A 71,397-nucleotide genomic window follows, 5' to 3' on the forward strand; every position below is an offset into this window, starting at 1 on the left:
CTTCGGCAAGGTCCTTGGTGCTGCCCCACCTACCTACCTCATGTTGTATCTACTCACAGATTTACTTCACTTTGGATGAAAGTGTCTGCTAAATTAAAATGGAAGCTGTAATTGTAATTTAGGTTGTTATAAACTGGAAATCTTCACTCATCTAACTACTTCTATCTGTCAAAAATAATATTTAACAGACCTAAGCAGAGATAAGTGAAATTCAAAAATGAGCGGAGCGTGTTAACGTCCAGCCAAACAACATCCAAAACTTTCCTGGTGGATTTGAAAGAAAATGTATGTTACATCACTCCCATGAATTTCAATTCTTTCATAGATTTATTAAAATTCTTCTGGAAATAAGACAAAATCTGCTGGGTCAAAAATATACAAGGGGTCCTCAACCTATGGCGTTTCATCTTCTTGTCGGAACTGACGGGTCCACGCTTTACAACGTACGGCGTTTCATCGTTACTGCTAACGTGGAACTAATTGGAGAGCGAAGCGGATGAATACATTGTCAGGCGGTTCTATAAGACAGCTTTGTTTGCATTCTCCAGTTGTACGCCACCTTGGATTGTGCTACATTTGCTAACTTTTTCCCCTTCATTATGACTCCCAAGCATGATCACATAGATCAAGTTGTAAAAACAATGTAACATATTCTGTCATCTTCTTGTAAAATAACTCATACATGCATGACAGTCATTGGTATTTATGACTTTCTGAAGAACTGATCAATATCGTGCTGCTACTAACGGCACTGTTTACGTTTTCACCAAAGTTTGTTGTTGGGCCGTAGAAACAGAACTCTGACATAAGTCGAGGACTTTCTACATGCAGCAATGCTAATATATGGTTAAATGTCTCTGGGCCATTTTCACCTCAGTTTGACTCTTTTGGTAGCCGTCCACAACTTTATGGTTGCATCTGTGATCACTCCTCTTCAAAAATAATTCAAGTTGTATATTTTTGACCCAGAAGATTTTGGTATTTTTCCAGAAGAACTATAATAAGTCTATGAAAGAACTAAAATGCAGGATGGGTTTTCTGTGACAAAGACGTGTGTTTTAGTGATTCCATCATAGACAGTTCAGAGTTATAGGAGTCACTGGAAACTCAAGACTGCCGTGGTCTTTACACGTGACTGTATTTGCATCGTGCACATACAATAGTTCCTTTCAGGATTCTGCCGATAAGATTTGAGGATCAAACAAGGACAAACAATGTTTTTTTTCAGTAGATTATGAAAGATGGCAGCTAACTTCACCCAAAGACACAGCATCATTTAGGGTGAGAATGAAACAGGAACACAGTGAGGAAAAAATATAATGTAAAGTATAATATATAAGTATAATGTTTTGCTTCCCTTTCACTACCTGGCTTGTTTTAGACTGTATTGTTTACTCTGGATCCTGTTAAATAAACCAAGCTGAGCTCATGGTAAAGACGCCAGAGAAGAAGCACAAACGCACTGTTGGCTGTGCTGTGTTCAGGGTGTGTCTGCTGCAGTCACGGAGTCCGTCTCTGTCTCTGCCTCCTTCCTGCCCGTCTCGTCCTCATGTCTTCACTGCTGTGTTATTGTTGCTGTGTCACATTTTGTCCTCACACATTATGTAAATGGATTATACCGTCATTATAAGTCATTTTAAATTCATTCAGCTCAGACATTCTCCTGCTGATATAAAAACATGATGGGATGTGAAAGTTCAATAAACTTATCTTAAACTGAAGCAACTGTTTTGTCAAAGTATTTGTTCAGTTTAAAGTATTCTGAGAAGTTACAGGTATTTAATGCAATACAATATGTGACATCACTCAGTCACAGTGGCTGTGTTTGCACATAACTGTGAAATACTACAAAGAAAGAAAGAAAGAAAATGTCTGAACTGTGAACTATTTGTCCTCGCCGCAGTATACAGCAAACTGTAGCGGCATAGTTTGCACACAGTTTTTGTTTTATCCGGAATCTTCTCACTGTTCTCTCCTCGTTTACATAGGAAGCCACAACCGATTTATTTGACAAAGGAGCATCAGCTAATTCCTCAACCTCATCTTCCTCCATTTTGAAGCGAGCGTTTTGCTACGGTAGGCGAGGAGTGCCAAAAATCATCAGTCTCAGTGGTACGCAGCGCCCCTTCCCATTTTTTATTTCGTGTTTTTATTTCGTGCTTCTTTGAATTTTATTTCGTAATTTTTTATTTTGCGAAATTTCATGCCACGAAATTTCGTTGCACCCCCAGTATTCTCCATAACTTCTGTGAATTTTTCATGTAAAAACACGGCTGAAATGAATGTGCAGCTGTCGGTGCGTGCCCACCCTCGTTAATGGCCCTCATCATGAGCACACTCCGTTCTAATGAGCCATAATAACACCTCCTGATAATCAACCTGATAGGTGGCCCCTTTGGACTCTCTATCCCTTGATTGGCTGGCTGGACGTTGGTGTGGGGACACTGATAGGCTATCAAGGGGAAGGTGGGAGGGGCCAGCTGGCTGTTGGCCAATGGAAATGATAGGACCCAGAGGAGCAAATGTGAGTGGCAGCAGACGCTAAACCCATGTAGATGAAAGGGCAGTGACGTAAACCGAGTGTGTCTGTGTGTGCATTTGGGTGTTTCGGTCTCAGAAAGGTCATCTGTGTTGACCTTTAAATCCCAGTGGAGTGTGAAGCATCAGTCATCATTACTTTGGATAACAATTCAAACGGATGTAAAGAAAATTGTGATTAACTTAGTTAGTTCGAGCCACTCAGCTGTAAATAATAAACCGAGTAGTATCTGAATTTCATTGAGTTCTGTTCAGTTTTAGCTTCCTGCTGTGCATGCAGATTCCATGACTTCCCTTTTCTGACTATTAACAATACAGTAACTACATTAAGTAGACCCTCCAGAAAAACGTGGGCAAAAATCCTTGATTATGCAGGCTAAAATCCTTGATTATGCAGGCTAAAATCCTTGATTATGCGAATAAATATGCAGGGTTTTTATGCCATTTTTGCAAAGTATGCAAATTGTTGTGAAATATGCAAAAATATGCGCGATTCACCTGCCGTCTGGCCGCGGAGGGATGTGTCCTCTAATCAGACACTGGGACTGCTGCGGGGTTACTGGACTGACAGCCTGCGCTTTGGGAGGGGGAGAAGCTCACAGCAGCATCTGCTGCATGTTGAGGACAGTAACTGCAAAATGATCCGAGTTTTCCTGTCAGTCTCCAAAACGGCAGAAAAAGTCGCTGGATTTGTGGCTAGTCGCTTTTGACAAAAAAGGACGCTTTGGAAAGTCGCTAGATTTAGCGAGAAAGTCGCTAAGTTGGCAACACTGGCGCCGCGCTCTGCATCAGCTCGTGCTTCTAGTGTGTGTGTGAATGCGCGAACTGATGATGTCAGGCCGGGCGTCACGTAAAAACTCACTCACAACTCCATTTATATTGGTTATAGTTTTCTCATTTTATGCGGAAATTGTGAAATCAAGCGGGACCCGCATATTTCTCTTTTTTTTCGTGGAAATGTGAGATTCTTGCAGTAATTATGCTCTGTTTTACGGGGATTATACTGCCTTTTGGGAAATAATTGATCCCCGCATAATCAGCGGCATTTTGGTGATTAATGCGGGAATTCATGCGATCGCATAATCGCGTTTTTCTGGAGGGTCTAATTAAGAGTAACTGAACATAGGTTACATTTTATCTTCAAAACATTAAAATGAAGACAGGAAATTGTTCATGACCTAAAGTACATTTTTACCCTTTCTCAATCATTTCGGTGAAGTCTTATATAAAAATATTAAACTCTCTGATAATGTGCCATCAAAATCTTTTTGTGTGTTTGTTCTCTGTGCTGACAGCTCTGGGTCTTAGATGTTCACCATCAAAGCTCTAAACTGTAGCTAGGTCATAGGTTTGTTGATAGATGACTGATTAGAAAAAGCTACTATACCACTGTTGGCCACTGCTGAATCAGTCATGACTTCTTAGTTGTCTGGAGGAACACGGAATATTATTATTATTATTATTATTTTTTAAATCTCATAATAGCAAATTATTTATTTTTGGCAAGATTTTTAATGAGACATATAGGATAAAGTGATTTTGATTAAATGTCCCTCTTTTTTTTTACATTTGGTTGCCTGACAGAACTGCACATCACAAATGTTATGTTTAAGGACAAAAGTTAAAAATCCACTGATTCTTTCTGGTTCTACAGTTTCTCGCTCAGATGATGGTGATATTTTGGCTTTTAAAAAAGTAGCAAACCTTTCAAACCTGCTAGTGGGTTTAGTTATCAGAGAGCCAATGTTAATATTTAGTATTTTCTTATTTTTGTCTGTACTTTAATGTGTGCTGTGAAAAGTGAATGTGGGACATGCTTGCCTGTTGATGTCTTACTGTGACAGTTACATAGAACAAAGTCATTTGTACGGAAAAAACATTTTCCTTCAAATTACAACTTGGTACTTTCTACACATCACTACTTTTAATCAAAGTTTTACTTTGATTAAAGACTATTTTGATTTGACTTGCAACTGACTTCTTGCACAAAAGCCTGGACTTGAATTAGATGATGAAATGTACTTTGCCAACAATCAACTGTCCTTCTTTTCTAATCACAGTGCACGACCTGTTTTGCAAAGTTAAAATGTTTCTTTTGCAGTAGAGTTGACATCTCTGAGGTTTGCTGATTTCAGCATCCTGTAGGATGTATGTGTTCGTCAAACGGGAATGGTGGCAGCGTGGTGATTTTGGCGTGCTGTATGTGCAGTTTGGTGCACGTGCTTGAGAAGAATGTGGCCTCTTTTAAATGAGAGAGGAAAAAATGATGGAATGATAAAAATATCTTTCTCCATCTCCTCTTTCCCTGGAGGGCTGCCTCCCCTACTTTCATCCGGTAGCCTGGAGGGAGAAGCAGGGAACAGGGTGGAGAAGGTTAGAGAGAGGGGGAGGAAAAAAAAGGAGAAAAAGTAACAAGAAAACAAAAACAGGTAAAAATCTAGAGAAACAGAGATAGAGACAATGGATCAGTAAAGGGATGACTGAGTGCAGAAAGGAACAGGATGGGGATGATGTCATGCAGTCATCTTTGTCCTCATGAATGACCAGCAGTGGCTCTGTTGGGATTAGAGACGACAATTTTTTTTCTCTTTCCCCCACCCCTTCTCATTTCCTCTCATCTCAGCCTCGCTTGTGCCCCTATATAACCTCTGACACAGACCCTGTTTCTGTCAGAGTTGTCTTAGTGGACCAGAAACAACAGGTGTCTAGCAAGTGTGACACTGAGCTCCAGATATTTCAGGTTCTTTTCTGATTTCTTACATTTTATTAATTAAGAATTTTGAGTGGCGTATTCGGAGTTCCAGCATCAGTAACCAGCTGCCAGGTGAACATGACGAACCAATCGGCTCTCATCCTGAGGACGGCCTTGCTGCTCCTGCTGCTGGTGTACAGCACAGGTAAGATCTGTAAAGATATGTTTTGATACGCAACACATTTATGAAGGGCTGTGCACAAGTGTAAGCAGGAAATAATTCAGGAAATTGTCACAAATACAAAGATTCTGTCTCTGTATAAACAGGGAAAACATCATTTTCAGCTAGATTCTGCTTATTTAACAGCTGGAAAAAGATAAACAGTTAACATCTTTGTCAGTTTCAAGATTCAAAAGTGGGATTTCGACTGAGTTCAGAATCTGACAAAACAAGGATTAAAACTCTTGTCTTGTCCACAATGTGTTAGAGAGTTTCTGTGGGATTTTCCAGGGTGTTCAAATATTAGTACAGACAAATGCTGTTGACCACTAAATGTTTCATGTTAAACCAGAGTGTCACAACCGTTTAGAACCAATATTTCATACAACTCCTGTTCTGTTCCCTTAGATGCCAAGATGGAAATAATTTCCAGTAAGCAAGATTTTCGAGTGGGAGAAGAAATCTTACTGTTTTGTAAAGGTGAGTCAATTATATTTCACATGAATGAAACTATTCAACTTAAACCTTTTCTGTTCATCTGTTCTAATCAGCTTCAACTTCTCATTAATGTTTAAAAATAAGCCTCCACATTCATTTTCTCTTATCTTTCTCCCCCCCTAGCTGGTGGAGATGGAGATATAATGTGGCAGAAGGATGGGGAAGACATAGATGATGATGCTGACATTGTGCAAAAAGTGGATGAAACCTCCTCTAAGCTGTTGATAAAGAAGGCTGCAATGCAGGATGCTGGCAGATATACCTGTCTGTGTGAGTTTGACAATGGACACAAAGATGACATCCAGACAATGCTTTATGTTTATGGTGAGTAACAGCAATAGTTTTAGATTTATTTAGACAAAAATCTTGTTAAAGCTGAGCATGTGACGATGTTGTATTTTACTGAATTAAGAGTAAGCATCCAAACCTTTTCATTTCTGGTCAGAGGGTCCATCATTTGGAAGCACCACCACCTACCATGAGTTTCTGGAGGGCACTAATGGGACGGTGCCCTGCCTGGTGGCCGGAGAGCCGGCGGTGGATGTTCACTGGCTGAAAGACAGACAGGAAATCTCTTCTAATGGTAAGACCATAACTTATTATTTTGTGGTTTTCCACATTTTGTGAACTTTTTATTCCACATTAAATGTGAATATATGATAGAATCCAGAAAAGCCTGAATTGGTTTTGTATTAAAGCTCCACTTAGTATTGCTGGATACCTGACTATGTGGCTGATGTCTTTTAATGGATGGATGGCTTTAAAGCGTGTAAATGGCTCTGCTCTATCCAGTTTATATCAATGCACCACAATATTCCATAACAGTAATGTAGTAAATGGGTTATCCTCCTTCTTAAAGGTGAAAGAAATCAAGAAAATCTGTTTATAAAAAGTCTCTCCATAGCCTATGATACATTAAATCTGAACAGAGATTAAAATGATATCTAATAATCCAGCTTGTATTTGGTTAAGCTCTGACTTTTTATCCATAAAGAACTGCTGTTTTCACATTCTGAATAAGAGTGGAAAAAGAGCATTTAAGTGGATGTCAGTTAAGATATACTGAATGTTTCTGATGCATATGTCAGTACAGCATTTTTGTTTTCCTTGTGCAGTAGAAAGGATGCAGTTATTTTGTCCAAATGCAGTAACATCACTCAAAAATGGGCTAAAGCTTTTTGTATGTTTGTCTTTGCCTTCACGTTTCTCTTTCAGGGGAAAGACGCGTGCATCAGATGCCTGATAACTCACTCCATATTGAAAACGCGAAAAGAGACGACACTGGGACATACGTGTGTCGTGCCCAGATCAGAGGAAGGCTAATCTATCAGGACCTCTCTGTCTCTGTTGTCATTAATGGTTAGTGTCTGTTATTCACTCCCTAATAATATAATAAAGCTAAAGCTTTTGTAAATTCCCTAACATATGGCTCCCTCCTGCAGCTCCTCCTACTGTGCGCCTCAGAGAGGAAGTGAAAAAAGTACTTGCCGGACCTGAAACCAACGTCTCTCTGCTGTGTTTGGTGGACGGTCACCCAAAACCCTACATCAACTGGACCATGTAAGACCGGATTATTATACACAAGCATAATATGGCCACAATCTGCTTTCACCTATTTCATTTTTAGCAAGCTTTTGATTTGCAGTTCATCTTTTTCCTTCATACTCAGATGATTTTTTTGTAATAATTCAGTAATGTGCTGGGGGGTTTTTCAATTACAAACTTCGTTCAATTTCCCATCAGCAAGCAAATTGGTATTTTGATGCTGATATTGAGACTGCTACTCTGGACTCTCTATCTTCCTAATGTGGTGTAATCACTGTATTCCAGAAGGCGGAGCATAGTGCACGTGCATCCAAGGACAAGGTTTCTCTATGTGTAGGCATGCGTGCAAAACAGGGGCAAAGACATTTCCTTATCAGTGTCGTTAATGTTCTGTGGCCTCCGCTGTCTCCAGCTTTCTATCTGTCTCCCTCTGCTGGCCTCTCCTATCTTAACATCTGCATCCTACCGTCCCATATTCTGATTCCATGAAAATAACAAACAGCTATATGGTTAAATGACTCTTTTGTTTTTTCTCTTCCCAGGCCACAGAGTTTTGACCCATCCCGTCATCACTTCAACTCAGACCGCAGCCAGTTGACCATATGGTCTGTTGCCAGGACCGACTATGGAGAGTACATCTGCACCGCCACCAACAAGATAGCGGAGAGCAGTGCTACTTTTGTGATGCATGTCTTCGGTTGGTTGGATTCTTCATGTTCTGCTACAGTCACAGCTGCATTTCTTTAAAAAAAAAACCCATTCATGACAACAGATGTGTTTCATTTCAGAGGCCCCAGAGGTGTTTGTGTCTGTAGAGGAGCAGCGAGTGTCGGTGGGTGACAGTGTGTCTGTGTCCTGTAATGTGTCCGGCCATCCTCAGCCTGAGCTGCACTGGCTCAACAAGCACAGTGGACGCACACTGGTAAGAGGACACAGACTTAAACACACAACGATGCAAACTGGGTTTCATGCAATAATTTGCACATTTATATTGAAGATTAACCACTATTTATCATCTATTTACAGAAGTTTTATTGTGTGATATGTACAGTAAATACTGTTGTCTGAGCATGAGGCCAGGCTTCTGTATGATAACCTAACTGAACTCTGCCCTCTTCCTCCTGTCAGGATTTAACCACTGGTCGTGTCCGTGTGGTGGACGGCAAGCTGCTGATTGATGAGGTGATGCCCTCTGATGGTGGATTGTATTCCTGCATGGCTGTCAGCTCCTCTGGAAATGCATCTCGGGATGTTGCAATATACAGTAAGTGTCTGTTAAATGAAAGAAAAGTGCATTCATCCTTTAGTTATAAACTTGTATAGTATTTTACAGTTTCTTGAGATTCATTTTTGCCCTCTAACCCACAGCTCAGCCCGGGCCTCCTCACTACCTCTCAGTCTCTCCGGGTCCCACCTCGGTCCTCTTCTCCCTCAAGATCCAACCCAACAATGGAGGAACTCCAATCACAAGTTTTGTCCTTCAGTGGAGGCAAAATCCAGCCGAACAGTGGAAGGAGACCACAGTCCCAGCTTCAGGTGAAACATCTGCCCTCTATAGAGGCAGCTGCATCAGATTTCATTCAAACCTTAATCTCCTTGCATCTTAGATTTACATAAATAAAATCATAGTAGCACTTATTATGTACAGTAACTGATGCTGTGTTTCACTAGCAAGGACCACCACTGATATGAAGCTTGATTGTTTATTGGATGTGAAGGATTGTTATGTTGATGATGACTGAGATGAGCTGATGCAGTGTAGGGGAAAAGCTTAGTCAGAAATCAGCAGTGTCTCCTGAGTCAGCGGACTGTAGGAAAAGGAGCAGACGAGAAAAGTAGGCAGAAGTATGGTGCAAAGCAAGTAGGAAGGGCAGAGTGGTACATATAGGCGTACGAAGTGGGTTGATTGAGGTGTGGTCCTGCCTCTGAACCTCATCTAATTTTTTTTTTTTTCTCCATTTCTTTCTCTTTGTGTGTGCAGATGTCTTAGCTGTCACCAACCTCAGGCCGTACACACTGTACTCAGTACGTTTGGCTGCCTTGAATGCAGTGGGACTGGGACAGTTCTCGGAAACAAACAACGTTCGGACTCATGGAATACGTAAGTCCTTCACATGCTTTTAGTAAAATTGTCTGCAAACACTGACAGTACACATAAAATCTATCATTCATGTCATTTATGTGCTGCTTTAACTGGAGAGAAGTACGGATAAATCACTTATTGCTGTACTGTGTGCACTATGCATGCTGCTGTGTATGTGGTGTGTATGTCCAGCAAGAAACGCTTCACCTTCTCATTGGCTGTCTCTATTTTTTCCTTTCTCATATTTTCATACCATCATCCTCTGCTGCACCTCTCATGCTGCTGATGATACCATGTAATCTCCTGTCATCTATCTGCAGAAGGTAAAGAGCTCACAGATGTTTTGATTTACTAAACTAGGAAATTATAAACTGAGAATATAAATATAGTTAAATGCAATCATGGGGTGTTAAATCTGATTATAAATGCTCTCCTTGCTCTTGATGTCTTTGTTGTAGGTGAACCAGATTCCCCAGTTCTGTCATCTCCTGGAATGAAAATTGAGGGAAACTCCTTCTCCGTCCCTCTGAAACAGATGGACGATGGTGGAAGCCCTGTGCTGCACTTTAATGTTCGTTACAGACAGGTGAGAAACAGCATCTGTTTTTCTCTGTATATACTTTTATCAATGAAATTACTCTTGACTGATTCTCTTGTTAAATTACTCTCTTTAAACAGGATAAAGACCAGACTGAGTGGAAAGAAATGCAGCTGCCATCCAACGCTGACTCCGTCCCTCTTAAAGATTTGCCTTTCGGCTCAGACTATCAACTGGAAGTCACAGCTATCAACAATAATGGTTCCTCGTTTCCTGCCACATTCAACTTCACCATTGCAGAGCAGCCTGGTATGCAACCTCTACACCACACATTGTAGTAAGAGTAGGATGTTGGCTCAGACTATTACCTGGAGAGTGCGGCTATAAATGGCTCTGAGTTTATGCTTTTGTTAGATTTTTCTTGTTTGCTTAGCTCATCTCGATTCATTCTTCTCTTCCTCCATCAAAGTGAGCCGCAGCATGACTAAAGGCACAGTGGTGAGCATCGTCATGGTGATCTTCCTGCTGGTGTTCCTGGTGGTAGACGCCACCTGTTGCTATAGAAACCGCTGCGGCCTGCTCATGACCATTGCAGTGAAACTGTTTGGACAGAAGGTTCCAGGCCTCAAAATGATGGAAGAAGGAGACGGAACCACTAATGGGTGAGTTATAAAGGCGTAGTATATATTATAGTGTATTTCTGTCCGTGTGTATAAGCATAACTCAAAGATTTATGTGTGTTCTGTCTGCAGAGAGGTAAACATGAAGAGTAAATACACTCCAAGAGACAGCATTCACCAGGTGGGTACACTCACCAAGGAAGTCGGGCAGCTCACAGAGGTCACATGTGATAAGGCCCCCCTCACCAAACACGAGTAAGTGAAGAATAAATCTCCTTTATATGTAATTATGCCTTGATTTTTGTACTAGTTGTTCAGTTTCAATGAAGTTTTTTGGTCCTTGCAATTAAGTAATTACTTTGTTCTTACAGGAAAATACATCCAGATAGACACCTGCCAGCTGATGCATGAGACCAGAAACCGAAGAAACAAGAATCAAAGTGTAAAAACAAGTGATTATGTACTGTGTAGACAACAATAAGAAGTCAAGCAAACACCACCGCCAAAGCAATTCACTGTGGGAAAGAGCAAACAGTGGCACATTAGTATGTTGAACACAACTGGGCTCATCCAGACCTCCGTGATGTTGGACTGAGAGGACAGCGGTTCTCCTCACACTTCAGCTAATATGAAGACTGACAGACAGGAGATTTTGATTTGTGCTACTTTGTCTGATTCAGTTTTGATTAGCTAAATGTCCTTTTACAGGGTAATCTTGATGTCTGTATTTTACAGGGTAAAATCATCTATATGATCTTCACATCGCTTTTGTAAAAAATGTCAACAAATGTTTACCTCCTGCGGTTGAATGTTACACAGACACAAGGTCTTATTTCAAATGAAGTTTTATTGTTTCTAACCGTTTCACTGTGGCAGCTCCACTAACTAATGTCAATAATTGAACTTTTTTTTTTTTTTAAACTATATAACACTGAACCCCGATACTACAGCTCTAGGAATCATGTAGACTAAACTAAACCTAACTAAGACTTAATGCAGAGTTATTTGTGCTGGTATTTATTGCTTTAACCCAGAGTATAATGAAAAGAGCAATGTTCTTCATGAGAGGCTTTGAATTAAAGACTGTGTTTTATTTTGTGTTGCCAGCTTTGCTGTGTAACACTTTCCTGTGAAAGTTTTGAATGGTCAGCTGCTTACATCGACCACATAGAAAACTTTTAATTAGAAGCAACTTTGATTTTGAGAATCATCTTTAAAGTACCTGTAATAATAATAATCAACATGTAATATATATTTACACCTGACAGAATGGATTCATGTAAATTATTTTGTATTTATAGCTGCATTATGATGATTTACATTAAACAAGTATATTCACATGAAAATGTTTCCAGCATTTAACACATATGTAACTTTTCTATTAAGAAGATATGGATGTTTGCAGATTTCCTGACAACAGCATTCCGACATTGTTGTGCTATTGTATTTAACACTGTAAATACATTGCTGTATATACACATGTTGCTCTTTGCGTTTCATAAATGTTGGACTGTAAAACAGCTTTATGTCTTTTTATGTTCTCCAAATGAATTTTTTTATTTTAACAGAAACTCAATCACATACAAACACAGAGAATGTTTTTAATGGCTGCAGACAGACTCAGATTTACCTTTACTGTCTGTACAGAGAACTAGGGGAAGAGTAGACTGAGTTCCTTTTATAAAAAAAAGACAAAACCTTGCAGATGACTAATTGTAAAATCCAATGCAAGATTTCTGATCACAAATGTCACAATTCACTGCACATCATGTTCAAAGTTACAGCTTCTGTGCAGCCTGTTCTTTGTTTTTGCTGTCCTCCATATTAGTGCCCAATCACCCTGCTGATGACATTCGACATCCTCCCTACATTCAGTTGAGTGGAAAACAAAGACGCACACAAACAGACAATACATGTTGATTAAAAGGATGATATGATGGACTCAAGACTCAAGACCTTCATTTATCACAAGCACACTTATACATAGTATAGTATACATTGAAATGTACTGTGCGCCTGTTCCAGACCGAAACAGTAAGAATAATAAGAATAAGGATACACACACACACACACACACACACACACACACACACACACACACACGTATATATATATATATATATATATATATATACACACACACACACATATATATACGTATATATATATATATATATATATATATATATATATATACATATATACGTGAAGTGTAAACAGTTCACTGCATAGATAACCTGCAGCTGAGTGAACACGAACCAATCGGCTCTTATCCTCACGGTTTATTTACATTATAGAAGCAAAGATGCTGTAATTATATGCTTTGATATGAAGCACACTGTTGTAATATTGAGACTCCAATTGTTCGTTCCCGGCACAGTGAGCTTATGTTGGTCTTTTGAAGCGTAAGCACTGAATTTCCTGAGGAAATAACTGATACCTAACTCTTTTTTTGTCTCCAAACTAAACTTCCCATCTGTGTATAAACAGGGCAAACACCGGTTTCAGTCGATTTCTTCATGTTTAATCTGCTAAAAAGAGATAAAAACTTGTTCTATAAACAGCAGCCAACAGCTAAAACAGAACAAACTGTGTGTATTTGGAAAGATCAGGGTCAGAAAACAAAGAAAAAAAACCCTCATTCAAGATTTGAACTGCAACCAGCAGCTGAGAGATGTTTGTGTTCAGTAAATATAAAACTAAATATAGCACAATGACCAGTTTTAGAGCAGAACATTGCATTTTGATAAACAAAATAAGAAAAATTGGCAGTCTGACACTGTTTCTATATAGACAGGTTATTACTTGTGAATATTTGAATTTGTTTTGTTAATTTTATTGAAATCTCAGAGATGGATATGTAAAAACCTTGAGGAATCACACTGAAACATGACTGGGCAACAACAGATATAATTGAGAAAACACAAATTTTTGTATTTGGTAAACTAACCCCAGATGGGGATATTTCTCAGTCCAATGACCTCTTTTCTCTGGAAGAAGAAGAGATGGAAAAAAATAATGTTAAACAACTTGATCAAATTAAATTAAGTTTATTCATACAGCATCTTTTAAAACATTTCAACTTGACTTAAACGGTGTATATAAGATGGGAAAAATTAAAGTATCTTTGAAAATCAAGCTCGAAAACACGCTAAAACTACAAAAAACAAACAAACAAACTGCAACACAGAACAAGATTGGGCTCTGTCCCTGACCTTATTGTGACTGAATGTCTACATTAGTACTCATACACAAAAAATACTATACTCTTTTTATTGTATATTTAAAAATGGAAAATAAGATTATAGGATGAATAAAACATTTATATTGTATATGGGCCATTCTACCAAATTTGTCCAAAATGTGGTCCCACACTAAAAAAAAACTATGTAACAAAACAATTAAGAATTCAGACTTTACATATTTACTAAGATTCTGTTATGATCTATTTAACACACAAGACAGCAAATAGACAGTAATAACCTAAATATATACAAAATCATCATTTATAGTGTACTTTCTATTGGGAAGTGGTTGTCCCAACCCCTAAACCCTAAATTTCGACCTATGAAAATAATACTTAAAACAATTTTACATTTTATTTCAATGATGTTTTTTAAAAAATATCTTGTTGATTTCTTTTAAACAGCATTGAAAAGATTTGGATGTATTGTGGGTTTATAAAAAGATCATTCAAAAAATGCTGTCCCACGCTTTCATGTCACGCCCAAAACACAGATAGTTTAACCACATGGGTTGAGCCTGGTTTTAGCCACACTCCTGCATTTTTGATCAGGCAGAGACTCAGCATCCCTCTACCTCATGGCATCATGGTGAGTAGTTACCTCTCGTCATTTTGGAGTAAATGTGTTCCAAAATCTGAAAATCTGTCTGGAACATTTTTAATTGTCACTACCAAACACATATTCTCTGCAATTAGGTAAACTTTTGGAGGTTTAATGCAACATATTATGTTTTTATGTGTGTACACCTGTTCAAACATCCATTTGCTGGCCATGTGCTTAGTAGCATTTTTTAGCTATTAGCTAAAATTAGCTAAAATTGTCACAGCCGAAACAGTCACAACCGAAACAGATGGCAGAGTTTCGGTTGTGACACGATCGTTTCGGTTGTGACAACATGTAATGGTCCACTTACTTAATGTTTGATCATTATTACCTCTTAAAACATGTAGATAATGCTGATTCGTGTTTTAAATTATACAGCATCAGGAGAAAGCAACAGGGAGAAATGAACAAAACACCAATATGGCAAAACAAAGCAGAAAACGTGCAGCAGAGAGGCTGAGAGAATACAGACAAAGAGTTAGGGATGACCCAGAGAAGTACCGAGAGTATTTAAGGAAAGAAAGAGAAAGAAACAAGAAATGAAAGAAAGAAGGAAAGGTGAAAGCTATCAGCGACTTATCTGCTTGGGAGCAAAGGTCAGAAGATCCTGGAACAAAAGGCAGCAAAAGCACAGGGCGTTGGTGAAAAGACAGAAAGAGATTGAGAGTTTGTGCAGGGCTTCCACGCCACCTAGCACTTGTAGTGAGACTGATGAGACTCCAGAGCAAAGGCCTGCAGGACAGAAAGGGGTGAGTAGTGAGAATGAAAAAAAAAAGAGAATGATCAGACACCAGAAAGTTCTTCAAGAGAGAAAAGGACGAGAAGTAGTGAGAGTGATCAGACACCAGAAAGTTCTTCAAGAAAGAAGGCCATCTGTCCCTGTTTCCTAGCCTAGCCGTGCTAGACAACCCACGGCAACGAATTTAATTCTCTGCCAGGGTGGGTCTAGTTACCCTCCATAAGGCTCGAGGCTGGATTCTCCTAAAACTGGCCGGACCAATCACCATGAAGTGTAGAGTCAGAAGGCAGGCGTAACGAAGTGACGACAGAGGCGTGACGATTCTGACAGAAACAACCAGCGCACAATAAACAGTGATCTTTCGACTCTGCTTTGGCCACAGCCCTTAAAGATTTGAAGCTAAAATTCAACTTGAAAGATAAACAAAGGACGGCACTGAAGTGTTTCATTGAGAAGAAAGACGTATTTGGACTTATGCCGACGGGATATGGCAAATCCTTAATATACCAGTTGGCTCCACAGCTCTGCTGGTTGGGAAGCTAATGGGACTTAGCCACAATCCGCCGGTGCTCTCGGAACTACGTCAGCCTATTCGTTGCGTTGATTGGTTGTATACCTACCCAATTGCTGCAGAGGGATTTGATAGACAATCTTTTAGCCCGCCTCCCTCCCTGTCGAGCTTCCCTAGACCCTTGTGCCGTCAGAAACATGGGTGTAGCATGGCTAGGCTACCTGTTTCCAACTGTCGTCCATCAACATTGGACCACCAGCACAGCCTGGAAGAGATGGTGGACCAGCTGAACCAACAGCCCCCGAAGAGGGAAGCCATTCCACCTTGAGCTCTGGGTGTGAAGGGACTCTCTGTCCAATTGATGATATCACTGAAGACCTTGTTGGGAAATGGTGTGTTGTCACATATGACAATGATCCATATCCTGGAATCATTGAAGACATCACAGAAAGTGATTTGTACATGTTTTGGTTTTCTCTCCTATTTCACTGTTCACTATTAGTTTGCATGATATTTATAATTCTAACACATATTTTACCCCTCATCTGCAGGTTCCCTGGAGGTCAAAGTCATGCACAAAATTGGGCAAAACCGCTTTTTCTGGTACGCTGCGGACAAGGTCATCACCCTGATCCCTCCACCAGAAAAGGTCACGGCCAGGCATCTCCAAATCAGCCCAAGCGTGTTCACCAAAATATTTGAAAAACTAGATTTTTAGCCCAAGGGTGTTCACCACGTTATTCTTAGGAAGTTGTTTGTTTTGTTTTAGGTTAATTAAAGTTCTTGCATAACACTTTCTGGTGTGTGTATTTTTAAAAAAATGTTTTAAGCAATGTTACAGTAGATGCGTTGTGATGTTTGAGTAGGCTAATGCTGGCCTTCAAAATAAATGTCTTTGATAATAAATCACTTCATTTGATTGATTATAAACATTTGTGTTCATAATATTCCCAATGTAAGACATGTTAGAAGTTAATATTAAGCAATAAGGTGAAGGGAATATGATACAACCTTGCAAAAACAAAAAAAATAGTGGTCACTACCAAAATAGTGCAGTCACAACCAAAGCACTGGGTGTTTTGTAAAAAATAAAAGGTATTGAGTCATCAACTAACATTTTATGATGACTATTCGTTAAATGTATGTTCAGTTTCATAACTCTAACTCTGAAATCTATATAATCAGTGGAATTCGTTTTACAAGAAAAGATTGGATTTTGATTTTGATGAGTCTTAGAAATTGAACTTTGAAAAATGTTTAAAATATCATTTTTATTGATTTTGTTGTAAAACCCTTCAAGAAAAAATTGTAAACATATTCTTTAGAGGGGGCATGGAAGTACAATATGAACAGATTAATATAATACCTTTTATTGCAGTGTGTTGCTATGTTTCGGTTGTGACACATTTTGGGAGCGGAAAAGACATTTCAAGAACAGGCAGAAATTAAAATATGAATATTGACTGCACTATACAAGATATATGTACCTTAGATATGGTACAACATATGTATGGACAAAGTGTTGGGAAAAAAAAAAAAAAAAAATTCCAAACCTGCACTTTGGACAAATTCGGTAGAATGGCTCATATAATAAATACTGGTGTCAACAGTGGAACAACAGGCATTTCAATGGAAGCAGCAAAAACAATTAGAGTTAACAAGAAACAGGAAAGAATAAGTAAAGAAATGAAAACTGCATCATTCAGTCAAAGTTCAATGAAAAAAATCCGATAATATTCTGGTAATTCTGGAAAACCAAACCTCAAACTACAACCTTTAAAGTACTTTGAAACATACATTCTTACTACTAACTACATAATTAAGAGAAAGAGAATGACATTTCTTGTCCATCTTCTGGAATTTATTGTTTAAGTCTAATAATTAAGCATTTAGGGCAATACGACAGTTCAACCACAAGAGGGAGCACCTGGCTTTTGAAACAGTGATGCCATAAATGATTTGATTTTTAAAAAATAAATAAAAAAAGTCTGTACATATCTGTCCAGCATGCAAATAGGAATACATGTTGTTATGTTGTTAATAAAGCTGTTACTTGATTGTGAGTCATGTTCTATCAGTGGTAAAACATGTGACAGAAATCTTGTGCAGTGTCCCCTGATTTAAAAAAAAAAAAGCTGCTTGTAGACGCTTTTTTACATGAGAGGTTAATATTTTGAGCATGTGATGTTTCAACCTCAGCACTAAATGTGTAAGTGACTTTTTCATATTAAAGGTGTCTGTCTGCACCTTCACACACTGATGGTGCAGGACTACAACAGAGACGGGGACTGTTTAAAGGAGTTGTTGGTCTTCTAAGATTTGCACTGAGAATGGTAAACAGTTTGATGTCTTAAAGTGTGTTCTTCACTCGCTGCTAATAACATTTTAACACTGCCAGAGTTGCAGATAAAATAATAAGGAGTAAACTGTCTTTCTGCATCTCAGTGACACTTAAGGCAATATTAAATGCACATTTATATCTTGTCAGAACTACCGTATGTTAACATTGTTTTTCTTGTGAGAATTATGCAGCTGTTCATGTTTGTGACTCTCCATCTGGTGCCAACTCAGCCCTCTTTTTCTGAAAGCAGCTGCAGATAGTGAAAAGAGATCCTGTATAAGGTGAACTTGCTTGGTAGCACAGGCCTCAGAGATGACTGACTCACATTTAAACCATTCAACGACCATTTGAAAGGTAAATGATGACAGCGGAATCAGACAATTGCCTTTGGATAACTCACACTTCATCTGCGCATTGAATAAGAACATCTAAAGGTTTAGATAAAGAGACATGCTGTCACCTCCACCACGTGACTTGGTCAGTGCTTTCACATCGTGACACTGTTTCACATATGAAGAGGAGGAAGACATCATGAAAGCTCTTTTGCCAATATTTACTTTGCATGAGTACAGGAGGAAGTTGAGGATTTGTTGAGAATGAATGACTAAATGAGTCACGGCCGAGTCAAACTGTCAATAAAGACTCACTGACTGAGGGTTTGACAATCAAGACTCTGAAGGTGTTGAGTGCATTTTGCTATTCTACCCTTCAATAGTTAAGTCACAAACACTTTTACTAAATAGTTTATAGAATCCAGTAATATCACCACCCTTTATTCCTTTTGTTTTGTTTGTTTCTATTGCAGCTAGTATTTCCTCCAGGTGTTCTTTGTGCAAGAAAAGTTGTCAAATGACCTTTTTCACAGCAGCCATTTTGACAAAAAAAATGTAAACTATGGAGTCACTAATCACATTAATAACTCTCTGTACCTAAAACAAGTGTGTGGGGTCTAAATGGCAGCTGTGAGAAAGGTCTACTAGATCTATTATGATGGTTTTCACAGAGTGTATTTCATAAAATATCAATTAGACTTTATCTGTTAACACTTCTGGTACTTAACAGAATTTTTTTTATTTTCAATATAGTCTTATTTATACCATACTTATTGAAGTAATGCTGTTATTAAGGTGATGCACCTTTGAATGATTTGACATTAAAGTCATTTTCCACAGAGATGTATTCACTCCTGCTGAATATTGCATCTTTGTTCCACTCTGAAGAATTATTTCTCTTAGAAATAAGAAATGATGTCAGTAATGGAAGATCATCCATCCATCCATCCATCCATCCATCCATCCATCATCTATACACCGCCTAATCCTCATTAATGTTGCAGCCCCCTGTATATCATTGTTTGTGTATTTACAGTATCATTTTTAGTGCTGCATATTAACTGACCTAAATTATGTTCTACACCATCAAATCAAATTCAAGCATTATTGTACCTTGCCCAGAAATATGTTAAGTATCCCATTTTCCCAGAGAAAAGAGAAAAGATAAGACAAGTTCAGATAAGATAAAACAAACTTTTATAATCCTCACCGGGTAAATTTACATCGATGCAGCAGCTGGATACAGATCAGGCATGAAAGAAGGAGAACAAACATTTGAAAAAGTACAATAATGTTAAAAAAAATAAATAAAGCCATAGCATGATGAAGTGAGTACGGTTATGGCATGGTGTGTTTACATATTGATATGTGCATGTATGAAATGACAAATTCACACACACACACACACACACACACACACACACACACACACACACACACACACACACACACACACACACACACACACACACACACACACACACAAATATATAAACATGTATGAGAATGAATTTGAATATTTCTATTTACAGATATGATTTCATTAATTTGCATATGCACAGGTATGGCATGGAGGAAAATTTACCCACATTTCTGTTACTGCAGTCCAAAACGTTCTTGGAGGAAAGACAGTTTAACATGATGTTATTCGACAAGAAGAGCTGTGAGATATTTACTGATTGATCTGGAAGAGCTGCAGCTGGAGAGGACACATTTTGTTGGGAACAAACTTTTAAACGTGATGATTTAGTTGTGTCCTGACAGTGTCCATGTAGCAGTAAAACGACAGCAGTAGTATTCATAGCAGCAGTTCTATGTGTGTCAGAGCTGTCCTGTCTCCGCCTCCTGCCTGATGCGTTCCTGCTGACTGGCAGCACATGACCAGGCATGTTTACACCTGCAGACACTGACTCCCATCGCTGAGCTCAACGGTGCCACTGACAGGGAAGCTGGTTGTTTAAACTGAGGTAGGAATCAACCCTATGGTAAGAGTTTGTTATTGACGGGACCCCCCTTATAGTTGGTGAGTTACCCTCGTTAGCAGGCTGTAGTTTTCTCTTAATTAGCGGGCGAGCTTCTCTTCCGTAGCCGCAACTACTAGCTTAGCATGCTAACAGTAGGTTCGGTCGACGCAGCGGCATCACCTCCCAAAGCAGGTTAAAGGTAAATATTAAACTATAACACCGCCTACAAAAAGCGTAACTCTGCCTGTTTTACAGAGCCACCACCGCAACGTGTATTTTTTTCTTTAATCTCATCTTTTTAAATCCTCATTAACGTTTGAACAGGACTGTCTGAGTTAGCTAGCTGTTTTTATTTACTGTGACATGCGTGTGTTCAGTCCATATAAACGGACCATGATGGCTTTTTGGCTGGAAAGTCTATTAACTCAGAATTAGTAACGTAGTATTTGCTTATTTGAAACCACTACACAGGTTAGTATCAACTGTCATTTAACTGTCACCTGTTTTTCCTGCTTTCATGTTAGTTTGCTGGTGAATGAGCAGCACTAATCAAATTTGTGTTTGAGAGGCTTCTGTGCTTTACTGCAGACTGTCTCTCTGATTAGACACACAGGGATGGATGTTGTACCAATAAAAGGATTGTGTGCTTTTTGATAGAGCTCCAATGCCAAAATTATAGACAGGTGCAGCTGCTTTTATCTGAATCAAATAGCCATAACATGCAACATAATTTTATGCTCTTGGAAAAAGAAAAACTCTGTGTTTGTAAAAATATAATGTTTCCTCTCGCCAAAGAAATGTTTGCAGTTTATAGCATAATCAGACCTGACATTTAAGATGATTATATGCAATAGTGCCACATACTACCAAAAATAGATGTTTGATTTGTGTACTATAAATTACAGATTGGTTTTATGGAATAAATGAAAAAATTGGTCTCTTTTGCAATTACTCTATGGGCTACAATCTTTAAAATGAAACCCACATAACTGAAATCAGTCATTTTCATCCATTAATAACATTTCAGTCAATGAAAGGGCTGCAATCTCTTTGTCACATGTACAAATGTAGACATTTTAAATGGTTGGATTGGTTATAATTAAGGGTACAGAGCAGGAGAAATAATGCAGAGACATAAGTATTTTTCTCCAGTCACTTTTTGGCAGATAAGTACTTTTTGGCATTGCACCCTTAGTTGGAAACAGAGCGATGACAAAAGAAAGGAGAAAAAGGTGTTTTGGTAAGGTGTTGGGTTGTTGTTTACCAACAGAAGAGCTTCAGTGTGTCTTGGCAGTGATTCTCCAAGTCTCTGAGCTCATACTTATCAAACTGTTCAGTGACACCTCATGCCCTATGGACGGGACATTGTCATCACGATTTAAAAGAGGTTGATATTTATATTTATTTTCTATCCCACTGAGATAGAAGCATGTTGTCATGGGATAGAGGTGATCATGCAGGACAACTTTGTGCCGATCTGCAGTGAACCTTCTCCTCTATAATGAGATTAAAGCAAACTATGACCTAACAGAGCCACTGGATCTCCTCACTGTAGGGCTCCTAGGTTCTGTTTTTTTTCCTTTAACTTGTCACCTTTATGTTTATGCTATTGTAGCAAACAAGCATATTTCTCTCCTGGCTTAGTAATACTTAGATTTTAAGTGTTACTATTCTAACAATAACAGACAAATCATCTCGCTCTCTGAAATCACATAGACATGGCAACACAAATAGCTAATTTTGAATAAGAAAATGGCATTCTGTTGAATCTTTATTTGCTGCAAATGTATATTATATAATTTTTATATCCACATCTTCTGTTCCTCAGCTCAGGACAGCCTCTGCCTATCAAAAGAAAAGATTCATCCTCAGCTGCTGGCTCCAGGAAGCCAGCCCCGTTAGTGTCCAGCATGGACGAGACAGATGTAGAGCGTGAGTAGCTTCTCTTGTAATTATGAAGGTGAAGCGTGCATGTTTTCCTCCACACAACAGTCGTGTCAGATTTTGTCTAGCCCTTTGTGTTTACTTCATTGTTCTCTTCTGTTGTTTTCTGCTGTTTCTCCTCTAGAGGTGACCCTGGCTCTACTAGATGCAGCCAACGATAAAGACTCAGAGGTCCAGGAGCAAGTCAGAAAGTCTATGTTGACTCTGGGAAAACAGCAGCCAGACCGAGTGCTCGCCATGTGTCAGGACTACCTCCTGAAACATCCAAAGGTAAAACCCTGGAAATAGCCATTATTATACATTTAGTTTAGACTACAAGGCAGGGCAGCTATTAAAATGTGTTGTAATAAGTGCAGCTGTTATCAGTACTCCAGCTGCATGTTACCAAGCAGAGAGCAAATAGATCTTGTCGGCTTGGCGCATGACTGTATGTGCATGTAAATATTTAACTGTGTTGCTACTGCTGGTGTTATTATTTTGTGTCAAAAATACCATTAGAGAACGTCAGAACTATACTTCACAATGTTTTTTGTATAATTTCATGAAGCAGGATTGCAGCAGACACTGAAAAAGTGGTGTTTAAAACAATGTACTTTTAGTAAACACGCCAGTAACCCAAGCTAACAATAGTCTGCAGCTAATCTGTTAAACCTGGCCAGACTTGAAAAGGCCTCTCGGAGCCCCCAGCATGTGGTTTGCCAGTCTGTTATACTGAAGAGGTCAATATGTTCCTACTGGAGGTTTATACTAGTAGGTAATAGGAAAGAAATGCTGTAAGTTGTTGTGTGTTTGTGCTTTTCTATCACAGAGAGAACAAGCAAGTTGTTAATGCTGAAATGCTAAAGTGTTTAAGTTTTGCTTGTAAAATTATTACAGTAGTTTTATTAGCGAAATACTTATCAGTTATTGTTCTTTTGAGCCCATAGAATAGGTGCAGTTATTTATAAAGTTTATCTTGTGATTGAACTCAAAAAATAAATTGAGAGGCTAAAGAACCCTTCAGTTCAGTTCTTTGTCTGTTCTTTCTTTGTTTGGGTGCAAATGTTCGACTTCCAAATTTGACCGTGGAGCTCTGAATCAGCTCTCTCTCTCTGTGTGATGCAGCAGCATCTTATCACACCGTCACAGCCACAGATGCTGTGATTATCACTTGATGGCATCATTGTACTGAGGAAATGTCTTAGGAAACATCAGTGACATAGCACTTAAGTGCTTTTTACTGGCAGTTTCTGTGTTTGAAAGCTCATCTTGTTATTTCTGTCCACCTTCACTTGCCTGCTATTTTTTCCTCATGTTTTTGTTCTTCTTCATCCCTTCCTCCTCCCCCTCCTTCTATAGTTGGTTGTGAGCCACAGAGTTGTGATTCTTCAGACTATTGAGCTGGTTGTCGGCTGCAGGATAGAGGAGATCAGCGCTCCCAGAATAAAGAGTATTATCTCCCTAGCGTCGGATGAGATGACGCGATCAAAGGTGAAATGTGTTCTTCTAATTATGCATGACGAAGTATCTGCCACCTGCATCTTAAAATTCAGCCACTCTTCCTTACAGTGTGCTTACTGTCATCCTGTGTTACTGGTTCTCTTAGGACGTCGTCCCTGACTGGCAGCAGGCGGCCAGTAACATCTTGGTTGCTGTTGGTAACAAGCACATCAATGACATCATGGAGGAGATACTAAGCAAGTTTCAGCCAGGGGTTCTGCCACACTTCTTTGTGGTCCAAACGCTAGCGAACCTCTCGGATTCAAATGGTAAGAAACTGTGTGTCACGCAAAGCACACATGACTTTTCAAGGCCATGAAGAAGAACACATACAGACCAGGAAGTTAAAACTTTGGATCACAAAGCAGTCATTCAGAGATTGCTTAATTAAAAGCTTGAACCTGCTAAACCTGCCCAGAAACAGCATTTACAGGTCAAAGATTTTGCACAACTCCAGAATCTGTTTGTTTAGAAGCACTCTTTGTGGATTGTTAACAATGAATCAGAACTTTTTTAAATTGCTGGTACGTTTTGTCTCAAACTTCTGTCCTCATTGGTGTGTTTAGAATTCTGCACAGGCACCATGACACAATCCAAACACCTTTTGCCATTGTATCCTGCCTTTAAAAAGTAACTGATGTTATTTTCCTAAATGTAAACTTGGGTAAGTGATGAAATGCCAAGAGCAAATGAATAAATCTTGCTATATTTCAAAATAACCCTTGCATCATCTTGACCTGTCTCACATATTTTTAAGTTGCTGTCCTTTGTGGCAATTATCATTATAGAGATACATTCAAATTGCATCTATTTTGATCCACACTATGATTTTAAGATGCTCTTTTTAAAATAGAATTTATTGTGTTAAAATAGGATTGACCAGAATTACTGAAATTTTCAAGCTGTTTCTTAAACTTTAATACATTTTCATTACAATAAAGAGTACAGTGTATGTCTCCCTGCCTTATAAGGGAAATGGTTAGCAATATAATGCCATTAATTCTGTATTTTTCTCATTATTCTCTAGTTTATGGCATGGTACCCTTCCTCAATGCTATTCTTGGCACCATGTTGCCCATGCTGAACATGGCCAAACAGGACAACATGAAGTGGGTCTTTTCTTCTGGTAAGAACTACCCAAGATTTTTACCAGTTCTAATGATCCCTCAAAACAATCAAGAATGTTTGCTGTGTTCATATTTTGCCGGGGCAAATACAAGAAACATGCACATTCAAAATTTCCACTTCCTCATTTTGTTTTTCTTTGTGTTTTATCATCTCTTGTTTTTTCTCTTTCTCTTTTCTCCTGTTTCCGTCTGTTGTGCTTCTCTGCTTTCAGCTCTGTGTCATTTCAGTGACAGCATCTTGGAGTACCTGGCAAACCTCGACAAGGCTCCAGATCCAACAGTCAGAAAAGACTCGTTCTCCAGTGAAATCTATGCTGCTTTTGACATTCTCTTCAATAACTGGTTACAAAGCAGGGAGCCCAAGGTAAGGTCACTGTTGGTCGATGCTGAGGGTTAAACGTCATGTTTGAAATGCAGTGAATTATGCAACCTGCAAAGACAACCTACATTTGTTATTAAATCATGTGTTTAGGCAGTTTTAAAGGAAGTTGAAGTAAGAAGGGAAGCTACAGTATTCCATGTGAAGCGTGATTATATTGCATTTTAGATATAAATATTTGCACTACCAGTCAAAAATTTGGACACACCTTCTCATATCATGGTTTTTATTTAATTATTTTGTACAAATCCTTTAATGTCTGACATTAACCTTTACAGGCCCTGACAGCTTCCAGAAAATCTCAATGTAGTGTTTTTTTTAAAGTTGATTTTCTTAAAACTCATTAGAGATTATCAGGTTCTTAGATCGGAGTGAGAAGATCGTCATTCTTATTCTTTAGAAAGTGATAATAGCTGAATGCAAATGGGCTGTTAGAACACACCTGGTTCCGTTTCCTGTTTTCTATTCAAGTGAAACCACCGGGAAACCACTATTTACTCTGTATTCTTCTTTGAGAGAGCCTGTGAAAGTACATTTCTCTGGGATCATAGTAGCATAGTAGCCGCACAAGTTACTGTGTGCGGTTATGTTGAGTCAGTCTAAAAATTCAACCACTGTGCTGCCGTCCTATATTACAGAAGGCAGGGAAGTCGTTACAGTTAATTATGGTTCATTAGAACAATATTCTCAGGAAGGAATTTCAATCCAATTAACTCAAAGATACTGTCCCAGAACATTAACAATAAACACCTAAGTGTGTGTTCTGGACTTCATTCCTCATGTCTAAAGAACAATGTAGAAATGTGAAAAAAATGTCAAAGTGGATTTCCAGTTTGTCAACAATTGCCTAAAAGTTGTATTATCTTTTGACTTCCTACACCAGGTATTCCTCTTTTTAATTCCCCCTGACTGCACATGCCTAGTTAATGTTGAAAGTTTGTAAATCTACTTCAGGTCATCTCTGCCATGTCTGTTACCTCATCGCCTGTGTGTTTCTACCTCTGTGGGTTTCAGTTGAGGCTGACAGTGGCTGAAGCAGTCGCCTCTATGTGCCATCTGATGGCCAATGATAAACTGGAGGAGCAGATTCCCAAACTCATCCCTGCTTTCCTGTCCCTGTACAAGAAGAACAACGAGCACTACATTATAAGCAAAGTGAGTACAAGCTGCATTGTCAGTGCAGGACACTGGAGTTTGTGGCAATGTGATCATTTGTGATTAGCTGGCTTTTAATTAGATTTAATCTATTTCTATTCAACAAGATGTGCCTGAGCAAGGCTTATGGTTTTTCATGGAGTATTTCATGTCCTTTATCTGAACAGAGTCTGTGCCAAGTCATAGATGCTTCTATCAACATGGGCAGCAGAGTGCTGGAGACACAACTGGAAAATCTGCTCTTTGCATTGCATCAGCAGGTATGAAGGCTGCTGCTGTAATTTTGAGTGAACCAGAAGACTGATGCATAACACAGACACACCTAGAAAAGGTGTAAAAATGTAGAATGCAGTGAATGCCTGCTTGCTTTAAAGGCAAGATATTTATAATTTTTCTGAAGATTACAGTGAAATGCCAGCCAAAAAGTTGGATTATATCATTCATTTTTTGACTGATTTGCAAATATCACAGATAAGAAGATGGGTTTTACTGTTACTGCAGTGGGCATGCACAAAAACAACCTATTGCAATAACCTGTTGCTCTCCAACTAGAATCCATTCCTTGACTCTTCTTGTTAATTGATAAAACATCTCACTATATTAAAACCACAATTGTGTAGCTAAATGCCAGACTAGATTATGTCTTTTGGTTGCTGATCTCTGTGTTTTTTTTCTTTTTGAAGTGTCAAATCATAGTCAGAGAGTCGCTGTAGTCAGATGTTTTCTAAACCATGTGACTCAGCTGACACTTTGCTCGATGTTACGACTGTTGTGAAATGTTACCACAAGTTCGTCAATGATAAATGTGTGTGTATGATCCATGTACACTGCAGGGAGGGGACAAAGAATATTGTGCAGCACTTTATAACTGCATTTCAACACTGTATTAAACACTTATTTAAAATTCAGATAGTGGCTTTAAGAAATATGATCTTTAGTGAATTCTGTATTGAAAGTAGGAGACTGGTTTTACATAAAGCTCCTCACTGTTAACCATGTCTGATTGGCTCCTCCCTTGGACAAACAAAAATAGTCATTGTGTGCCATTTATACATTTTTTTCTCCTGGTTCTGCTTCATATTAATGTTACTGTATAGATAGAAACATGTTACAGTGAGCCGGTTTAGCTTAATTTGAATTTCTACAGTTTGATTTACAATGTCCATTTGTCTCCCTCAGGTATCTGCCCCTGTTGATTACAATAACCCTCCCACTGTCAAGAACCACAATGAGGTCCTACGCTGCTTCAGTTTGCTTGGTACAGATTCTTTTGTGTTTACTTTTTGAATCAGATTTAATTTTTGATATGGCACATTTAAAAATAACCTGAGTTGTATCAGTCTGACTTGTCCTGGCATTAAAATGTGCTATTTTCTGAAACAGTGATAGGAGAAGGTCTGTGTTGGCCAAGCAAAGTATGTTAGCTGTTAAATGTTGTCTAACAGCACCAGTCCTCTCTATCTGTTTTAGTTCTATGGAGTCACAAGAGCAGTAATAAGATCATGCATTAGTCTGCTGGACTCAGTTTCCAACACAAGATAATCATATTACCTGGGACAGTCAATCGGCTTCTCTCTGCCTCTCTCTTGTCTTGTTTGTCTTGCCTGTGTTTAGCAAAAGCAAAGTTGGATCTATAATGTTTTAGGGTTGTCGGTACATCCATCTGTGTGTCTGTCCCACTCTGATGAATGTGATATTCCTTGAAGGCTTGAAATTTTGTTTAAAAATTTACGGCAAATGTTCACTTGGTCTCAAATTAAGTTCTGGAGGTCCAAGGTCAAAGTTAGTGTGTCGTCACAAAACAAAACATCATCATTTATTTGTTGATTATAACAACATGACTCAAATTTCTAAGCAGATGAAATTCTAACATGATCAAGAGCAACTCTGGATAGACATGCTCACTGCAATTTGACACGCAAATAAATAAATGCAAGATCTTAAGTCTAGTTTTACTTCTGTACATGTCAGATTAAAATGAATCTTCTTACTTCCACTGCTCTCCTTCTAGCTAAAGCTTTCCCAGACCGGCTGGTTATGTTTGTACTGCAGAAGCTGGAGAACAGTAACGAGCGAAGCAGGACAGGCTCCCTGTCTGTGCTTCGTCACCTCATCAACTCCGCCAGTGAGGAAATGTAACACATCCAAACAGGACAGATTTTTGTATTTTGCTTTTCTAACTGGATATTCAGCTATGTACCATAATGTTTGTGTTATAGCCTCTTTGATGGAGACCAAAAAGCTGCTGATTCTGGCCAGCATCAGACAACCAATGGCTGACCACAGCAACAAGGTAACACACAGATTTTTGTTAAAGTCACTACATGGCTAAGATAATCATACCATTGTTAGGACATGCACCGCGTCTGACTGTGTTTCTGTGTCTCAGGTGAAGAAGCGAGTGGTTCAAGTGATCAGTGCAATGGCTCATCATGGATACCTGGAGTTAGAAGGAGGAGAGCTAATGGTCAGATTCATAGTTCAGCACTGTGCTTTACCTGACACGTACCAGGTAAGGTGGAACTTGTTCATGATTTCAAGCTGAGGCTTCCAAACACCACACATTAAAGATGCTGCACACAAATGTTACACTTCAAGAGGCTGTTTGTTGAGATTTGAACATGCTGCATCACGGAGGAGCTATTAAAATAACTATTCTAATCTGTGTATGTGCTTGTCCATCAGCAGCGAGGTCAGAGGCCCACAGATCCAGAGGAGGTGACCAATGAGGCTCTGAGGACGATGTGTGACAACACTCTTCATCTCCTGACCACCACTGTTGGACGACTGGCTGATGTATGTACGGTTTCTGCTTGTCTATCCATCTGTCTGCCTCCGTCTGATCTGTTAATAAATGATCAACCAAGATCCATAATAGTGTTAACTTGTTCAGAGAAAATCTGTTACTTATTAGTGTTGAGGAAAATTTTATTTTCACTTCGGTGCATGTAGGAAGCTTGGTTGTCACAAATATTTGGTTAGTAAATCATTTCATTTCAGCAGGTGAGGTTTATTGTGTATGTGAAATGGATGAAGCTTGCTGACATACTAAACGTGTATATGTTGTTGTTTCAAGGTGCTCTGGCCCAAGCTGCTGTACTATCTGACTCCCTCACAGTACAGCAACGCCACGACGCCTCTCTGTAAGAGTCTCATAGTTCTGGGCAACAAGAAGAAGAATAACCAGGAAACCAGCTTCAAAATAGACTTTACACAGGAAGGTAGGTGGAATATTTACAGACATTTGATTTCAGTAAAATGTGACAAAAATCTGCTGTTGTTGGTGTGAGTGTCGAAAAGGTAGCATTTGAATTTGGGATTTGTCTGTCCTGTATGATCAGTTTTAAGCTAAAAATGTCTTTTTCTGCTCCTCCAGTCAACCTGCCTACTCCTCAAACACTAATGATCAGATTGCTGGTAAGTAAAGTCATATATAACTGAAACTGTGGGGATTTTAACATGAGGAATTGTACCATAAACAGGCTAAATTGCATTTCTTTTTGCAGCTACAATGTAAAATAAAACTATTAAACATCCAGTCTAATCACTGGCTGGAGCAACAGATTGTAATAAATGACTTGCAATTGCATTTATTATGCCAGTAGTAATATCAAGTTGTTTGGTCTGATTTTCCTCACGACGATTCAGTCAGTCTGAACAACTGTAACTGTAATATATGATTTATAAAAATATTTATAGCTACTTTAACTGCATATTCAGCATAGAACAGAGTAAGGAGATTTTTCTGTTACTCAAGATTTTAATTCATGTCAGCCATGAATGGTATCTGTTTGTATGTGTTTATATCTTCTTTTGTGTTGTAATTTAGGTGAATGCAGCGTTTCCGTTCAACAGCAGAGGCCATGGAGCTCCATCACTTTCTCTCCTCCAAGTCCTCAGTGTCAACATTCATCCTAAAACAGAGGCAGTCTGGGACAAAGAGATTCCTCCTCTGCTTTCATTACTAGAAGGTGTGGAAATATGTGCACGTAATCTTTTTATGCATTTAATTATAGTGAATAATGGCTTTTGAGGAGACCTGTTTTCCTGCAGTTGCATCAGCGTTAATACATAATTGTGCATTTGTAGGGTGGAGGTTCCTGTACAGTAGTTTTCTCCATTGTAGTAGAGCATTCTGACTGTGTGTTGTTGTTAACAGAGTCAACGCCAGGGAGTCTGGATAAGAAGCAGTGGGATGAGAAGCTACTGAAGGTAGTGTGAATCTGATTTTATCCCAACTATTATACATCTATAATATGACATTTTGTGTGTGAAGATAAGCAAGTCAGTAGGCAGCTGTTCATACAAAAGGACTGAACAGTTAGCTTTGTTTGTCTGTATGGAAATGTTGAAGTTTGACTCGATTTTGTGTTATGTCATTCTAAATGTGCTAAAATTGTCCCCAGCTTTTGTCTAAAACTCTGGCAGTGATCGATGATGACAAATGGACGTGTCAGTTGGCTGCTGAGTCAACTCGATACCTCTCTACATATAATAACTTCTTAGAGGAAAAGGTAGGTGCATTATTAACAGTAAAAGTTTAGTTTCAACCACCAGTTTAGAGTTGCTGAGACCCAGCAGCAAGTCTAATTCAGATCTTAATACAAGCCATATTTACACAAAGCTGACAGAGGTTCCTATGGCCTCATTAACAAAGTCATCCCTCCACATAACCTAATACCACAAAGTGTGTCACAAACAACTGCATAGTTGCACCCAACTGCAAAGGAATCAAATTTAGAATTGAAGCTGTTTCTATAGCAGCAGCCAAACCTTGAAAATAATTAGAAATTGTATGAGGTACTTCTGATAACATGGAAGTCATTTATTGACACCCTAAGGCCTGGTTCATATTAATTCAAGCCCCCATTTCACTCTTCCAACTACTGGAGAAGAAATCTGCTCTGGGTTTGATATTTTTTGGTAATTTGAGTGGTTTAGATTAATTGGGGCGGCCCAGATTGATAAGAGACGTTTTATATATTTACAAGTTGTAATCAGGATGGTAATGTTTATCATGCTGTCTCCTGGAACAGTGGACATTGTTGCTGAGCAAAGCTGAATATTCTAGCCCTTGAGGCTAATGTTAGTTACTAATAGTTCTTAAATCTCTGATCTCACCTTTAGTTGGCCTTCTGCTTTTTTTTTTAAGCGCAAAGTGTTGTTACCATTTCAGCACATTGTTGCACCACAGTCTCTGTTTTGCTAAACCCTAAGGGTTTCGCTACCACCTCGACATGTTGTATTTACAAAACATTTTCAACGTCAAAACAAAAACAAATAGTGTAAAATCAGCATATTCAACCGTTTTGGCTTTTTCCATTTCATAAAATGACAAAAGTGTTGAAAGAAAGGCGATACATGCGCCACATGTTTCATGTCTTTACATATTAGGCACTTTTTATTCCATACGTGTTCATGTTATATCTCCAGTTTTACATGGTCTATCGACATCAAACCAAAACCAGGAGAAAGTTTCAACTCTGCACTTTTGAACCTATGTTTACATTTTAGCAGCAATTTATTGATTTGTTGTTGCAGCCCTAGTGCCTGTGTTTTTTATCGTAGTTTTATTTTTATTACATTTTTGTTTTTCAAATTGTGGATTATATTTTTTGTGTGTTTTTGACGCCAATTTGCTGATATAGTAGCTCAAAAAGAAAAAGTCTGACCATGTGGGGATGTTGTGCTGAAAAAAACGATACCAGACATGGGCATGGTAAACATGTTTTTATGTGATGTTTAAGCAAAATTAACTGTATTAAAAAACAGCCAAAACAGCCCAAGACATCTTTGGGTTAAATCTGCTTCCCCATGAGATCAGGTGGTGGCGCACTGCTCCCTCTAATCATGATAATCTTAGTGATTTCCTGTGTGTAGTGAATGTGTGTACCTTTATTTTCTTGTAGGGTGTGTATGTCAGAGAATAAAGAGAACAATATCTGTGAAGATTCTCCTTATGTGTGTGATGCAGCCTGATTTCAGAACCTGTTTTTAGATTTTACAACACTTTTAATGTGAGCCTGGCCTGATAGGATCTTACAACATGATAGGGGAGAACAAGGACATAGAATATATACAAAAACAGACTGAATGCAGCAGTAACGCAATTTGCATTCGTCCCCATCTTTAGAGCTTCCTGTATCGGTGCATTGGAGTGACTCTCCAGCAGAGTTTCAATAAGGAGGTGGTTAAGAAACAGCTGCAGGAAATCCTTCTCACAGCGCGACACAATGATGCAGTGGAAAGAGAGGTACCTGAAATACAGATGTCATGACACTTTCTCTCACAGACGGCATGTCCCCGTTATTTTTTTTTATTGGTTGTTTCATACTTGCACAGGTTTAAGCTTTAACTTTTTGATTTCTGCCGTCTGCTTCTATCAGGGTGTTGCTATGGGCATCGGTCTGTGTGCCAACAGCCACTTAGAAGGAACTCTGGCCAAACTGGATGAGTTTGGCAAGTCGGATGCCTTCAAGAAATCGCCAAGCATCTTCAACCTGCTCAAAGTACAAACAATTATGCATCTTAAAGGAAAATTGTATTATAAAAATGACAAGTTTCATTTAATTCTTTTTTTGTCACTGTTAATGTAAAAAGAGCTTCAGTCTCTCCTCTCTGACCACAGGAACGTAATGATGTTGAGGTGGAGAAGGTGAAGAGCACGTTGATCCTCTGCTATGGTCAGGTGGCTCTGAACGCACCTCCGGAAAAGATCCTGAACCGCATTGATGAGGACATCCTTCGCTGCATCAGTAAACACTTCAATACTAAGGTAATGTAAATGCACAGGGAAAAACTTAAAGATTACATAGCAGACCTGGTTGTTAAAGAGGGGAGGTTTGGGCAGAATTTTCAGTCTATGATGATACTAATGAAAGACAGGGGTTGCAATCTCTAGTTGAGGTTATAGGATCCTAATATTTGAGATATAGTTGCTGACAATCGCACGTCTTACTGTAGTGATTCTACAGTTCATGAACCACTGGTGAAAAGCTGGTAAAGGGTTAGGGTTGAAGGTGTTTTAGTGTATCTAATCTGAACAAGCCCAGTTCTGATTTCATGCAGTGTAAATTCACTGCATTTAGAAAAAAAGAACAATCTGCTTTTGATGCAGATTAATTCCAGTACAAATTAATTACTGTATTTCAGTTGAATCCCTTACGTTGTACAGTGTTTGAATTACAAGGCTAATACTGTACAGTTGAAATGAGACATCCATTCAATACTATAATATGCTACAGCATCATCTTCATTTTCACCTGCTCAGCACACATCTAGTGTATGGTTGCTAGTAGCGACTCTGTTGAGCTACGAGGCCTTTTCAGTTAATGCGGTTACAGATTGTTGCTTCAACTACATTTTCCTATCTCTGAATTGATCCATTCGCTTTGGATGCTGTTAACAGGATAATTTAAAACAGGACTTAATTAAAACCGTCTCATCCAGCTATTATGACTGTTATGGTGTTCAGTCCCTTGTTAACAACACATCATTAGCAGATAACATGATCAATCTGCGAGCCATCATTAACCATTTTCCAATTTGGTTTTATACAGAGGAAACATGTTAGGGTGGTTCCTGTTTACTGGCAATGAATGGATTAACTTTATATAACATTTGTTATTTTCATCATTGATTTTTGTCTTAAAACAGGAACAAAAATGTATAGATTCTTGAAAGGATTCATGCAAAGCAAAGAGACAGTTCATCATTGCATCAGGAGCATATTAGATGTAACATTTAATCTCTCAGGTGTCGGGACTGTATTTGAATGCATGCTCATTACCTTATCACTTTTTTTTCATACAGGTTCTGGGGATTAAAGTAGAGACAAAGGTATCGTTACAGGAATGCAGGGAATCTGAGTTTTCCTTCGTTTTCTGCTAGTTAACTGTCTGTAGTTTCATCTTGCTGTCCTTGCTCACTGAATTTTACTCTCTGTTCAAAACATTTGTGGTGATGTTGTCACTAAAATCTTACCTGAAAGTCTTAATAATCAGACAACTATTTTTGCTTTAAGCTTTCATGCATCTAAGCTGTATCTATGTGAAGCTTCACAGTGGCAGAGCACCAGACTTTCACGTCTTTGGAGGGCATTTGTGAACGATTAATCATTAAAATGTGGTGGTGGAACCCATGTTGGTTCTAAAAGCACAGTTAGAGGACCATGTTTTATTTTTCACTTATTATTGTCGGAGCAAAATGGCTCATATTAAACTAGCTTATGTTCTGTTGGATAGAAGTTGATCATTTGGGAACAATAAAGAGCAGAAACGTTCGACCACCACCACTAATGTTGCAGCTTCTGCTAATGTTGTGCTCTACCTCAGTGAAATCAATGGTTAAATAACTGCTTGATAGAGGTTTAAAAAGTGAAATTTTAAAAATTTTAACTGGTGAGATCAGTTTGTAGAGTCACTTATAATGGATTCCAGTTGTGGCTAATTTTCACCAGTGGAAAGAATTAAAATGTTTTAAATCTCCATCAGTAAGGAAATCAGAAATATTTTGCAGTCACATTTATAACCTGGTCTTTACTAGACCCAAATAATTCAAACTATTTAAAATGTGTTTCTCTGTGGTAGAAATTACTATGAACTTCAGTGTTTCCTCTAGGATTTTATTCTGTAGCGGCGGCAGACTGCCCGCTAGGTGGAGACATGCGGCAGTGGAGTATTTGCGATGATTAAAAAAATAATAATTTAAAGGAGCGGCGCTGGAATTTTAGTCGCGGCAGGCCGCCGCTGCAGAATGAATGTAGCGGAAACCCTGAACTTTATCACCTGCAGCTGATAAATAACCAACATTCTTTCTGCAATATTCAACTCCTTTTAAATGGAATTCAAGTTAAAGAAGCACATATTTGGTTCTGTAATAATTAACAGAACAACAGCGATTCATTATTCGTGCAGTTTTAGGCTATGAATAGTTTGCTTTTGCCCTATGCTCCTGCAAACTGTTTCCATGGAGATTTTTTATTATCTTCAAGCAAGTTGACATGAAATTGATCAATCTTGTAAAATACTGTCATCACTTTCTGTTTTCTTCACAGTTGATTCTGTTCATTCTGTCTTTATGTCTTTTTGCTTGATGTTGGATTGTCCTTGAATTGCTCACCAATGACTCACCCACGGTGTGAACGGGCTTTTGTAATTTCTTGCTGAGTTCTAACAGCTTCTTATGTCTCCAGGCCTCCAGCTGTCACTTTTAGACCAGAGCCTGCAGATGGTTCACTGTTGTGGCAATCTCCTCTAACCACACAATACCGAAACTCCTCTCCATCATAGGCATGGACGATCAGTCTGCAATGTTATGATTGGATTGATTTAAATCATTAGTGAACTGAGTGATTTTTGTAATACTGGAGTGATTCTGGTTTTTGCTTTTGCTTAGCATTTCCTAGAGTTGCATTTGCTAAGGGGGGCTGCAGTGCACCTACTTCTTTGCATTCATGACAACTTCTAAAATATCTCCTGACTCAAAGCTTTTCTCTGTGCATGTCTTTTTATCTCTTATGTCTTTGTGCATCTTCTGTCTGTCTGTATTTTGTGGATTTGTGTGTGTTGCCTTCATCCAGGATCTGACTATGAAACTCAGTTTGGTCCAGAGTGTCGGGCTCATAGCCAAAGCCATCAGTGAGTGTGTGAAGAAACAAGGCTTCATCTTCTCTCGCAAGCAGGAGCTCATCGCTGTAATGCTGGTCAGTAGTATGAAGACAAATAAAAGGCCAACTTTTATACTTCAAATTTATAAAGATGGAATTACAAACAATTCCAAAAACTAATCTTTTTTTTAATTTTACCTCTGTTCCCTCTGTTTTGTTTACTTTGGTCAGGATTTTATCAAGGCAGAGCCCGTGGATTTATTGAGGACTCCGGTACGCCATCTAGTGATGAACACCTGTGCTGCTCTCATGTATCCTTTACTTCAGAAAAACAGTTGAACTTTGCAGTTTCATACCAAAATGATTTTTACTGATGATTGTTGTGACTTTTTGTTTTCATATGTATAAAGAGGTCACTTTTAAGCCTTTTGTTCTGTATTACTTTGGAAATGACAATAATATCCTTGAGATGACAGCTATTGCCTGACAGGGAATTCCTTCTCTTAATTTGACTCATAGCTGAAGAATCACATGGTAGATAACAAATATAGACACTGAGTTGACCTAAAATGAGTGATCACTGTTGTGTTTATCGCACAAATCTGTGGTGGAGGTTGGTTGATCTCCCAGTGTTGTATCTTTGACCTTAAGTGCTTCAGGCCACTGGATCCTGCACTGAGTGAGAATGAGAGCTTTGACTTGCTGAAGGTGTGTGTGAACAGTGTATTTTCTCTGCCACCTGAGACAAACACTCCAGAGAAAACTAAAGAGGAGGAGATCCTTGACCCCAAGCAGAGAAAGGTGAAGTAAAGTAGACAGTTGTGTACGCAGAGTGTTGGCTCTGCTTCACTAATCTGCAGTACGTTAGTCTGTCTGAGACACCACTCATCTTAACACTTTCAGATGAACTGTAGACCTTGTCCCTCAGTGATCCACATTAACCCATGTGAACTAATGTGTGACATGTTTCACATGCTGTCATGTTGTGAATCTAAGATGTTCTGGAAAATCTGTGCAGGCTTTGTACAAAGACACATTAGCTGCTCTGCAGGAGCTGCTGAAGAGTGTCGTGGTCAAAGATCCCACACCTGATGGTTTGCAGAGTGTCTTTAAGGTGAGAGTTGGTGCTTTATTCTGATCAGCTTTTCTTTTCTGATGCCATTAATTCATGTATGATAGCATTATCTGTTTTAAGTTATAGCTTCTTTTTCTAGAAATAATTCAATTTCGAGAAGTATTAATTTTTGTTTTATAACACCTGAGCACTTGAAATCTCACGCTCTTCTTCTGCGAGAGGTTTATTATTTTACTTTGTGCTTAAGTGTTTACACACAAAGTCCTGACATCTACACCAATTTCACAAATACAACTGATTTATGTCTCCCTCTCTGACTTCTTTATTTGTTATTTATCTGTCTAATTAGATTTTTGTGAACTGCTGCACATAAATAATCAGTAACTCAGCTGCCTGGTTATTATTCAGTGTCTGTGTCGTCTGATATATGTGTGTTATCGTCCTGTGCAGCACATTGAATCATGGCTGAGCTCTGGACACGACCATGAGAGAGAGAGAGCTGTCACAGCCACGGCTCACGTACTCGCGTACTATCTGGATAACCTGACTGTCAAGGTGCACAAACACATAAATATTGTAACCTTGTTAAACAGGACGCATATGCAGTCACACATGCCTGCACATACAATCAAAATGCTTTATTTAATCCAGTCATTTGTAAATTATATTGTGTCATTTGTTTTCTCCTTCACTGGCCTCCATACACAATGTTCAGTTGTTGAGCTGTGATGTGATGTTATGAAGTTAAATATGTGTTCATGTTAATTCTTACAAGCCTAAATTATTACAAAGCTAACATCCGTAGTCCTTTCATCTGTATTTATTTATAGTCACCGCTACTTTACCTTTTCTGTGTTGTCTAGAACATGGTCTCTTTCCACAACCTTGGAGCTCTGCTGGGTCGAGTCTCTCCTCGCTGTTCTGACCCTCACCCTGCTGTACGCACAGCTGCAATCGACTGTATATACACACTTCTTTATATCCAGCTACGATATGAAGGTACAGACATGTAGGCCCTGACCTTTTAACATTTAAATGTTGTATTTAAGAGAAACCATTATTTTATTGATCCGCGTCTGCCTGAATGTTAGGTCGCGGCTCTATCTGTTTTATGTCATAAAGAGTTTTGAAAAGAAGCAGAGTAGAGGTAGACTGGTCTGACGTCAGTCTGTTAACAGCTGTACGTCATTGTGCAGCTTTTTTCTATATCCAGTATTTCTGTCAATATTTATGTAGTTCATATTCAACTCATACTTTCTGCACAGGATGTTGGCTTGATTTTGTTTCCTGTTCCTAGGATTCTCCTTAGATTACAAGGACGAAGGAGTGGACTGTCTGCTGCTCTTCAAAGATCGTCTAGAGAACCCGGACCCCTCAGTTCTGTACAAGACCTGCTCAGACCTCACCAAGGTGCACTTTGTACCACTCAGGAATCTAACATTGTTATTCTACATGTCAATTCTTCATTGTTTTGCCTTTATTCTGCTTAAGTCTGTCCTACAGCTGTGTGTAACGGCATCTTTTCCTGTGTGTGTCAGGTGATGAGTAAGCGTCTGCCTCAGCAGCAGCTCACGACGTTCGTGTTCATGTTGTTTGAAGGGCTGGTCGACAGTCAGCCGAACTGCTGCAGAGCTTCATCTGTCATCCTAAATACTGTTTTGAAGAACAGAGGAGGTGGACTACAAGATCTGGTAACGCTTAGACACTTACACAGCCCTTTACATCCATAATTATATACAATATAATCAGGTAGGTATCAATGTACTGGATTATTACAAACAGCGCTGATTTGTTTCCATATCTTTGTCTAAATTCTATGGTGTGTGGTAGGTCCCAGAAATGCTGGAGGTTCTGCATGTGCGTCTGCAGAACATCACAGAGGAGCAGGTAAGAACATGCATGATAATAAAACATTCATATATCATACCTTGGATTATTCATGTAATATTCATTTATCACATTTATTATTCAACAACCTTCTTATTGTATTTTTGTGGTTGGAATAACAAAAACACAGATTTTATTACACTTCTAAGGCTGAATTTGTAAGACTGAAGAGTTTACTACACAACTAAAACCTACTTTTTATTTTTATTGCTATCTAATGATTGTCTGTTCATTATTTCTCATTTATAATGCAATCACACTGAATGAACTGTTTGATTCCACCAATGTTTAGGTGAGAGTGGCGGTGGGACAGACGGTACTGATCCTGGCTTCTCAGCATCTCCAGATTGTTATCAACACACTCGTTAACCAACCGCTTCCTTATGACAGGTATGAATGCAATGATCAATAAAAATATATGAACTGCTCTACCTCATCTTAGCTGCATTACTCTGGAGATTGTCAGTTGCTATTTTTTGTATTCACTGATGATAGAATTGAACACTTTTTTTTGGTGCCAAGAGTTTTTAGAAAAAAATATCACTGAAAGACGCATAAACGTGAAGTCTTTTTGCTGGTTTGTGCAGCTGGACCAGTGAGATGTGGATGGCTTTGGGAGCAGACCCCATCGTAGCCAACCAGATCATAGAGATGGTAATGGAAAAACTTCTCATCATGGCACCCTACGTAGACAAGAAAGAGTCAATGATGAGAGGAGGGTCAACAAAGGTGGCCACTAATCAGCCACTGGCGGTAAGTCACTAACAACTACACTGATATCCAGTTACTTTTACACAGACTCTCATACCTTCTGTGCATTAAAAGTGAAATTTGTCACAGTGTGTTCCATTCCTCATCATGAATTTACAAAAAACAAACTTGCAAACCGTGAGCAGAGGATGATTCTCAAGTGTCACCATGTGTTTCTGTGCTCTTCATTTTCAGATGACATGTGGTCTCAAAGAGCTGCTGCTAAACGGCCAGAGTCAGGAGCCGGCAGTCAGTCTGTTTCCTCAGCTCTTCTCCTGCCTCACCGTCCGACTGGCAGCAAGTGTTGGAGTCTCTGCACCAAAGGACAGCAACACTAAACACGCTGCCTCCATACATGTAGCAGGGTGGGCTTCTTTGTCTTTTTCATCTGGTAAAATATAGTGTGTTCACGTTTTAAGGGCCTAACTGTGGGTGTATGTGTGTCTGCTAACAGTTTATCCTTTTTTTCTGTTCTAGGGTTGCAGCTGATGCACTGAGAATCTTGTTAGCGCGCGCCCAGTTAGATGAAGTGATGAAAAAACTGGATGAAGATAACGCCTGGGATGCAATGAGGGAACCCAACACACACGTTAACGGAATCACACTACTAGCAAGGTATAGACACACACACACACACACACACACAGACAATAAGATATCTGATTGCAGATGGACACCCTCATTAGACGTATTCACCAGTAAGATGATTAAAAATAGGTTGATGTTTCAAAGAATATCTGGAAAACTACTGTAATATCTGTATAACACTGAGCTTACTCCAACCCAAAGTGACCTAAAATGCTCAAATATCTCTTAGCTAACCAGTCCAACCTCATCACAGACACTGGTTCTGTTTGTGCTTGCATCACTGGGCTGTAGTAGTGAGTCTGAATTAGTGTATCTATATGTGTGTGGTCTGTATTTACCAGAAACTGTGTGTACATGTTTGTCAGTGGTTCAGGTGTGTGTAGTTGTCTTTGAGATTGCTGTATGTTAGGAGCCTAGTTGTAAAAATGAAACTCAAACACCATCTGTCTGCCCAAACCCTGTAACCTGTTCAATTTATCTAAGTGAATTTTGTATATACTATATAAATTTGACTATGTTTGTCTTGTCTGCAGGGCGATGGCTAAACATGCTGGTCCCAGGTTGCCTGCAATCGTGGAGTGTTTGTGTCCATCCCTGAACAACATCTATGAATGTCAGAGAGTCACTGTCACTGCTTTCTTCTCTGAGGTGATTTTAAACTATCACTCCCTGCATTTAGCTCATATTGTGTATGAAAGCTATAAAACCAGAAAAGGATTATCAGATTATAAAGGTGGAGAAAGTGTTTTTTTCCATTTTTCTTTGCTATGTCATTTCCTGTCTCCAGCTGTTGAGCCATCACGTGGTGACAGAGTTGATGCTGATCGATGTGTTGATGAACAACATGATGGAGAGGATATCAGACCCCTGCTGCACGGTCCGCATGCTGGCTGTGCGAGGGCTGGGCAACATAGCCGTGGGATCACCCGAAAAGGTACAAACAAATAAGAAGATGCATGTTTGAGGTGCTGCTGCATGAACTCTGGATCACTCAGCTTTCTCTGCCTTGCTTTCCTTCTCTACCAGGTGAATAAATATGCCAAAGAGTTGCTGGCAGCCATGAGTTCAGGGATGGAGGAGAAAGACGATCCAGGTAAGTGAACAGCAGAGTTGTTTGTTAGAAAAGGTAAATCTACTGTAATGTTCACTTTAGCTCAACTGATTCCTAAAGCTTACGGTCTACTGGTTGGATGGTTTCCTTTCATTCACCACATCTATCATGCTTTTCTTCCACATGTTCAGGAAGTCTTCTTGGATTAGTCACTCATTTAACATTTCTGCTCTCCTCTGCAGGTAAGCTGATCACCCTTGAGGCGATGTCTGGTCTGTCTAAAGTTCTCCTCCACCTGGACAAGAAGAATGTGCACTTACTTGTGGTCTACATCTTCATGAAGATTAAACCATTCTTGGAAAGTGTAAGTGTGTTTTTTCAAGATAACTTTTAAAAATAGTATCGATGTTTGTGAATTTTATAATTACCATTAAAAAAAATAGAATTGAAGTCAGACACCAGACTTTAAGCTTTCTGACAGTCCTTGATAACAGAAAGCAGAAAAAAATCTAAAGTTAGTCGTGATAGTTCTATATGCTGCATATCTCATTCCAAGATTTTCCCGAAAAGTATTTTCTTTAACCAGATTCTGAGATTAAACAAACATTTCCAGTGCCCCTCTTTGATACCAGAAAGCCATTAATGACTCAGCTGTGACCAAAAGTCACATAGCATAAATTCAGTAACTTTTTGGCTGAACTGCAGGTTGTGTTTACACACAGAACAGAAACAGACAAATATGGAGACAAATAAGTGTAAGTAGTAAAATATCCACAGTAAATGACACCTGTAGGGCCAGCAATTGAAAACTGTTGTGCATATTGATTACAGGTTTCTTTATCTTTTGCAAAATAAGCTCTTTTTTTTCTTTTTTTATGATTCATGGCTTTCTAACTTTGTTTTACTCTCCAAAATACATTTTTGAGTTCTATTTATATAGAACAATGGGTTTCAATAGAGGTGCTTATTTGAGTAACAAATGAGCCCACAGTGAGTAAAGATGTCGAATAATTAATTAATTCAACTTTGGTACAGTATGGTTTTATTTAAAACACTCAGATCTGAGGTCAGTTCGTGTTCTGTAGCTTTATTCAGTCATGTTTGTCACATTTAGACTCCCACAGCTCTAACTGTACCTCTGACTCTGTGTCCAACCAGGAGAATGACGATATCCGCTGTGCTTCCATCCTTCTAATGGGGAACCTGTCCAAGTTTGGCTCAGGAGAGCCGGTGTTCAAAGACCAGATCCACAACGTTCTAGTCAGTCTGCTGCTGCACCTGGTCGACCCAAACCCGAAGGTCGTCAAGGTACTAAAGGAAAACACACATAAACTTTTAAAGCAGATGTTTTCCTGTCTGTGGATAAATGTTACTTCTAGAGGGTAAACTCTTACATTGTTTCATTCAAAGAGGGATTTTTTTCTTGCATGTTTGCAGGCGTGTAAGTATGCGATGCGAGTGTGTGCTCCTGTGGTGGGATCAGAGCAGATCACAGCCATGTTTCAGAACCACCTCCATGAGGACAAGAGTTTGCACTATGGAGAGTTCATCAATGACCTCACAAAGTACCTGGTGAGACAAATATCAGAATAGCTACATGAGGACAATTGTGTGCCTTCTTACAAAAGATCTAAGTTTGCAGTAAAAGTCCAGACTTTTAGATTCATTATATTGTTAACCTAAAAAACAGATGGTTGTTGTTGTTTGATGCTCAGTGCATGTTTTGTGGGTTGTAGATTCAGGACTTTCCTGGTATGCTGAACTTCTACCACATCTCAGTCATCCAGTTCTTCAAGAGCAACTGGCCTGAAGTCAGAGCAGGAGCAGCCATGTTCATCGGTACCGCAGCAGTTTAACTTCACATTATAAGCTTCGGTTCCTAAATCCTTTACAATCCAATAGCAGCTACTCTGTCAGTTTGCTTGGTCACATTCATACAATATACAAACTGCGCAGTTTATAAATGAGATTCTACATACTTGAACCTAATTATAATGACAATGTTTTTAACATCAGGGTTCCTGCTGGGGAATCTTCAAGAGGAGCATCTCTCCCACCTCAACATGGGCACCATCACTAAAGGTGATGCAAAGAACTACTTTAATCTTAAAATACCACATCACACTCCCTTTGTTCACTGTGTTTTCACGTGTTTGTGTTCATTCACAGGTTTAGTGATGCTGCTCCAAGATCCAGACCCTGTGGTGAGAGGGAAGGCTGCTGAGGCCATGGGACACTTCCACTGACACACACTCAGACACACACCTACATGCAAACATCAGTGCTTCATTTAGGCAGTAGTGGTAAAGTATTAATGCAAAGTTAAAAAGTATATAGTAAATATATTTATGATTTCAGTTTACAAAAATATGCAGCACATTGTGTTAGAATGTGCACCTATTCTAGAAATTATCCAAATAACGAAACCTGCAACATTCAGTAAAGCGAAACCAGGACCAAAACAGGAACATGAGTGAAGTCTGGTTCCCAATGTTACGAAATCAACCAACGGACAGTAAAAATACACTTTCAAATACATACATGTACATATATTTAGCCGTTAGCATCTTTGTTTACGTGCTTCTTTTAAAACTTTACTCTGGTACTTGAAGGAAGCGTTAATCCTAAACTATATTTTAGTGACCAAGGACTGTGTTGCTCTGTAGTGCTTAGAGATCTGTCGGTGTGAGAGAGATGTTGTGTCTCTGAAATATATCAAGATATCTCTAATGCAAAGGTTAAAACCCATATGAACTTGAGTAGAAGGTTTTTTAGAATACATATAGTTTCTTCAAATACTGTGTGTGCAAATGGCATATTTGAGGTACGTAACGATTTCACGTGAGTCTGGCTGGTAGCTAAAGTGTGTGTAGTCATACGAGCATTTTGTGATGATGTCAGTGGTTTGGTTCCTCACATTCTCTGTTAGAGGTAGTTCCAGTGTTGTGGGCTCAGTTTTAGTGTACTAAAGAGCTTCCCTTGGCTCTTTCGGTCAGCTCTGAGCGTCCTCCTTGCTCTTCATGAAGACCCAGTGATGCATGTTTAGATCAGCTAGATGTGTGATGCCCTGTAGATGACTCAACATGAAGCCTGTAATAAAAATAAAGAACTACAGCAGATACCAGACTTAGTTAGGATGCTTTAAGTTTCGTAGTTGTGTCTGAAGGGTGTACGTAAAAGAATTTAAGGGTGGTCTCATTGCTGTGTTCATATCAGCGAGCTGTAAGATCAGCCAGCAATACCCAGGCAGTATTTTCACTTTAAGGTTTTTAAACCTCTCTGATGGACTGCTGATGAGTTTACCTCCACTCTGAAACGATCATGATGCTTATTCTAAATCACTGCCACCACGACATCTACATGGAGCTACTGGGTACCTCTTGGTGTGAAAATAATGTCTTTCGTCAGCCTCTTAAGGTTTCTTTGACCTCTGTTTCATCTGCACTCTGTTTGTTGTTCAGTTTCACCTCACGTGCCACCAAAGTTTTCATCAATTAACCTTCTTTTCCACTAAAATGTTGCCAAACCTTCTGTTAGCCATCATTAACCCACCAGCCAAACCACATCCACTCAGAGAGGTGAACGTTATTGAAAGTAGACCAAATAAAGAACAATTCTTGCTCCTACACTAGCCACTTTCAGGCAGTCCAACCATTACTTCCCAGTGTTTTTAGGTAAAACCGTCCAGTGTAACAAGCTAAAACCAGTGCCAAAAGTTTATTGATATCACATGTTGTAATAGCGCTAAAGAGATGCTGTTCATGATTTTTTTTTCTCTCACACTTTGAATGCACTTAATGTCTTTTCATTTTACATGGTTGGGTTTTGGTGTTTTTAAGGTATTGTTGTGGGTTTGCAGGCCGTACCGTTGTGTAAATATGTGAGTGAGTGGTACATTATGAAAGTATGTCTGTTCATCTGTCTATACATGGAACTTCAATATTTATGTCTACTTAACGTCTGTCCACAAGGGACGGAAATTCATCCCCATTTGAAATAATTTGGTGAGAAAAATGTTGATAATCAGGTGAAAGCGATGCATCGTTTGTTGTGAAAATACCTCTTTTTCTGTTGCACTTTTAAGCTCTGCCATGCAGTCCCTGGTCGGAGAACTGGCAGTACAATTTCTGTCAAAAGTTGTGAGTCTTCCGTTTCTTTTTCTTTGTTTTGCATGGACATATCTGAGAAAAAACATTTTCAACTGTAACAGCAAGTCCAGTGATTGAAATGGCTAGAAAACGCTCCATTTACTCAGTTTAACGCCATAAATTTATCAGTCGCATATGAAAGGCTGCTCCTGGATTTGTTTCCGTTGTCTTAAATGCTCTACCCACAGGGACTCTTGGCTTCTTGCACTTTCTAACACTATGGCTTGGTTTAGGGTGAATGATGAACATGTTCTTATTTGTTATAAACTTTGTACCATTGATATGATTTTTCATGTCTGTTTTTTAACATGTTAAATGTTGTATAATGTCAGTATGAATGTAACATGGAGGTACAGATATTTCAGATGGCTAAATGTGTGAATGTGAGCATGTCCAGACCAAAAGAGAGTGTGGATGATGGTAATCAGTGTATTTAAAATAAAGAAATAAAGCGATCAATTTAAACAAAACTGACCTCTTATTTTTAATAAATTGTTTCTTTAACGATTCTCTCACTGTAGTGGTTTTTATACTCAATAGCTGTAGATTTTTGTAGTATAGAATTTGAAATACATTTTAAAGTCTTCAAACTTCGTGAATATAAACTCTAGTTCTATAATTGACTCAAAGAGACCAGTAGACGTCACCCAAATCCCACTTCTGCATCTTTTTGCACTTCTGAACTGTTTAACTTTTGCTTCTTTTATGGACAGAACACGTGTTACATGTTTTAAGAAAAAATTGGTTGCACATCTCTTTAAAACTGCATGTCCAGCTGATGTGTATTTTTCTCTGTGTCCATGTGGGTGCAGTGAAGAGCCAAGTATAAAAATGCAATTAAATGCAAGAACACAAAATTTTAGACTCTAATGAACACTTTATCTTGTCAGACGCCTAAACCTTCTGATGGCACACAAATAGAAAACAGTATTTCTGTGTATTAGATGTAAGTACTGTATATTATTACTTTATATTAGTAAGTATTTCATTAATTTCAGGTTATTGTACTCCTGTTGATAATGCATTAATGTAATGGATAAACTGTTAGTTCATTCAAATAGAAGCCTTAATAGTGATTAGGGCTGCTGGGCTAATTGCAACATATTTTACTCGCTGTTCCTAATTAAATGTACTAAGTTGTTCTTTACTTTCTGTCATCGCAAACTAGAGCAGTAACATTGTGTTTGTAGCTGTCAGTGTGCAATAAAAGCAGCAGAATAAATAGGAACCGCTTGAGCTCTTAGCTTGAGTTACAGACAGTGAAAGCAGTATTGTGTGTCAGACAAAAGGACAGCCACATATTAACAGATGTTCTTTCAGCTATATGTTCTGTTTGTCTTTTTGTGTGGCAGATAACTGGTGAAAGGCGTGTCTTTGGCTTGTGTTTGGCAGTCGTGTGCATAGTTTCCAAAGTGTGGTGCTTTTTTTTTCACAAACCACTTTCAACTCTAAAAACTAATCATTTTGTGCGCTTTTGTTTATTGTACATTATAACTTTTGACTGGAGCAAGTCTACTGCTTGTAAACCTGCCTGATAATAAGGACACTTTAGGGACGTTTACGGACATTTTAATTGACTCTTCCTATAATCCACAGACTGTGTATAAAAGATGAAATTGGGCACTGTGGCATCGCCCATGGGGTTGTTGACCACTGTTGTCAAAGTTTGAATTTGGCATTAGGTGGTCACTATCTAAGTCTTTTTAAACCTGATGTAATGACACACACCAGTATAGTAGCAACCTGTGAATTACAAGGTAGCCCCTCCCAAAAAGATACCTTGATTTTTCTAAATGAGACCTTAACATCAAAGTATATTTAAAAAAGACTTGAAACTAGCAATCGAGACTGTAAACTCATTTAAAAAATGCTTACTGAGGTAACAAATCAAGTGAGAGGTAGGGTTATTTTCTCATAAACTTCTATACAGTCTGATTTCTTTTGGCCAACAGAAGAGTCGCCCCCTGTTGGTCTTCAGAAAGAATGGAAGTTTAAAGCACTTTTATAAGTTTTAAGTTTTAAGCTGTAGGATGTTAAATCAAATTGCTACTATGTTGTTTCAATTGGCAGTTTTTAGTTTCTTTTTCATTTCCCGTACTTCCAGAATGTAAATGTTTCCAGTACTTGATTTTCAATATAAAGTTGGGGTTTTTTGAAAAAAAAAAAAAAAAAACTGCCTCTATAACATTGCTTTATGCGACAGCGTATTTTAGGACAATATTAAGTGGTTTTTCACCCTCTGCCTGTTTCAGGCTCACACAGATCTTTGTGTATATGTTCCAGCAGCAAGAATTGCTCTTGTAGAACCTCTTTCATGGTAGTTTTTGAAGGAGAAAGAGAACTTAATCCAGGGTAGGTCAGTTTGAGCGCTGCTGTGCAGGCCTTGCTGCTAATTGGTTAAATCTGGAGAAGGCGAATGCTGATTGGTTAACCTCAAAGAAAACAACAAACACCATTTTTTCCTGCATTTTTGATGTCTTCCTCCAGAACAGAACATCACCATCTTCAGCATAAAATTCAGCATACAGGCTAATATAGAATACGCTCCATTGTTGTGTTTCATTTGTTCTCATAGAACTAGACTTAATGTTGCTAATGATATGATCAGATTTCTCACCACAATGAAAAGAGAAAAGCTGTAATGGCAAATTATACGACTGTTTCTAATGAAAAATCATGATTTGACACCTGCCTTGTTTTCCTCTTACGATAAACAGCCAACTGGGTGTTGTGACCCAAGCTCGCCAAACTGTACATACTTCAGAGTTATAGAGATTTTTTAATTACATCCCATTAATTATATTTGTTGTTAATCATTTCTTGCATCTCCGGGCCAAATTGTCTCTGTGTCCCAGAGAGACATGCTGATCATAAAGGTTTAAAGAATATGGATTTAATTAAAAGGTTGTCTATCAAATCACTCTGCAGCAATTGGGTAGGTATACAACCAATCAGCGCAACGAATATGCTCCCAGAGCGCCGGAAATCAGAGGATGAGGTAGTTCGGTGAAGCCTTATTTATACAGTCAATGGGTGAAGGTCAAGTATATTACAGACATGTTAACAGAAAGATTATTCAGAGTCGGTGCTAATGGAGCTCAACGACTGTTGTCGTTTTTGTTGTCGACCCTGGCAGAGAATTTTAATTCTTAAATTTAAAAATTCGTTGCCGTGTGTTGTCTAGTGCGGCTAGGCTAGTTGTTTCTGGTTGTTTCTGTCAGAATCGTCGCGCCTCTGTCGTCACTTAGTTACACCCACCTTCTGACTCTACACTTCATGGTGATTCGTCCGGCCAGTTTTAGGAGAATCCAGCCTCGAGCCTTATGGAGGGTAACTAGACCCACCCTGGCAGAGAGTTAAATTCGTTGCCGTGGGTTGTCTAGCGCGGCTAGGCTAGTTCACTGCAGTTTCGAGGTGAAAATACTCCAACATGGCACTGACTGCATATTTAGCTCATGTGTCTCCTAGCATTTAAAAGACACCATAAAGACATGTTACCAAGGTCAAAAGAATGATATTCTTTAACCAGAGTCACCATCAAATGACTGTATTAAATATCTGCAGTATGTGTGTCTGCAAAGCAATGAAGCTTCCCTCACAAGTCAATGTAGTATTGTATTCTTTCCCAGCATAGAGAGATCGATGAATCCAGACTTGCCTCAGATCCTGCACGTTAAACAATAAGAATCAACACAAACCTTCCCTTTAATCAAAAATCATATACATTTATATTGCTTTATATCAGTTTTACAGACAAATTCACATCAAATGATTATGTATTTGGAGACCATTTATATTCCCAAACTAAAAGCTTGATTTTATTATATTGTATTTACAGCTGGGAGCTTTCTATTCAGCAGTGTGGCAGAGAATTTGTCACATTTCCTTTCAGATCACCTGGAGGCATTCTGTAAAATGATATGATCAAATCTACCAACGTCATCGTTGTGGTCCACGGTACTCTCTCCTGCTTTAATCACTGACACAGATGGTTGGCATTAATTCTGTTTAGTTTAGCTGTAAAATAAGATGTTTCAGAATTATGTCAGGTTTAAAATATTCTCTGTTCAGGAAATCAGCTCATTAATCCCTCTGCTAATCCTGGAAAAGCCTGAGTTTTGTTCACAATCAACACCAATGATAATATCTTGGCTTACATGTAATGAACAAAGCTTAGGAGATTTTTACCAAATGCTCATGTAAAGACACATCTAGTGTTCTCTGCTCCAGTGCTGAATAAAGCTCTTCCATACTGGACTCAGACAGCAGCTACATGAAATACTTGGGATCAACCCACTGATAAATGCATTTGGACTTCTGTTGAGCCTGAAAATCTGCAGTAACATTATCATTATTTTTGAGAGACTCAACCTCTCAGAGCGCATCTGAAATCTAATCTGTAGATCTAACATCTACTGCATTTCTAATCCTGGTTTTAAAGTGTCTGAAGTCCATAATGCAATAACAGAGAGTTTCCCAAGCATCTCATATAGACGACGCCTCGTGCTTTCCAGGTTTTGTGCTTTTCACACTGCACAGTTATCGCCCAGGTTTTATTCAGCTTACAGGACTGAGACTGAGGAGATGCTGCTGCCTTTCCAGCTTCTTTTCTTTTTCAGTTGAGAAACTGACTCCATACTGTGGCTAAAATGAAAAGATTTTCTTTTAAAGTTGCATCACGCTGTTTTCTTCTGCTGCAGACGGTGAGATGTGAAAATAACTTTTTTTATTGTGTGAAATAGAAGTGAAGCTAGTCTCTGGGTTGTAGTTAACTGAGTACATTGTGACACCTATTCAAGACACAGACTCAAATCCCACTTTTGGTCCAGTTTGTCAAAGACACCTTAGTGGCTCATTAAGGTCCAATAAAAGACCCCACATACATTCTGAACTGTCAGTGAAATTAGACATTTTTACACTACTTTGAGTAAGTCTGAGCTCACTACTGAGACACTACTATTTTTCTGACGATAAATTAAATAAAATTTCCCTTCAGGGATGAATAAAGTAATTCTGATTCTGATTCTGATTCTGATTAGATTGAAAGGAACGACTTAGTGCATTTTTTTTTTTTTTGCTTTACGCTCACCTTTCAAATCAAATGTAGAAAACATGACATTAATCAGTGTTGTACCAGATCTCTGTCTTTAATCTGTTTACACCAATAAAAGCTATATAACTTTTCTCACTGTCACAAATCCCACGAAAAACCAACATTGAATGAATCACTCGTAGTCTGCTCATTCATTTGTGCCAGACTGTTGCACTGGGTGGCGTGTCTCTTTATCAAAAAATCCACAAGGGCACTAAATCTGTATTTATCCACCACTTGAAAATCATCTCAAACACATTCCCTCCTGTGTGAGTAATGTCTTTGTGACCCATTTTTAATGATTTGTCCTTCACTCTAATTACAGACAGGTATGGAGTAAGAACATATTGATTGAACAGACAAACACATTGCTGGTTTGATCAGAAGATTTCCTGACAGTAACAGAAATGCGGCACATTGTCATACGTTTTTCCTTAAATTTAAGTTTAAAATTGGAATTTGAATGTGCAGATGGCTTTGGGAGGTAATTCTTGTCTCTGTTTATGATATGATGCTAAACTCATCCTATAACTCGTCAGGTCAGTCCTGGGTTACAGTAAGTGCAGTGTGAAAAGGGCTTGGTTTTGGGGGGCTTTTTACTTTTTAATTCAGGGTTTGAAGAAAGCAACTGAAGCCTTTAGGAGGAGTATTCATACTCCTCCGCACTGCGTCTTCCAAAGTCCATCCAGCCCATGTAATCTCTGTCCTTTATCCTGTGGCTGGGGGCCAAACCGCTGGCTCTGCTGCTCAGGGAGGATCTGCTCTGGTAGGGAAAACCTGGAGGACACAAACACCGATGACAAGATGAGCAAGATTGTGTTAGAATAATGTATAAATCCCAAACAAGGCCGTTGAAGTAACTCATGCTGACTTGCTCTGTTTCTATTTCCGTCTTTGTGTGTCCTGCAAGACCAGTGAGCTCAGCAGGTCTCCCAGTCACACGGTGTTGACTTGAAACAGGAATAGAGATCCACAGTGACAGAGGGAGCGGAGAGGGGAAGTGGAGGAAACAGAAGTGGAAGAGACAAGGAGAAACAAGAGGGGGAGGTATGGAAAAATGGAGAGAGGAGCGAGGAAGCTAGAGGGAGGTGGGAAATGCCAGATGGTGGGACTTGGAGCGCAGCACGAATAACAGCAGACTGCAGAAGGATGGATGTCAGGAAGAGAGAAATAACAAGACCAGGAGCGAAATAAGAGCAGAAGAATGAGTGTAATGAGAGAACACGACTGAAGGGGAAGACTGTCGCTGCAGCTGCTCTTTCTGCATCCTCTACGTCCTGCTTCAGCGATCATGCAGGTGGAGGCGCTCACCTTTCCTGGAGATGAGTCTGGCCAGGAGCTCACTCAGGCTGTTGGAAGCGTCTGCCTCCTGGTTGTAGCTGGAAAAGTGGCCTGAGGGGGGCGCTGGAGCTGAGCGGGCCTGGCGGTAGCGGTTGGGTGAGGAGGGATGAAGACTGTCTGTCACTAGAGCCGAACTCTCAGCTCTCTGTGGGAGCAACAAAGTGGTTAGGAAAATGTACCTAAAAGACACTTCAGTCAGAGTGAGTGTAAGAAAGAGTCGATGCCACTTCAGAATTCTCTAAAGTACTGTATGTCATGATGCCGTGTTTATGCTTCATTTTTCTTTTACAGAATACCTCTGGCCATGTGTGTGTTTCTTACCATGAACTGTGAAGGCAGACTCAGGGAGCCACTGGTCAGAGCAGCCAGGATAACACACACACAGATACCTACATTCATGACTGGACACAGAGAAAGAAAAGACGAAGTTGAGACAGATCCCCTAATGTGGTCATTTTCTTCTTTAACGACTTGCTCTAGCTTCTGTTCTCTCCTCTGAGGGGGGAAAACCTCACAGGTAATGTGTGTTTTTGCCGAAAGCAGCGATAAATCACTTCACAGTCACTGAAGCACAGCGGTGGAGGAAGAGATTAACCTCTGATGGTTCTGTTGGAACCTACGGCAAACATCATTTTGTCTTTTCTTATACACTCCACTCGCTCTGTCCAAGAGTGACACAACAATTTAGTTTTAGCGTGCACACACACACGAGCACACTTGGTTTGTGGCGTCGTTGTGATGAATGTTCACTGTTCACATCAATAGAATCCCAAAGGAAGGACGGCAATTATCTCTCCATCATAAGTGTGGAGTTTTTTGAAGAGAGTCTTAATTAGCTCCCACTGAGTGTTTCATTCATTCGCTCACACAAAGGGCTTTAGCTCATTGGTACAAATATGAATATACTGAAACATTCAGAGATTTAACCCCTTATCTTTTCACATTTCTCACTGCTTGTAACATCATTTGACTTTACATTTGATATGAATAAGCAGGATTACATCAGAGTTTTGAAAATATGCAATATTAGTTGGTGATGAATGATTCTATTCTTCCAGGGTGAAAACATCCAATTAAATAAAACCAACAAGCCAGTTGCTCGGAGGCTTTAAATCTCCAACAATTCAAAAACCTTTCAGCCTGTCTGCCTGAGTGTTTGCTCTCCGTAGACCTCTTATTCTCTCTCTTAGCAGATACATTTGTTCACTATTACCCAGGGTCTTTTTCCACTTGTTTCATTATCAAGTCAAGAAAAGGTATTTGGTATTTTCACAGCATTTGTGCATATTAAAGGACACCCACAGGAGAGTGTGCCCCAAGCAGAAGAAGTGCAACAACAGCTACCTTTATATATAAAATGGTATATAAATATGTGCATATAAAACGGCATCCTTGTTGCCTGGATGATACTGTTTCTGTGCATCACAGTCCAGAGCTTCAGTACAGTATACTGATACTCTGTAATTTTAAATCAAATATAAGGATAGTTCATGTTTATGTAATTTATTACACAGGTATTCCACTAATTCCTGTAACTAGATACAACAGTGAATAATTTGGTTTAAACTGACACAGTGCTGGTGTAAATAACCATTCTGTTGATGCTAATATAATTCCTGTTAGCAGCTGGTCATTGTCTGGCATTCATTATTCAATGGGCTGATAATGATGCCACTGTAACGTGTGTGAAAACCCTCTTTTCTCTTTTTTCCTCTCCTCTCCTCTCCTCTCCTCTCCTCTCCTCTCCTCTCCTCTCCTCCCCTCTCCTCTTCAAAAAAAGAGAAAATATAAGACAAAAACATTTTAAACTCCTTCATGCGGAGCTCTATGGAAGACTCAATGCAAATTTCTCTTCTACTTTTTTATTTACTACAACCTCTCATATTGTATTCACAAAAATAACCACATGATGTGCATAGAAACATCTTGTCTAAGAACACACAATACATAAATACAGAATTTTACATTTTCAAAGCTCACAGCAAAAGCTAAATTTTGTTATCATAATGTAGTGATGTACAAATTTGAGGTAAAATTTTGGTTTTGGTAATGATAGGGCTGGATTATCTTATTTTGTCATATATGAAAGGATATTTCCCTTGAAGTGCCAATTTCTAAAACAAAACTGACTGGTCCAGAGCTAATTTTATCTATTTTAACCATTCCACTCAACTTTTCAGATGAAAGTAACAAACAATAAATGTGCAATTTCTGGATTTTTGCTATAAAAATAGCGGTAAGAAGTCTCTCAAGCAATCTGTCACTTTCTGAAAAGCAATTTTCCTCTTAGAATTTGTAGCAAATGTTCAGCTGTCCATCAGTGACAGAAACGCTGAAGTAAATAAGAACACAACCTACAGAGTAATTTTTCTATTCTTACCTGCAGCAGTTCTTGTGAACAGGGAGAAGATGATCTGAAGATGTTGAGCTTTGCTCCAGTGTTGAGGCTGTGACTGAGTGAGAGAGAAGGGAGACCATATCTTATACTGACAGAGATGGAGGGGGAGGGGCCTGGGAAAGTGGGAGGAGCTTCTTGCTGGCGCAGAAACTGACAGTAGTGACGCCATTGAAGACGCAAACATGCACACATGCAGGAAATCACACAAATCTTTGGCAGCATGCGCACGCACTCAACTCCATGAGAACGAGTCAGGATGAAAGTGGCAGCTTTAATCGTGTCACTCACCTGTGTGAAAAACTGAAACACACACACACTCTTTAACATGAACTACAATGCATAGCTAGATGAGGACCATCATGCAGTTCAGTGCTCCTCCAGTTTCAGTGAAGTTAAAATGACTTTCACTGAGGTACGACAGGCCCTGCTGTTTCAGAAAGAATTGAAGCTTCACTCTAGGACGTTCTTTTTTTAATGCTATTAAATGTCCCCTGACGGATGTCTAACACAATGAGTCTAAAGTGCATAAAAACATCCTGTGAATTATGTGAACTTCACTTCATCTGACGCACGTGCAGCCACCGGCACTTCCGGAAAAATCCCAGTTTTCTGAAAATACATCAAGAGATTTATCCATTTAATCACTAATACAATCATTCAAATAGACGCTGCTGATTCTAAGTATTTAACAGCAGGAACCTCTATTATCCTTTCTTTTTTGGCAACAATTTTAATATCTTCCGTTAGTGTCTGTGCCTTTATCTGTGATTGATGTGTTTGAGCTCTGTCCTGTGAAAACCATGTATCATCGGGTTTTCATCAGTCAAGAAAAAGCTTTCATCTGTGTGGTGATGCATTTTAGAAAATCCAGTTGATCTTTTAATAGTTTAATTAGTTAATGATGTAGGATAGCATTCTTAAGACTTAAGTTTGTAAAAAAATCTAAATGGCGACACATGTTTTTTCTTGGACAGCATCAGTATTTGCAGAACTGATCCAGTGGGTATGATGATTATTAATATCTGTCCATTCGACCATTTTCCTCTACTTATCTAGAACTGGTTTCTGGTAGCAACAGGCTAAGCAGGGCATTGAAGAGAGCAGAATCCAATAGAAGATGAGATATATGATCCCTCTGGTGAGTTCTAGGTCCATCTACCACTTTTATGACCCTGGAAAAACCTTCAAAAGTAGCAACCCAGTAGGCATCCCGGAGGCAACATATGCCTGAACCACCGAAGCTGACTCCTTTCAGCATGAACTCTACTCTGAGCTCCTCATCTTAACACTAAGAATGAGTCCAGCCACCCTGCAGAGGAAACTCATCCAGCCGCTTGCACTCTTGAACTCAGGGAGAGTTGGAACGTAAAATGAGAAATTTGCCTCCCTTTTTGCCAAGACAGTCCTGTACAATGCCTGCATTACTGTTGATGCTGCACTAATCTGTTTGTCCATCTGGAGGAGCAATGCAGATTCAGTCATGGCTTTAGAGCAGTGATCCAGCTCTTCACATTTGCAGAGTTGCTGCAGGGGTCACAGAAATCCGAGTCCCGAGTTACTGCAGAAGTTCGGGGCACAGGAGCCGCTGCTACGAACCATCCAGTTCTTGATAAACCAAAGTAAGAGACTGGAAAAGCACTCAGAGAGTGCAGACCTCTGCCAAGGACAGAGAGGAAAACAGGAAACCCATGCAGTAAAGGATCATGAGCTGGAATCAAACCTGCATCTCTGACACAGTTCTGTTCGCAAATCACCTTCTTAACCAGTTGAGCTATCTGGACACCTTGCTCCACTTTGTTGGATGACATACTAACCTATGATATTTTTGTCATATTTTGGACCACATACTAAAACATACTAAAAAATTCAAAGTGATCCAGAATCCAGGATCCTTTCCGGATTGTCACCAAAATTAAATCAGTTCTTCCTCTGACCATAGTCTAAAATTTCATCTGAATCTGCCCAGGCATTTTTGAGTTATCTTGCTGACAGACAGACAGACACACAAACGCCGGGTGTCACATAACCTCCTTGGTGGCGGTAATAAAGTTAAACACATTTGTAGTGAGCATTGGAGTCCACCAAAGTTGCCGCTTTTCACAGATACTGTTCGGAGTTGTGTCTCTGCTTTTTGCGGTCATGTCGTTCCATTAGCTTCTTAAAAACACATTTCTTATACCATATGAAGGGGGGTAATTCACAGAATATGTGTTAGTCTGATATAGAGGTTCTGCATACACCATTCAACAGGCTAAAAGCCATTTTGAACAGCCTAAATAGAAAGAATGTCCTTAAAGCTCAAAGGTCAAAGAATGAAGAGAATGCCGACATTTAGTAAGGACATACTTGAGCTTTTAACAGATTTTCAAGCTAAAGCAGGAATGTTTGAACTTCGCTGTTCACGACCAAGCACTTTAAGTTCCTGCTATTGTGCTGAAGTTGAGATATTTTTCTATTACCTTTAAATTCAAAAAGTCTTTTAATTTTTTTTAAATCAGGGGTTTGGGCTACATTTTTAAAGCAATGCAATATTGATATCTATCAAGTCCTTTGATTATTAGATCCAGTATTCAGCATTTTTCATATTTTTGGCTTTATTATTGTTGTAGTTTTGTTTATTAATTCCTAATAACATAAATATATATACTTTTTTGTGTGTAGTCCATAGATATTCAATGGATGGATGTAGCCTCTGCATCTTAAATCTGCATTCTTTCTAATGGTCAGCAGGGGGCGACTCCTCTGATTGCAAAAAGAAGTTTGCTTGTGTAGAAGTCAAGGCAAAAACTCACCCTCCTTCTTCTTGATTTCTTCAGTAAACATTTTCCTAATGAGTTCATGGACTCAGTTGTTAGTTTCAAGACTTTGTGAAAACAACTTGATATTAATTTTGTAAATTAGGGTCCTAGTAAAGCAGAAAATCAAGCTGGGTATGTTGAAAAGTCATTAAGGATCCACTTTATAGAGTTTTTCTTAAAATACTAAAACCATGAAGCGAAATGAGAAAAAGATTATTTGTTAACTGCTGTAGGTGTGAAACATACTCATCGAGCCTTCTCCTGCCAAGAATCGGTTTCATTATTCCTGTTGGGTCCATTTAAATACTGGCTTGCATGCAGGATTTGTCTGAATAATTTAATATTCTTCATTTGTTCAGCTGATGCTGAGGTCACAAGCAGGGAGGCTTTAAAGCATTTTTGAAAAATATTTTCATTCTTCAGCTCCATGTAGTTCAGGTCCTGAAACTTTCACTTCCCTGGGGATATTTTCTGGCACTCAGAGTAAATAAAGTCCTCTAATGTGGGTGTATTCCATCACGAAAGTTTGCTGAGCCTGTGGAGCTGCACTACCAGATGTACTTTTGTGCATATATAGTAAATTTGAATCGTTATTTAACCAAATAATGCACAATAATGTACCAGGATTAATTATTGTGATGTATGTAATGCATGTCGTCTTCGAATGTGTTTTCCTTCATTTTGTATTTAGCTATTGATTTAATCCTTTATAAGTTGTCTTTCTGTTTAGACTGTTTCCTGTACGGATCCTCTGGAAATAGGCAACGCTTCATCTCATCTAAACTCTCACCTGGCACTTATAGACCATAAATCATTAGTATTCTGCCAAACATTTAGCTCAGTTGTAGTCACGCTGCATTAAAATCTAAATCTGTGTTTCATCTGTAATACAGGTATTGTCTGGAGAGACAGTAGACTATCTAAATCTGTTCCTGGTGCGTTGTAGCTCTGCTCCTGTTTATTAATTAGGCTAACTTTAGTCTGCCTCCTGACACTGTCATTAGCAGCTGTTTATCTTTGGAGCTTCCATCCAAACCTGTCACTGCCACCTGTCTAACTTGGAACAAGGACAAATGCACAAACACAACTTTTTAAAAGTCACACTAAACCCAAATCACTGGGACACAATTAAACATTTAACTTCCCGTACTTTTTGAACAGTGTTAGTTAACATTTTCTCCTTCCTGCTGTTAAGAAAATCAAGCAGAATGTTTCTCACATTTTGACTGTTCAGCCTTATAAGCCTGCAGCCTTCGTGTTTCAAAATCAAATCCAGGGTGTCTTAGGTCTTGTCGTTTTGGACAAAGAGACAATTGAATAAATGACTGCAAACTGACTAATCCACTCTCCTCCCACAGGATGTCATTACAGAAGTGCAGTGGTTAGCCTCATCAGACATGTTCTGTTATTTGGAGAAAAAAGATGAACATAAAGCCTAAAAAACTGCAGGCTTAATAGAAAAAAGAAAGGTTCCTATGTAGAATCACAATGCTGCCTCTGTGATGAAGCTGTTTTCAATTTTGCATATTTTAATCTGCATCACTTGCCCTTTACATGGCCTTTTAAATATTTTGATTAAATCAATAACCTACCAGAGAACTGTGGGGCAAAATACTGCCATTGACTGCTTCCGTCCTTTCATGTACTTAATATTAAATGTCTATTTACATAGAACTCTATAATATCCACTTGGTTGATGGTGTAAAAGTTTGGAGTACAGTTTCAGTAAGTGAGACTGAGACTAAAGGCAATGCAGAAGTGCCTTAAGCCTGCATTCTTTCTAATGACCAGCAGAGGACGACTCCTATGGTTGCAATAGCAGTCAGATTGTGTGGAAGTCTATAAGAAATGATTGCCACTTTTCCCCTGAACTGTTACCTCAGCTCACACTGTCCTAATGAGTTTATGGTCTCGATTGTTAGTTTTTAAATTTTTTGAATATATGATGAATATCATACCCACATCATGCTACTTACATTTGTTTACTATATGCATTACGATGATCCAGTCAGTACCAGCTAACATAGTGTATTTTGCTCCTTTTATCATTTTTAAAAGGTTTACTTGCCAGAACAAATATTAAAAATTACACAAACTACACACAGCTCATTGCTCTTTAATTTGTAGATTTTCTGTTCCTCCCTACTTCAATTCTTCTCTCCCCTCACCTATACTGGTCGAGGCAGATGTCTGCCTTGCCTGGGCCTGGTTCTGCAGGAGGTTTCTTCCTCTTAAAAGGGATATTTTTCTTATTTTACCAAATGCCTGCCCATGGAAAACACTGGATTTGTTGACTTATATTGCAATGTCTTGCCTGTATATGTATATATGTATATATATATATATATATATATATATATATATATATATATATATATATATATATGTATATACACACTATAGAGTTGCGGGGGTGCTGGAGCCTATCCCAGCTGACTCGGGCGAAGGCAGGGGACACCCTGGACAGGTCTCCAGTCTGTCGCAGGGCCACATATATAGACAAACACTCACATTCACACCCACGGGCAATTTAGAGTAACCAATTAACCTCAGCATATTTTTGGACTGTGGGAGGAAGCAGGACTGCCCAGAGAAAACCCACGCATGCACAAGGAGAACATGCAAACTCCATGCAGAAAGATCCCGGGAAAGCTGGGACGCGAAACAGAATCTTCTCGCTGCAAGGCAAAAGTGCTAACCTCTACGCCACTGTGTCCTGCTGCCAGAGTTTAAAATATTTGTTTATTATTTTCATATTAAATGATTACTTTTCTATTTACTGATTCGTTGAAAGCCTACATATGTTTGCGTTTAATCTGCTCTTAGGTGTGGCTTTGGATAAAAGTGTCTGCTAAATGAAATTGTAGAATTGTAGGATATCTACGTTTATGAAACCACGCTGATTACTGGATCTGATGTTCGACATTTTTAAGCAAATAAAATAGATTAATCCAAATTTGCATATTTATTCAGACATTTACACTCAGAGCTCAGGTGTAGCTGCTACATTGATACAAACAGAACAAGGCCTGGCAGCTCAGGCAGAGGGGAGCTGATATATTCTCATATGACAAACCCAACTTGTGTGAACAGTATTGACAAAACAATCTTCTGGATTTGTGTGGGAGATTAATTCAGGACCTTAGAGCTCTGTTTATGTTATTGCTTTCACCTGAAACTCGAACGTAAGTGCTGTAGGAGGTTGTTGCTTCTTGTGGACAGTTTTCCACAGTAGGATTGTATCTGAGCAGGATTTCTTTCTTTTCCTGCAGCTGTTCAGAAGCTGCTCAAATCACCTGAGCATCACTCGCACCTGAAATGTGAGTTTTTCACCCATGTTGCAGGACTGGACCACACCTGAAGGAGTGCTTCATGTCAGTACGGTACTTGCTGCCTTTGGCTCTTTACATTTGTTAATGTGTGTTTATGTGAGTCTCCCTGTGCTGCTGGGTGCTTGTGGGCCATGTGAAGGTATTCACTCACTGCTAACGAGCTGCTACTTTGTTTTCTGCTTCGTTCCCAACGTTAACAAGTGTGCAGGTTGTGCATTTTCTTTTGGTTCTTGTTTGGGATGTTCATTATGGTGATTTATGCATTATGCTGATTTATGCGCTGTTTGAGCGTTAAGCTGATGGTTCCCCTGTGGCTGCTGCTTGTTGTGTTTTCACAGGGGGGGTTCCTGTTTACTCTGTGTAAACTTTGGTCAGAAGATAATATTGCATGTTGACTTTAATGATCTAAACATGACTTTTGTTTTGCATTATTCACACAATCCTTTTAGTGTATTACTGTTGTAGTCACATTTCTCATCAAATAATATGCAGCTATATATGAGAATGTATCAGTCAAAATGTGGTTATGTGTCAGAATGACACACTATTCCTTATTTAATTTTCAACACGCTGCTCAGCTCCTGCTCTGTAGTTTATGCTACAGTTTCACACAGCTGTTGTTCTTGCCAGTTTGAGCTTAAATGTATGCATCGGCCATCTGTTTTTGACTTTCACTCTATAAATCATTTGATAACAAGACATTGTTTGCTTTGTGTATGAATTTGTAAATCAGTAAACACCTCATGCCTTGCAAATGTGCTTCTGCATTTCAAGTGAGTTGTGGTTTATCTCAACACTCTGGAAAACATTTCTTTTTAAAAAGTTTACAGCAACGGAATGGTGAAATAATGTCTGCATGGAGTTGTATTCTGTACAGCTCTGATGCTGGCTGGTGGGTCCCTGGTTTCCTGAGCTTGTTGTATGCATGTCAGGAATGATGAAGCCTGAACCTCAAACACCAGGTTCAACTGAAGTGATCATAGAAAGTTGTAACAAATTGCTTTTCACAAGACAGAAATCAGCAGTAAACTTCACAGTTTTCTTAAATCTATAATAATCCCGCCTACTAACAGCGTCATTGTCCTGATTTGTCTTTATGCCTAGACTAAGTGCCACCAACAGTGGAGCAAGAAAGTTTGTAAACCTTTCATAAATGTCTGTATTTCTGCATAAGTATTATCTTAAACATCAGGTCTTAAAAGTACAAAAACTAATTGGTTATTTCTTTATTTATTTAATTATTAAGGAAAATTACCCAGTGTTCACCATCAGATGAATCATGATCATTTATTGAATTTAAGAGAGTGTTGTGTTGGTGAGACTTGGAAGGTTTAGTCAGGGATCAGCTCCCAGGCCAGCTGAGCCCCTAGGGACAAGTAGAAGATAGGAAGAGGAGATGGAAAAAAAGGGGAGGGAGGGTGGGGCACGAGAAGTGAGAACAAACAGGTGTGAAGGGCAGACAGGTATATATATATATATATATATATATATGCACATGACAGGAAGGGGAGTGGTTGAGGTGTGGTCCTGCTCCTGAACCTCAGCTAAAGATTTGGTCTCCATTGGGTGGAAGAAGTGACAAAACTTGCTTTCTGTATGTGGTGTGACCCCCTGGTGCAGAAATAACTATAACTGGTTGGTAACTTTGATCAGTTCTGCACATCGGTTTGGAGGAATTTAAGACCATTCCTCCATACAAGGTAGACTGAGCGTTGTGATGTTGTTTGCTTTCCTCACATGAACTGCTGACATTCACGATGGTGGTCAGGACTTTTCCAAAACATTCTTCTTCTTTAACCACTGTTTGATAGGATGACCTGTGTGCTCAGTGTCGTTGTCGTTGCATAATTCAGAATTTGTTGTTCTGTTAGTAAAGGCAAAGACCACCCTAAGTCCAGAATGAAACCATGATACTGCCACCTCCATGCGTTTCATATGAGATGTGATTCTTATGCTGGCATTCTGTCTTTTCTTTCTCCAAACATAATGCTTCTCAGTTATACAAACAAGTTCTCTTTTGGTGTCACTCATCCAGTAGATCCCTCGCATGTCTATATTAGGGTGACCATACGTCTTCTTTTGCCCGGACATGTCCTCTTTTGAGAGGCTGTCCGGCCTGTCCGGTCGGCGTTTATAAAGTCCTTCAAATGTCCGGGTTTTTGATCTTGCCTAGCTTGAGCGCGTCACAGACCAGTGTATTTATCATTCACGTTGAATGGTTTTTTGGAAACACGCTCTGAGAGGCGGAGTTTGAGCCGAACCCCGGAACGTTAATTAATTATGAATCATTCACAAAGCAGTACAGAGGCGCTCCACACTCACTCACTCCTCGCAGGCTGACAGGCAGGTAGGCACACTGCGAGAGAACACTCGAACAGAAAGAAAATGCCGAAACGCAAATGTCATTTCACTGATGAAATGCGAAAAAAGTACCCCTGTTTTCGTCCGGGTCGTGTCAAATGAGAGGCAGAATGTACAGTCTGCAAAGCTGGGACTTATGTCTCTGTGGCTAATAAGAAAAGGAAAAAGAAGGAAAAAAAGGACTGTTGACTTGAGGCATTATTTCTATATTTTTTCATTTGCCATTAGACACATTATTTTGAAGAATGGGCTAACTGAACATTGAAGAATAGGCTACCTCTCTTTTTCTTAATATTTTGAGGCATTATTTCTATTTTTACATAATTGATAATTTGGAGGTTATTTTGAAGAATGGTACTCTACCTCACTTTTCCTAACTAAGGTGTAAGTGTCAGACTTAAGAGAGATGATTATTTCTTATTTTGTTAAACATCTGAATACATGTGTTCCTACACAACTTGAGTCAATAACTATTAAAGAGAGCATGCCATATTTGTATGTGACTGATTATATTGTTTAGGAGAATTGCTTTAAATTAATAAATATATTAGTGTTATGGGCTATTTTTCTGTATATCCAGGTAAAGTGTTCTTTTCTGGGGAATTCAGATTATTTGTTTAACTGAGTTAGAAGCACAGAAAGCCCCCTGACCCACGGAAAACCCCTAAAAATGGGTGGGAAAAAAATGAAATTTTTTTGCGTGCAAGCTGGAAGTGTGTCCTCTTTTCAGAGAAACAGAATATGGTCACCGTATATGATTCTTATCAGACTGCCGGTTGTGGAGCTGTGTTCTGTTTTTGAGAGTATGACTTCCTCCTTACAACCCTGCCATGCACACCGCTGTTTTTTAGTGTTTTCCTGATTTTACGTTAACATTAACAGATGGGAGAGAGCTCTTTAGTTGTTTATTAGCAGAACTTTGTTAGTTGACCAATCCTGGGGAGCAGGGCCAGAGTGGGACTCATTTTCAGCCCTGGACTTTCACGCCTCAGAGCGGCCCACTTTAGATCACGACCTATTACTATTAAAATCATTTAATTCTAGCCTTGTCTTGTAATTCAGTGTGTTTTTCTAAAATATTTCCAATTCAGTCCAAGTAAGGGTTGCTTCACAATGAGGATTTATTCCAACATGTGTGCACACCTCCAACATTATTCTTTACAACAATATCAGAATCTATATTCTGTTCAAGTAAGTGTTCAAGGATATCCAAACCTTAAAAATGAAATAAAAGAAGAAATAAAAATAATACATTTTAGGTGTTGCACTTTCTAATAACACTATCATCTCTTTTTCCTCTTCAAGGAAACAGTTCCATCACAACTTAAATTTCACAGATATGAGAACATCAGTTAAAGGGCTAATCTCCAACACTATTGTTTACAACATCGCAATGTCCTTTTTTGCAATATAAAATATCAAGCAAATTAGAGTTCACAGATGTCTAATCCTCATGAATAAAGAATAATTATTGCAGTGTTGTCATTGTCATGCAAAAGTTGGATTTCCCTTTAATGATGTTCAAATCTTTGTTGAGTGTTTTGTTGATGTTGGTTTCTAAATGTTTTCTGACACTTGGCCCCAAAGATTAAAACCTTCTACGGCTCACAAGCTGCAACAATTCACACATTATCAACTATCTTTCTGACTAAATTAAGATGAAAAGTGAAAAACTGTCTGATTCCTGCATCATGACAGGAAATCATTTTATATTTTTATAACAGTAAACTGAATATATTTGGGTTTGACATTTTATAAACCAAAACAAGAAATTAATTACTGGAGAAAACAGATTAATGGACAAAGAAAAATGTGTTTTCAAACATATATGGCTGAATTACAGCAACATTACAGGATACATACAATTTAAATTCAATTTTATTTATATAACGCCAATTGCACGTCAAATTGTCTCAAGACGTTTTATCTTTATATTTTCTTACTTTGTCATATTTAAAATATGACAAAGTAAGAAATTTAAACCTCTTAACTAATCCAATTTATTATTTGGTGTATTAGAGACTAATTGACAATTAAAATAATTTTTTTCACTAAAACTAATAAACATGAGGTCAGATAGAAGGAACAGTTTTAAATACTCCAGTCCCACGACGGCAAGAATAAAGTTTGTCAACAAAAAGTAATCCTGCTGTGGATTCCATTAAAGTCCTAATAAATGATAATAAAGTGTGATTCTCAAGGTTTATGGTGCTAAAAATCTCTAAGTAAAGAAATAAAGTTGAACATCTGGATGGAGGCTGATAAAAGTTGACCTTCCTTCTCTGGAGCCGACTCCATGGATTTTAGGGATGCTGGTTAAAGACCTGGGGCCTCATTTATAAAACATTGCGTAGGATCCATACTAAAGTTTGCGTACGCCGAAAATACGTAAAGGGCGTATGCCCTTCGCCCCTGATTTATAAAACTGTGCGTAAGCACAGCTGCATGCAATAATCAGACACCAGCTGGAAGATTGCGCAGGTGGATCCACCTCACATTCCGCCCACAACACACCCACATTTTACCATGAATGGTCAATGCAAAGTAACTCATGAATGCAGCTGTATATAAATAAGCTGCTGGATCCACAGCATTTCACGCAACGCCGGCCGGCAGTCTTTTCACTGCTGTGCGTCAGGATGAATGAATCATGTGTTGACCCAGGCCACCCTGCCACTAAATTTGTTATGATCATGTCCGATGTACAAATAATTTGCACACTGATTGAATGTGCATTTTTTCGGTTCACATAGACAAATTCATTTTCACTCGGGGGTTGTGGTGTGAAGCATGTGTGCCTGCGTGCCTGTACAGGGCTGATTAATGGTTGGACGCTCATCCCATTCGGCCGCATATGGATAAACAACCCGGTCTCACGGGGATTCGTGAAACTGTCACGTAAATTTTTGTTTCGGTTTCGTGCGCACCAACACGATTTCGTCATGTTTTTCGTGCCGCTCACCACGAAATGTTTTTCGTGTTGCTCACAACGAAACCCGCTGTGGTAATCACATCTGAAAGTGGTTTATACCGGCGGATTCATGACGATCTAAGCTGTCCATCGGCGTATACTGCTTGTGTGATCGCGTTTGCGGCCGTCGGAGATTCTTTAAATTCCTATGCAAATTGGTAAGTGTACCACCGGGTTATGGTTAGGGTTATGGTTAGGGACGATGTCATGCAAAATATAGCGTTGGATTTGCCATGGTTTTACATTAAAAATATAATATACCCATTCGTTTGAAATACGTTCTGAGTGGCACGAAAAGTCCGCCGTTTAAAATACATTGGTGTGCATTTCGTGGTGAGCGGCACGAAAAACATGACAAAATCGTGTTGGTGCGCACAAAACTGAAACAAAAATTTACGTGACAGTTTCACGAATCCTCGTGAGATCGGGGTGGGATAAATAAACAAAATTCTTTACTTTTTTTGCCTTTTTTACTGTGATAGTTGCAGTGAAGAGTGACAGGAAATGGGGAGAAGAGTATGGGGAAGACATAAAAGTGCCGTGGGCAGGAATCGAACCCGGGCCACTGCGTCAGAGACCACCCCTGCAAATGGGTCTTCTGCTTTCCCCGATGAGCCATACAGATGCCGGGTGATTGGTAAACAAAATTATTTAATAAAGATCACCGCACCGGCCCCAGCTGTGGACCGGCCCTTCGGTCAAACGACCGAATGCAATAACGTTCAATCCGCCCCTGTTAATATATGAACATAGTTCTGCAAATCCAGTCGTCGGCCGAATGACACACTATATGAACATCTACAACAATGAGGGTTTATGATTATCCGGCTCTACAAGTCTAATATTGTCACGAATCTGAGCTGGTTGGACCCAAGCAGAGAGCCACACCTCCAAGACCAGAGGAGATGAAGAGTGATTTATTGTTGGGGATGAATAATGGCCAGGATGGGGAAACCAGAGTGCATGAGCGGGGGGGTTCCAGGCAGGAGTGGGGTTCCCAGACAGCTGGCTGCGTGGAGGCAGGAGAAAAAAAAACAAGGTCAGAATAAAGCAGGAACTCAAACAGAAAATGTCAAAGGCTAGAGAGCAAACCGAACTGCATGGTTTCAGGTTCAATACTCTGGCAGGGAGTGGAAGGCTGAGCCGGTACTTATTGTAGAGGTGAGTCGTTAGTGAGATGATAGTCAGCTGTCCGGGAGCTGTGGAGGTAGTTGATTGCCTGAGTGGAGTCAGCTGAGAAGCTAGACTCCACTCAGGCACCGAGCTGTGGGAGGAGAGTCAGGGTAGAGAAGCGGATGGGAGACAACTAGACAGGGCAGAGGAACGGAACTGTGACAGTACCCCCCCCTCAACGGGCGCCTCCCGGCGCCCCATGGACCAAACCAAAGAGGGGCCCACTGGGGCAACCAGGGAGCAGACAGACACACAGAAAAACACAGGGACCAGACAGAGCGGAAGGAACCAAAAGGACAGGAAGGGCAGAACGGGAGAGGGAATGAACTAAGACTGGGCTGGACTGAGAGAAGGGAAGGAAAGGACTGGACAGGACAGGAGGAAAGGACTGGACAGGACAGGAGTGAAGGAAAGGACAGGAAAGGACTGGACAGGAGTGAAGGAAAGGACTGGACAGGAGTGAAGGAAAGGACTGGACAGGAGTGAAGGAAAGGACTGGACAGGAGTGAAGGAAAGGACTGGACAGGAGTGAAGGAAAGGACTGGACAGGGGTGAAGGAAAGGACTGGACTGGGGTGAAGGAAAGGACTGGACTGGGGTGAAGGAAAGGACTGGACTGGGGTGAAGGAAAGGACTGGACTGGGGTGAAGGAAAGGACTGGACTGGGGTGAAGGAAAGGACTGGACTGGGGTGAAGGAAAGGACTGGACTGGGGTGAAGGAAAGGACTGGACTGGGGTGAAGGAAAGGACTGGACTGGGGTGAAGGAAAGGACTGGACTGGGGTGAAGGAAAGGACTGGACTGGGGTGAAGGAAAGGACTGGACTGGGGTGAAGGAAAGGACTGGAAAGGACTGGACAGGAGTGAAGGAAAGGACAGGACTGGGGTGAAGGACAGGACAGGAAAGGACTGGAAAGGACTGGGGTGAAGGAAAGGACTGGAAAGGACTGGGGTGAAGGAAAGGACTGGAAAGGACTGGGGTGAAGGAAAGGACTGGAAAGGACTGGGGTGAAGGAAAGGACTGGAAAGGACTGGGGTGAAGGAAAGGACTGGGGTGAAGGAAAGGACTGGAAAGGACTGGGGTGAAGGAAAGGACTGGAAAGGACTGGGGTGAAGGAAAGGACTGGAAAGGACTGGGGTGAAGGAAAGGACTGGAAAGGACTGGGGTGAAGGAAAGGACTGGAAAGGACTGGGGTGAAGGAAAGGACTGGAAAGGACTGGGGTGAAGGAAAGGACTGGAAAGGACTGGGGTGAAGGAAAGGACTGGAAAGGACTGGGGTGAAGGAAAGGACTGGAAAGGACTGGGGTGAAGGAAAGGACTGGAAAGGACTGGGGTGAAGGAAAGGACTGGAAAGGACTGGGGTGAAGGAAAGGACTGGAAAGGACTGGGGTGAAGGAAAGGACTGGAAAGGACTGGGGTGAAGGAAAGGACTGGACAGGACTGGGGTGAAGGAAAGGACTGGACAGGACTGGGGTGAAGGAAAGGACTGGACAGGACTGGGGTGAAGGAAAGGACTGGACAGGACTGGGGTGAAGGAAAGGACTGGACAGGACTGGGGTGAAGGAAAGGACTGGACAGGACTGGGGTGAAGGAAAGGACTGGGGTGAAGGAAAGGACTGGGGTGAAGGAAAGGACTGGGGTGAAGGAAAGGACTGGGGTGAAGGAAAGGACTGGGGTGAAGGAAAGGACTGGGGTGAAGGAAAGGACTGGGGTGAAGGAAAGGACTGGGGTGAAGGAAAGGACTGGGGTGAAGGAAAGGACTGGGGTGAAGGAAAGGACTGGGGTGAAGGAAAGGACTGGGGTGAAGGAAAGGACTGGGGTGAAGGAAAGGACTGGGGTGAAGGAAAGGACTGGGGTGAAGGAAAGGACTGGGGTGAAGGAAAGGACTGGGGTGAAGGAAAGGACTGGGGTGAAGGAAAGGACTGGGGTGAAGGAAAGGACTGGGGTGAAGGAAAGGACTGGGGTGAAGGAAAGGACTGGGGTGAAGGAAAGGACTGGGGTGAAGGAAAGGACTGGGGTGAAGGAAAGGACTGGGGTGAAGGAAAGGACTGGGGTGAAGGACAGGACTGGGGTGAAGGACAGGACTGGGGTGACTGGACAGGACTGGGGTGACTGGACAGGACTGGGGTGACTGGACAGGACTGGGGTGAAGGAAAGGACTGGGGTGAAGGAAAGGACTGGACAGGACTGGGGTGAAGGAAAGGACTGGACAGGACTGGGGTGAAGGAAAGGACTGGACAGGACTGGGGTGAAGGAAAGGACTGGACAGGACTGGGGTGAAGGAAAGGACTGGACAGGACTGGGGTGAAGGAAAGGACTGGACAGGACTGGGGTGAAGGAAAGGACTGGGGTGAAGGAAAGGACTGGGGTGAAGGGCTGGACTGAGCGGAGCTAGGGACAGGACTGGGCCGGGCTGGACTGAGCGGAGCTAGGGACAGGACTGGGCCGGGCTGGACTGAGCGGAGCTGAACTGAGGGCCGGGCTGGACTGGACAGAACTGAACTGAACTGAGGGCAGGACTGGACGGGACAGAACTGAACTGAACTGAGGGCAGGACTGGACGGGACAGAACTGAACTGAACTGAGGGCAGGACTGGACGGGACAGAACTGAACTGAACTGAGGGCAGGACTGGACGGGACAGAACTGAACTGAACTGAACTGAGAGCGGGACTGGACGGGACAGAACTGGACTGAACTGAACTGAGAGCGGGACTGGACGGGACAGGACTGAACTGAACTGAACTGAGAGCGGGACTGGACGGGACAGGACTGAACTGAACTGAGAGCGGGACTGGACGGGACAGGACTGAACTGAACTGAGAGCGGGACTGGACGGGACAGAACTGAACTGAACTGAGGGCAGGACTGGACGGGACAGAACTGAACTGAACTGAGGGCAGGACTGGACGGGACAGAACTGAACTGAACTGAGGGCAGGACTGGACGGGACAGAACTGAACTGAACTGAGGGCAGGACTGGACGGGACAGAACTGAACTGAACTGAGGGCAGGACTGGACGGGGACTGGAGTGGCCGGGCAGTAGCTCCGGGGGTCGGCCCGATGGCAGAACTGGTCGGGGATGAGTGGGCCGGAGGTTCCGTTCCGGCGGGCGGACCGTAGGTCAGACTGGCTGGGGATGAGTGGGCCGGAGGATCCGCTCCGGAGGACGGACCGTGGGCCGGACTGGCCGGGGATGGACAGGACGGAGAGTCCGTTCCAGTGGGCGGCCTGGGGGTCGGACTGGACGTGGATGGGCTGGGCGGAGGGTCCGTTTCGGGGGACGGCCCGAAGGCGGGACGAGTTGAGATTGAACAGGGCAGAGGGCACGCTTCAGAGGGACGCCTGGAGGTGGGGCCGGCCGAAGCCGGACTCGCCGGAGGGTCCTCCTCCGAGGACGGCCTGGGGTCCGGACAGACAGGCGGGACCGCTCCGGCGGGCGGCCCGGGGGCCGGGCAGGGCAGAGGGACCGCTCCGGCGGGCGGCCCGGGGGCCGGGCAGGGCAGAGGGACCGCTCCGGCGGGCGGCCCGGGGGCCGGGCAGGGCAGAGGGACCGCTCCGGCGGGCGGCCCGGGGGCCGGACAAACAACTGGGTTGGAGGCGGAGCCGGGTCCGGTGGGTCCTCCGGGGGCGGAGCCGGGTCCGGTGGGTCCTCCGGGGGCGGAGCCGGGTCCGGTGGGTCCTCCGGGGGCGGAGCCGGGTCCGGTGGGTCCTCCGGGGGCGGAGCAGGATGGGAGGCGCAAGGCCTCTTCATGGACTTGGGGAAAACCCCAGGCCCCTCCAACGCCGCCGAGGCTCCAGGGAGCGGAGGCGGGGCGTCGACGGCCTCCTCAGGGAGCGGAGGCGGGGCGTCGACGGCCTCCTCAGGGAGCGGAGGCGGGGCGTCGATGGCCCCTCCGGGGGCGGCGCAGGATCCAGGGGCCCCTCCGGGGGCGGCGCAGGATCCAGGGGCCCCTCCGGGGGCGGCGCAGGATCCAGGGGCCCCTCCGGGGGCGGCGCAGGAGGGAAGGCGCAGAGCCTCTGAAGGGACTCAGGGAAGGCCTTATGCCTTTCTATGGCCGCTGAGGTCCCGGGGACTGGAGGCGGGGCGTCGTCGACCTCCGCGGGGACTGGAGGCGGGGTGGGGAACTCCTCCAGGGCCGGAGCGGGAGCCGGGGGGTCATGGTGCCTCCTGGCTTTGCGTCTTTGACGGCCAGGCCGCTTGACAGGTGGTTCCATGGGCGGCAGAGAGCCAGGGCCCGGTTGGCTGCTAGGGGAGTCAGCAGGCGGGTCAC

At 40.4% G+C, this 71,397-nt stretch overlaps 3 protein-coding genes across 5 annotated transcripts; 2 read left to right on the forward strand and 1 right to left on the reverse strand.

Moving 5' to 3' along the window:
• The first annotated feature begins 5,223 nt into the window (after positions 1-5,223).
• ncam3 (neural cell adhesion molecule 3) lies at positions 5,224-12,255 on the forward strand. Its single transcript, XM_051957375.1, has 16 exons — positions 5,224-5,435; positions 5,859-5,930; positions 6,072-6,272; positions 6,394-6,531; positions 7,164-7,307; positions 7,391-7,508; positions 8,036-8,190; positions 8,282-8,415; positions 8,622-8,757; positions 8,862-9,029; positions 9,475-9,594; positions 10,035-10,162; positions 10,255-10,423; positions 10,584-10,776; positions 10,867-10,989; positions 11,106-12,255. The coding sequence occupies exons 1-16, from the start codon at positions 5,369-5,371 to the stop codon at positions 11,143-11,145; spliced, it is 2,106 nt and encodes a 701-aa protein (XP_051813335.1). The 5' UTR covers positions 5,224-5,368; the 3' UTR covers positions 11,146-12,255.
• Positions 12,256-20,338: 8,083 nt separating this feature from the next.
• Positions 20,339-46,129, forward strand: mroh1 (maestro heat-like repeat family member 1). 3 transcript variants are annotated; one of them, XM_051956945.1, is made up of 45 exons: positions 20,339-20,472; positions 22,298-22,401; positions 22,538-22,683; positions 23,752-23,883; positions 23,999-24,161; positions 24,920-25,018; positions 25,232-25,383; positions 26,413-26,553; positions 26,721-26,813; positions 27,733-27,811; positions 28,565-28,678; positions 28,773-28,846; positions 28,943-29,065; positions 29,239-29,349; positions 29,630-29,774; positions 29,930-29,970; positions 30,383-30,524; positions 30,713-30,765; positions 30,960-31,067; positions 32,687-32,806; positions 32,940-33,062; positions 33,182-33,328; positions 34,366-34,392; positions 36,134-36,256; positions 36,392-36,471; positions 36,820-36,961; positions 37,179-37,274; positions 37,686-37,790; positions 38,099-38,234; positions 38,533-38,645; positions 38,774-38,926; positions 39,066-39,122; positions 39,415-39,512; positions 39,710-39,875; positions 40,068-40,237; positions 40,350-40,487; positions 40,994-41,108; positions 41,248-41,394; positions 41,487-41,553; positions 41,754-41,875; positions 42,670-42,819; positions 42,949-43,083; positions 43,248-43,350; positions 43,528-43,593; positions 43,681-46,129. In XM_051956945.1, exons 2-45 carry the CDS (start codon positions 22,380-22,382, stop codon positions 43,755-43,757), a joined length of 4,914 nt encoding a protein of 1,637 aa, XP_051812905.1. In that variant the 5' UTR covers positions 20,339-20,472; positions 22,298-22,379; the 3' UTR covers positions 43,758-46,129. The 3 variants fall into 3 exon arrangements, with proteins under 3 accessions (XP_051812905.1, XP_051812906.1, XP_051812907.1); XM_051956946.1 differs by having other exon boundaries at positions 29,242-29,349; XM_051956947.1 differs by lacking the exon at positions 34,366-34,392.
• Positions 46,130-49,346: 3,217 nt separating this feature from the next.
• LOC110966536 (cholecystokinin) lies at positions 49,347-54,600 on the reverse strand. Its single transcript, XM_022215927.2, has 4 exons — positions 54,473-54,600; positions 52,414-52,493; positions 52,063-52,237; positions 49,347-51,528 (listed from the first exon to the last, which is right to left on the reverse strand). Exons 2-4 carry the CDS (start codon positions 52,489-52,491, stop codon positions 51,389-51,391), a joined length of 393 nt encoding a protein of 130 aa, XP_022071619.1. The 5' UTR covers positions 52,492-52,493; positions 54,473-54,600; the 3' UTR covers positions 49,347-51,388.
• Positions 54,601-71,397: the final 16,797 nt, after the last annotated feature.

The sequence above is a fragment of the Acanthochromis polyacanthus genome, chromosome 12 (genome assembly GCF_021347895.1).
Source record: "Acanthochromis polyacanthus isolate Apoly-LR-REF ecotype Palm Island chromosome 12, KAUST_Apoly_ChrSc, whole genome shotgun sequence".
Taxonomy (NCBI): domain Eukaryota; kingdom Metazoa; phylum Chordata; class Actinopteri; family Pomacentridae; genus Acanthochromis; species Acanthochromis polyacanthus.

What these genes read in the sequence shown, in the direction of transcription:
- ncam3 (XM_051957375.1), top strand. Translation starts at nt 5,369, where the DNA reads ATGACGAACCAATCGGCTCTCATCCTGAGGACGGCCTTGCTGCTCCTG. An exon ending in GCTGCTGGTGTACAGCACAG is followed by an intron (nt 5,436 to 5,858) that starts GTAAGATCTGTA and finishes CTGTTCCCTTAG; the next exon opens with ATGCCAAGATGGAAATAATT. An exon ending in TTTTGTGATGCATGTCTTCG is followed by an intron (nt 8,191 to 8,281) that starts GTTGGTTGGATT and finishes GTTTCATTTCAG; the next exon opens with AGGCCCCAGAGGTGTTTGTG.
- mroh1 (XM_051956945.1), top strand. Translation starts at nt 22,380, where the DNA reads ATGGACGAGACAGATGTAGAGC. An exon ending in TTAAACCATTCTTGGAAAGT is followed by an intron (nt 41,876 to 42,669) that starts GTAAGTGTGTTT and finishes GTGTCCAACCAG; the next exon opens with GAGAATGACGATATCCGCTG. An exon ending in CATGGGCACCATCACTAAAG is followed by an intron (nt 43,594 to 43,680) that starts GTGATGCAAAGA and finishes GTTCATTCACAG; the next exon opens with GTTTAGTGATGCTGCTCCAA.
- LOC110966536 (XM_022215927.2), bottom strand. Translation starts at nt 52,491, where the DNA reads ATGAATGTAGGTATCTGTGTGTGTGTTATCCTGGCTGCTCTGACCAGT. An exon ending in GTCTGCCTTCACAGTTCATG is followed by an intron (nt 52,238 to 52,413) that starts GTAAGAAACACA and finishes TTGCTCCCACAG; the next exon opens with AGAGCTGAGAGTTCGGCTCT. An exon ending in CAGACTCATCTCCAGGAAAG is followed by an intron (nt 51,529 to 52,062) that starts GTGAGCGCCTCC and finishes TGTGTCCTCCAG; the next exon opens with GTTTTCCCTACCAGAGCAGA.